The 72,089-nt window shown below is 39.9% G+C and overlaps 1 protein-coding gene across 5 annotated transcripts; it reads left to right on the top strand.

Moving 5' to 3' along the window:
- The first annotated feature begins 22,310 nt into the window (after positions 1-22,310).
- LOC108697770 (carcinoembryonic antigen-related cell adhesion molecule 19) lies at positions 22,311-61,278 on the top strand. 5 transcript variants are annotated; one of them, XM_041571581.1, is made up of 7 exons: positions 22,311-22,407; positions 49,769-49,848; positions 50,200-50,550; positions 54,326-54,379; positions 56,885-56,938; positions 59,643-59,747; positions 60,442-61,278. In XM_041571581.1, exons 2-6 carry the CDS (start codon positions 49,800-49,802, stop codon positions 59,717-59,719), a joined length of 585 nt encoding a protein of 194 aa, XP_041427515.1. In that variant the 5' UTR covers positions 22,311-22,407; positions 49,769-49,799; the 3' UTR covers positions 59,720-59,747; positions 60,442-61,278. The 5 variants fall into 5 exon arrangements, with proteins under 5 accessions (XP_041427515.1, XP_041427518.1, XP_041427517.1 ...); XM_041571582.1 differs by lacking the exon at positions 22,311-22,407 and adding an exon at positions 43,218-43,330; XM_041571584.1 differs by lacking the exon at positions 54,326-54,379.
- The last annotated feature ends 10,811 nt before the right edge of the window (positions 61,279-72,089 follow it).

Here is a 72,089-nt window from a genome sequence, read left to right as displayed (position 1 = left end):
TCAAGCGTGTCCCATCCACCAATGTAAAATATATACAGTAAATTATTCAAACTGATACAGCAGGAGGCAGTTTCTTATCAAATTGAATCTGGTCCTATATTTTCTTTGTATTTTTAACCACATATACTGGACCCAGCCTTTGGTACAGCGTGTAGAAATGCAGAGCTACACACATATGTGCAGTGTTGTGTACACAGAAATATAAAATAAGTAGATGCTGTGAAATTTGAGGTTTGGAAGTTAAACAGAACATTTTATAGTTGCTTTTGACTGTGAACCTTCACAGTGGATTTCATAGGAAGTACTTTTGACTGCAAATGGTGACCCATTTGAATCAATGGGTCTATCAGACCTGCCCCTTGAGCAATTATGGATACAGTCATTGCATGTATTGACCCCATCCATTAAAGGTACTTTATTTTCAAAATACATTCCCTGCCCTTGCACATATTAGTGCCATGCTCCATTGCACCTACTATCTATTCTCTTCTGTTGAATTGCACCAAGTGCACCATCCACAATTCTGCAATTCAAAACTGTCCTGCAAAAAAACAAGACATTCGGAAGGAACGTAAATGAAAGTAGATTGGCTAACATCCCTTCCAACACTTTCTCTTTGTTTTAATTCCCTTTCTTCTCATGGAATTCCCTGTTCATATTGTTATGGAGGTGCTGAATCCATAGATAATACAATTCAGAGTCATTTCTACTTAAAAATCAATAATTAAATAATGAAAAACTTATCAGCAAACTGTACATTTAGTTTATCGTTTGAGTTGAGCTTTCTACATGAACGTTAAATAACCAGATCTATCCATGTTCAAAGATGCAACATTTAACATTAATTAATTAACTATTATTGCTACTTTTTAATCTACTAATATTTATAGTCACATTCAATTCTTATTCCAGTATGTTTGAATTCCCAAGATGGAGTGAAAAGAGGAGAAGAGAACAAAATGGAGTAAAGGAAAAAGGTGAATTCTCATGGGATAGAAAAGTAGGGAACAGTGTCATTATGAGAGAAGTGTCTCAGGAATAAGAAAAGAAAAAGGAATGGTGCAACATTTGCACATATCCAACTACTGCTGCCGGTATAGGAGCTCACAAAAAACATTTTTGTGCACATTACCTACATAAAAAGCACTGGTTTTCCCTTAATGGACACTGAGCTGAGAACAAAAAAAACGTATCCTTCTGGACCAAGTCTGAATCAATCCTATTGTTCAATTTAGATACATGTTCGTCTATTTTATACAGTATAGAGAATATCTATATAATTCCAGTGAAAACCTAGTGGCATTTCTTTAGTATCTACTTCCCTTACATCTCCACATTGTCTATATATTAATGATAGTGAACGTTACCAATCTTTTCGCAAACTCTGGTCACAAGAAAGCCAAAAAGATAACGATGGTCCATGGATCCTTTACTAACTATGGCCATAACAAAAATATTACAAAGATATGTATCCTATAAAAGAGCTGATAATTAGAACTATGAAAATTATATTGGTCTTCTGTACATACAGTATAAGGATGAGTGGAAGCAACTTTGGAACCCTAGGTTGTCATTAGAAAGAATTTGCATGAATGGAAAAGAAGAGCAACATGCTACTGATAATAAATCCCACGACCATGATTTATGTCACTGCAAGGAGATACTGTATACCATTATGAGCACTGGCAATGCAACTATTTTGACAGATCTATATCTATATTTGCATTAACAGATACTATGCATTTTACTCATCTGATATTATAAACACTGGCACACAGACACCGAAAGAAAACAATGAAAAATATAGACAGAGATTGCAGTGAATAACAGAATAAGGGGTCCTACAGGCTGGTGGATGATGAAAATAAATATACAGAAAGCATTTAATAGACAACAAACCTTTAAATTCCATGTGAAGCAGGCCTCTCCAATCAGAATCCTCCTGCATTGCAATCCCTTTCTACCAGCAACTGACAATTTACAGAGTTGGGTTCTGGAGGAATGGAGCAGTATCATTGCAGCATTATTGTGCCCACGCCTGTGGCCCCCTCACACATTGCACGTATGACCTTGAGGATTTCCTCCAGAACCCAAGGCTGATAGGTAATAGTCACTGGGGGTCATTTATCAACATTGGGCAATAACCCATGGCAACCAATCAGATTGTTGCATTCATTGTTCTACTTGCAGCTGGCTTTTAAAAGCTAATCACTGATTGGTTGCTATGGGTACCTGCCCATGGGCAAATTTGCCCAGTGTTGATAAATGAGCCCCAGTCCTACTGAGTCAGTGCAATAAACTGACAGCACTATGAGGGATGACTTCCGATGTTATCAGGCTTCTGATTAGTAAACAAGTAAATAAGATAAATCACTGAATCCCCTCTTTGTTCATCGGCAGGAGGAGGAGGAGGAGGAGGTTGTCAGGCGATAAAACATTCAAAGACATCTTGCAACAGTAGACAATGTAATTTGCTGAAACTGAATCTTCCCTTTCAAAGTTTTCTGCAACCCAATAGTAGATATGAATGATCTGTATCATCTGTATCGTTTCAGCTCACTGTATGTATCCTGAGATTTGTACTACAGTCCCTATAAACATAAAATAAATATTTTGCTGTAAATCATTTCAGTTTGCCTTGTATTTTTTGTAATCAGTAGACAGGAGATCTGAATGGATTTGAAATAAGCAGTTGTTTACTGTCCCTACTCAAAAGGCCCAGGGCACAAAACACATACACACACATAGGGGCAGATTTATCAAGGGATACATTCAGAGTTCATAACAGTTATTTTAAACTCCCATGAACTCAAAATTCGACCAATTGCAATTTATTATAAAAATCTAATTTTACACACTTGGGTGAATAGGATTGACCTGGATTAATTGCCACAAAGGGACAAGGTTAGGGTAGAAGCAAATGACTCACATATATAAGTGCTGTAAGGGTTACTGTCTGCTCTGATGTCATGTATCCACCATAAATAAAAAACTGAAGCTGTAAAGGGTAAGATACAAAATAAATGCTGCACAGACATTGTGAAAAACCTGAGCATTCTCGATAACAGGTCCCATAGCTGTACAAAAGTAACTTACCACTGCAGTGTTGGGAACATTATAATATATTTGGGATGGGTCCTCCCCTCTGTCTTCCTAAATGATGGATAATATATGTATAAAATACTCAGAGCACAAAAAGTATATATTTTCACCAAGCGACAAGATGCCTGTCCACTGTTTTTACTGTCCACTGTTATAATGACTGAAATAATGACTGAAATAAATAATGAGCCAAAACTATTTTGTTTACTTGTTTTCCCTGTTTGTCCCCATCTAAGGGGCAGATTTACTAAAGGGAAACTGGCTAACGGTAGCGACTTTTTGCCAGAAATTACTAGTTAATGGGACCGCCACTAGCGTTCATTTGCACTCCATCGACAGGCGACTTTTTGCTATGGCGAAAGGTCGTTACTCCACAAATTCAGTAAAGTGAGAATTTTACTGAACGTTTCCTCTTTCGCCAGAAAGAGGTAACATAATATCCTGCATTAAAGTTGTAAAAACGCTGGCGACTTTTCCCTTTTTTAAGCAGGATTGCCTGCAAAAGTCCTAACTATTAAACTTTTTTGGGTTAACATTTTTCCACAGACATTTGAGGGGCATGTAACATTTGTTTTAGGGTGGGCTCATGTGTAGGGCATTAGAGAATTTCTTTTGTCTTTATTCCGGTTCCTTGGACATTTTTAATAAAAAGTGGACACCAAGGGTCAAATTTACTAACCTCCGAAAATTCGGCAGCGACGGCTTCGGCACTTCGACAGGCGTAGATTCGACATGACAATGCTAATACACTTAAATCCGAAGTTGCGTCCAGGGCGCCGAACCAAGTTGCACTACTGTTACTGCGCCAAGCAAAGCGAAGTTGCGCTAGCGTTGCCTAATTGGCATGTGGCGGGAAGTTTAAGTACGATGGACGTATATGTTGCAGCAATTACATTACACTAGACAAGCCCGGGAAACCATAATAAAATAAAATAAAGTTGTTATATTGCCCTACACATGAGCCCAGTGTATAGTTAATGTCCCATATGTTAGGAAATGTAGGGGGGAAGCTGATTACCCCAAAAAAATGTACGCTCTTTTGCAGCCTATCACCCTGAAAAAAGGAAAATAAGCCATCGTTTTTGTTTTCAACTAAATTTTGAGGAAGTCCTATTGTACTTCACCTGGTCTGAGGTGGTGAAGGCAAGTCTGGCGCAAGAGGTAACGTTCAGTAAAATCTGCATATTAGTGAATTTGTGTAGTTACGTCCATCGCTAGCGAAGTTACGACCGTTAGTAAATCGCCAGCGTTAGCCACTTTGCCCCCAAGCTTTTGCACCAACGTCTCTAATAAAGACATCCATATGACTTTATCGTATCCGACCGATTCAAATTGACCTAAGCGTAAGAGGACTAATGAAGTTTCGCTAGGCAAAAGCGATCGCCAACGTAAATTTCTATTTGAAATGCTCGCACTGCCGAGGTAACTCTAGTGAAAAGTCGTCAGTGTTTGGCACTTAGGGTGCAACTTTGCATTTTAGTGAATTAGCGTAGTTTCATCTGGTGCGAAGTGGTCGCTAATGAATCTGCCCTAAGTCTCAGCATAGATTGCCAAGTTTATAGATGGGCTTTATACTTTCTAATGATGAGTAATATGTCATATTGCACAGGGATATACAACATTATGAGAGTGCCTAAAAAAACTAAAAAAAAAAGGGGTGGAAGAATTATACTGCAAGGAAAGACAGGCAAAAGTTAGGAGTTGTTTTCTCATGTGAAAAGGAGCTTGTGAGGTGACATGGTTACTCTTTAGTGGACTTTAAAGGGGAAGGAAACCTAGTTGGCGCAAAAACCCTCCCCCCTCCCATGTGTTGCCCACCCTCCCCCCTGGCCTACCCGTCCCGCTGGGCAAGTGCCCCTAACTTGTTACTTACCCTTCTGCGCTGGTCCAGTCCAGGGAGTTCACAGACGACATCTTTTTCCACGTGATCTTCTTCCTGCTGTGAACGGCGCAGTAGATCCATACCGGCGAAATGCTCCTACTGCGCATGCGCCAAAATGCCATTCAAAGCAGGAAGAATATCACGTGGAAAAAGATGTCGTCTGTGAACTCCCTGGACTGGACCAGCGCAGAAGGGTAAGTAACAAGTTAGGGGCATTTGCCAGCGGGATGGGTAGGCCAGGGGGGGGGGTTTACACCAACTAGGTTTCCTTCCCCTTTAAAGACACATAGCAGGGGATTTTTTTAAACAAAAAAGAACCAGATGCCACCCCTTTGGACTAAAGCAACAGAACTTTCATTAGAAGGTGGTTCTTCACAGTGAGGTTGGGGAATGCAGTGCCGGGTGATGTTGTGATGCTGATTCAGTTAATGCCTCAAAGGCTATTGGGGTCTTAAAGGACACTTGTTGCCAAAAAATATTAACCCAACCAAAGGTGTAGGCATTTTTTCTTTGTTAAACACAGTCAAATATTTTACTTTTTTTGTTAAGATTTTGCATTTATAACCCCTTTACGTTTTTTATTAAGTGCTAACATACAGTAATTCATTTTTTAACACCAGTGCCAGCTGCTTGTCAGTTCCTGTAACTGTACAGTTAAAGACATATACCTTCAAAAGGAAAACATTCTGATGTTCAGGAAGGAGATGTGGGCGTCTTAAGGTGGCCATAGAGAAAACGAGTGGATCTCTCCCCGCTATGCCCACATTGAACTGGGCGATATCGGGCTGATCCGATCGTGGGCCCTAGAGAACAGAGGCCAAACGGGACCACATCAACGAAAAGATGCGTCCGCGATCTGACAGGATTTTCTAACCTGTCCGATCGGCATCTGCCCGACTTTCGGCCAGATATCGATCTGGAAAGCCTGTCGGGGGGGCTCTACACACGGGCAGTTATGACTTGGTCGGGGGGCCTTTAGTCTTCTGATCTCTTTCCTGAGCAGAGAGACATCAGAGCACTTCTATTTTCCTTTTGAAGGTTTATGTCTGTTTATGACTGTACAGTTACAGGAACTGACCAGCAGGTGACGTTATTGTTACAAAATTCATTACATAAAATAAAATTGTACGTTCTTCTGAAACTGAAAAATATAATTAATGTAAAATGCAAAAATGCTAAAAGATCTTGAGCAAATTTATACTACAGTTTTTAAAGTTTAAAGTCCTGCTTAAGGTGTCATATTCTTTTGATGTTTTGATGCAAAAATGACTTTCCAATAAGAGGTTTTACCTACAATGTACAAACTATAACATTTTCTAAATCCTTTCTTGGTTTGCAAACACAATATTGTATTGATGCTGGCACACAGCATGTTTTAGGGAGTCAATGCTAACAAATGGCCACCTGGGAAAAATATGGAGTTGCAGCGCCTGCTAGGAAGCAGAAGTGGGTGATTGCTCGTGCTGCAAGTTTTGTGAGAACTGAGGAGAACAGAGTGTAAGTTTAATATCTCATTTGTATGGATGTAAAATGCCTTTGTAATGGCTGTTCTCTAAGTCCTATCAAATAGTAGTCCCATAAAGACAGGCTGATAATGAACACTTCTGTTCTAGTTACAGAGGAATGAACGGTGAGTTGCATATGTTGAGTGCTATTGAAATTTTCTATCTGGAAGAAAAATAAACTGCTGCAAAAAAAAATATAGTGTCACTTTTTCGAAATAAGAAGTTACGTATAAAATGTTCAGTTTTTATCTCATTTATTTGTGTTGGACTTATAGCTAAAGTGCAAAGTGGCAGAATTCAAACAGAGAAAGAGCTCTTTACTGAGGGGCAAAACATAAATATATATATATATATACACATCTGGAAGAATAGCCGGCACACCGAGGACGCTTCAACAACGAAATCAGCTTGAAAACATTGTGTAGGTTTATTAAACCAACGTTTCAGTTCCTCACAGGAACTTTCGTCAGGGAAGGAGGAAAGGAGTGCACAGTGTGGCGTTTACATTCAAACAATGGCACCAAAGGTCGGTTGCTAGGCAACCAGAAAGTAGAGTAAGCGAGTGTGCGAATTTGTTACAGAGGCCGACTTGTACCCCCTCACTTAGACCCAAATTCACTAATCGCCGAAGCGCCTAACGCTAGCGTCAATTCGCTAGCGTTGGGCATTTTCGTTACTTCGCAAATTCACTAACGAACGCTGCCGTAAATTCGCTAGTGTTACTTCGCACCCTTACGCCTGCCGAATTTTCGCTACGGACGTAACTACGCAAATTCACTAACGCGCGCAGTGTACTGAACGCTACCTTTTACGCTAGACTTCCTTCGCCACCTCAGACACAATCTAATGCTGAGTAACAATGGATAAAGTGATGGTGCTTGACCACCTGTTCAATCAAATGAGGGAATTATAATTCAGATACATAGGGGATTATTTTTTTTAGTTTTATTAAATTCGTTTTTTTTTTCCTATAAAATCCGAATTTTTAGTGGAGAAAAAACTTGAGTTCTTCGAGATTTATTATACCCTGAGGCTGTAAAAAGTCATAATTCAAAAATCTGCCATCTCAGACCTTCTGAGGTTGTACATAAGTCAATGGGAGAGGTCCCTATCCTGTTTGGAAGTTTCTGTGGTCTGCGCTGGAATTATCTCAAAAATGCAACTATTTCTGGCTTTTCGGGAAAAAATCTGAAACATTCTGACTTTTCGGGAAAAAGTTAGAAAAAATCAAGCGATTTGGGTTGTAACTCGGTTTTTATCGCGTTTTTCCCCGATCTAGTTACATTGTGCTTTTTTAATAATAAATAAGGCCAAATGGTGGATTCTAGTTTGGTTTGACTTTTTTATTTTAAAAAATCAGATACATTCAGATTTTGATAAATAATCCCCAAAGTGTATGATTTAGATCCTGAGAGCAATCTCATTTTGAAAATGATATCACACTCTACATTTCTTAAAGGGCATGTAAAGGCAAAAAAAATTTTACTTTCTTTAATGAAAAAGAAACCTATCTCCAATATACTTTAATTAAAAAATGTGTACCGTTTTTATAAGAAACCTGACTGTATGCAGTGAAATTCTCCCTTCATTTACTGCTGTGGATAGGAATTGTCAGATGGTCCCTAACTGCTGAGCAGGGAAACAATCATACTTATGAACAGCAGGGGGAGCCCCCGCCTTACTTCCCAGCCATGCAGAACTCAAGCAGCTTTGTTTATGACGATCCCTAAGCAGCCCAGACCACACTGAGCATGTGCACAGTCTTAGTCTTGCAAAGATGTTTAACAAAGTTACAAGATGGTGACCCCCAGTTGCCAACTTTGAAAGCATAAATTATTTGTTTGATTAGGCTTGTGGTGCAGTAAATTCATGTTTATATTTAGTATACAAAATACAGCATTTCTAGCCTTATTCTATTTTAGACTTTACATGCCCTTTAAAGCACAATCAAAGCAAGACTGTTCTCTTTTCTCTTTCCTGAACACTCTATAAATTCTTGTTTTGGAAAGAATTATCCCCATATAGTCCCAATAAAATACCTGCTGTTACTTCAACCCTATTTAATTCTGCCTCACCTTTCAGGGAAAGAACATATTTTTTGTACAGTAGTAACGAGGTACAGATGATGAGTACAGTCCCCAAGATGGATCCACAGACGGCGGCTAAAATGACTACACAATTGTCTGAATGAGGTTCATTATCTGTGAGATTAAACACACAATGCAACAATTTGGTGAAAAAGGCTGTCTTGCTATATATACATATGATCAATGACATAATACAATACTGTTTATTGGTTCTATACATTAAAAGATTATTGCAAAATAATCACACATTTAGCTTTAAAATATCATACACAAATTAGCTCCATTGTGTCTATTGGTACAGTCATTGAAAGCCTGTCCATATTTAGCATAAATAAATACTGACCTGCCAACTGAACCGCAAATTAAATTAATTCATGTGTGTAATAGTTTGAAAAAATGAGTATGCATATATGGCATTTAAAAGTAAATACAAGATGAACAAAAATGTACAGAATCTGAAGCAGAGCAGTAATTCGCACATATACAGTATCAATTAAATATCAGTCTCCTTCAATTGAACCACCAAGAGTAGGAAAGTGCTAAGAGCAGGCATGAAACGTGTAGGGTGTTGTTGCAAGTAGTAATTTTATGTTTATGGTTTTCAATTCAAAAATTAAATTATATATATTAATACATTCTGAAAAAATCTCTCAAGCACTGAGTCCATGTCTTGTATCTATTTCAAAGACTCAGGTGGTGCTACACGTAGGCGGAAGTAATATTAATAGTGCGGAGACAGAGGGAATGAGTCAGACGGGGAACGGATCCACATGAAACTGTAAGTAACCAACCAGCCTTTGATAATTGATAATATCCTGCACTTGAGTTTCTCTGTCTCTCCTTAGTGATTGTTGGTGGTACAGTACGTGCCAAGGTATGTGCCGCACATCTCCGCTTTAGTAAGTGTAATCGAAAACACAGCAGGGAGGTTAATACTTTCACTGTTGGTAGATATATATACTTGTCTGTCTGAATACACTAATGAACAGATGTTAGCAGGCAGGGAGCTTTTGCATGATCAGTTATACTGTGAAATCGACACAGGAACTTTAATAGAGGCAAGAGCGGAATAAGTCTACCATCACAAATGTGAGAGGCTGGAAGGCAGATTAGACTCAGCAGGTTGCTCTAGTGAGGGTTTGGTACAATGAGTGCATGGGTGAGTTTTTTAAGACGCTTTTTGAGAGAGAAGTACAAATCTTGGCAATGTAGGTTATGACAGTGGTGCAGATGAGATTAGAGAAAGAAAAATAGAATCCTCAGACAGCTTGTAGAAGTATGGTGGACAAATGATCATTTATACATGATACGAAATATAAGGACAGTGACAAGTATCAGAATTTACCATTCACAGTCACAAATACAGAGGTTTCCCATGAGAGCTTTGTCACCGAATTAGTCACTATACACGTCTAATTTCCTGAATTCTCGTATGTGGCCTGGTGGATGTGCAATATGTTATTTTGTATGTCCAAACTTGTAGCACAATTGTAATATGCAGGTTCTCTGGACCATCTGATATAACAAGAGGCCGACACATAATAAACCATGGGAGGAAAACAGGATTAAAAGAAGCTGATGGAAGCAAAGATTTCCTATCTTATAAATACATTTCTTACACAGAATTTGGTAACATACAGCTACAGATTCTTTTGAGAATTTGTGCAACGGTACAAAACACTGATTTAGTAAGAGACAACTTCGGATTGGGATATTTGGGATTGGGATATTTGATGGCAAAAATAAAGTACGACTTTTTCTGGATTTATTATGCGACAAGACTGTAAGAATCTTACCAAACTGTAATAACAAATTAATATTGCCCTTTTACATCTCTTGCCTTGAACCACTATTTCGTGATTGTGTGCTGCCTCAGAGATCACCTGACCAGAAATACTTCAACTCTAAGGGGCCGATTCACCAAATTCGAGTGAAGGATTCGAAGTAAAAAAACTTCGAATTTCGAAGTATTTTTTGAGCTACTTCGACCATCGAATGGGCTACTTCAACCTTCGACTACGAATCGAAGGATTCGAAGTAAAAATTGTTCGACTATTCGACCATTCGATAGTCGAAGTACTGTCTCTTTAAAAAAAATTGACCCCCTAGTTCGGCAGCTAAAAGCTACCAAAGTCAATGTTAGCCTATGGGGAAGGTACCCGTAGGCTTTCCTACGTTTTTTTGATCGAATGATATTCATTCGATCATTGGATTAAAATCCTTCGAAACGTTCGATTCGAAGGATTTAATCGTTCGATCGAAGGAATAATCCTTCGATCGTACGATCGCAGTATTTGCGCTAAATCTTTCGACTTCGATATTCGAAGTCGAAGGATTTCAATTCCTAGTCGAATATCGAGGGTTAATTAACCCTCGATATTCGACCCTTAGTGAATCAGCCCCTATCTGTAATAGGAAGAAGTGTGGAAGCAAAAGACACTCTGTCTGTTAATTGGCTCATGTGACCTAACAAGTATGGTTTGTTTGGTATGTTTGTGTGCACCGTGAATCGTATGATCCCAGGGGGCGTTTTCTATTTATGATTACCCAATGGCACATTGAAATTGTCAGGTATCTGAGCGAGAGACACTGGAGAAAGTGACAGTCCTGAAATGACATCACTAAGCTATTGTTTAAAATGATTGTTTATTAGATGTAAGGTATGGAGATCCATATTATGGAAAGACCCTTTATCTGGAAAACCCCAGGTCCCGAGCATTCTGGATAACAGGTTCCATACTTGTAATTCTTTTGTTTGTTTAGACCTTTTGTGCTGTGTTTTTGAGTTGAATATGTTTTCTGTCATTATATGCTAGGAGAAACAGTGGGTTCCTTAAATAATACTCATCAGAACATCGCCACCTATAATATTTTAAATCTTCATCAGTTGAGAATGAAGCCGACAAGCTTTGGTTAAGAATCAAATGATCTTTTTGCTGCCCTTGGTAACTTGTTTGGCACTGCCGCCTGACACAAGTGATTCCACTCATTGGCGCAGCGCCCCTGTATATGGGATCCATGACATTACCCAGACCTTCATATTGATTGAACACCTTGCCAATGGCCTGTATTGTCAGATCAACATATACTGTACATGTATACATATATATGTAGCGGCAGATTTATCAAGGGTCGAATTCGAAGGATTTTAGCGCAAAAGGTTCGATCGAGCTCGGCCCATAGACTGAGTCAACATATATTAATGGCCGCCAGACTAATTATTGCAGGTCATTGGAAGAAACCGGACTTACCCCTAGGTTCTCTAAAAGCAAAGATCATCTCCATCGCAACCAATGAGAAACTCACATATACTTTGAAAAATGATTTGGAAGCATATGATAAAATATGGCTCCCTTGGCTGGCGTACGAACATGACCCTAACTTATACGCGGCTTTGCAGGCATGATGAAGAGTCGGGTTTAGTTTTTGCTTAACTATTTGATCTATATATACCCTACATGGTTGGACAGTAAATAGTGCCCCACCGCCATATTAATATTCATGTCATTCATATTGCTTTAACAGGTAACTCATACTTTTATTTTAGCTCTCTTTATTCCCCGTCCCCTTTCTTCTTTCTTTTGTTCCCCCTCTTTCTATCCTGCTATTCCTTCACAACCATTGATCCTGTGTTCATATGCTAATATTGAGAATGGGATACCGCATGTTGCGGATTACCCTCTCAACTGCTATGTTGATGCTATGACATTCAATAAAACTTGTCAGTTTAAAAAAAAAAAAAGGTTCGATCGAATGATTGAATAAAAATCAAACGATTCGAACGATTTTAAGCGATCGATCGAATGATTTTTATAAAAAGTGCCCAAAACCTTTCTACAATGTCCCCATAGGCTAACATGCAATTCGGTCGCTTTTATTTGGCGAAGTATTGAGTCGAAGGTTTTTTTTAAAGAGACAGTACTTCGATTATCGAATGGTGGAACGATTTTTACTTCGAATCGTTCGAATCATTCGATCTGATCGAATTTGACCAATTCGATGGTCGAAGTACCCAAAAAATGACTTTGAAATTCGAATATTTTTGGATTCAAACTATTCACTCGAGCTTAGTAAATCTGCCCCTTAGTCATTAGTTTTTCTTAATTATGATATTTTTCTGCCCACAACGTGTACCTTAGTAGCTTTCCAAAACTCTGTGAACTTATTCTTTTTGGACTATTTACTTTTAACCATGAGGTGGCAGTGCTGATAAATATTCCTGAGAACACTATGTAGAAAGGGAAGATCTGAATCACCCGCTCTGACTCCTCCGGTCACTGGTTCCCTGCAGATCTGACAGTGCAGAGTAAGGTGGTACTTTGTGTTTACCTCCCCCATCCAGTGGGTTCTGGGGTGGGGGGCACAGACATGATGCTGTGGGCTTATTCAACAAGAGAAATGGAAACAGAAATCGAAGCCGGAAAGAGACAAGTTATGTTTAGCGAGTCAGAGAAACAGAAGGATAAGCATTAATATGGATGAAAGAACAATGTATTGCTGCTCTGCATCTGCCTCAGTTAAAGGCACAGAAGTATGGCAGAATGATAAGGATTTCACCACTTAAATGCCTTAAAGTAGAATAAATCCTTGGCTAATCTTACACCAAGTAGATAAATTGGGCTGCTGCCAGAGAAGTTCTGGCTCTAGTCCAGTCTGAAAGTTCTTGACTCAACTCCTTTCCTTTGGGACAAGTAAATGAGACACAAAAGATTGCCAAGATGAGAATAAACATGGTTCTCCCAGTATATCAGCAGACACATCTTATACATGATCCTGTAAAGGGGGTGTGATTGCACAGGGTCTGCTGGATGCAAGCACCAATGTAAAACTAGCATAAAGATTGCGTCTGGAGGGGCCCTGGGTGCACAACCTGCACCCGGGAACTATTAGTTAATTTTAGTTATTTAGTTAATTGATGTGAAGCCGACATACTGTAAGTAACATGTTTTGGTTAAAATCTCAATGTAGTGATACAATATTAAAAAAAATATGCACATTTTAAAGGGGCCTTGCACCTTTAGCAGTTTGTTCTCCCTGCTCCCTCCATTGTTGTATCACCACGCAAGGGATATTATTAATAACCTGGACACTTGGTATTTATTTACCTGCATGACTCCAGGCACAGGGAGACTGTGATCCATTCTAGGCCTTTAAAGGAGAAGGAAAGTCATATCCTACTTGGGGTTGCAAAATGTTAGGCACCCCCAAGTGATTGTATTTACTTACCTGAAACCCAGAGCCGGTGCTCCAATCAACAGAAAACTCCACAGGCCCGGGGTTATTCCAGTGAGCACCACAGAGCGATCCTCTTCCGGCTTCTTCTCTCATCTCACACTGCGCATGCGCATCAGAGCTACAGCCGAACTTTAATGGAAAAGTCGGTTATTTTGTTCTACTGCACATGCGTCTGCCCCGGGAAATTTGTATAAAGAAGAAGAAGCATGTGGTACTTGCTGGAAGAACCCATGGGTTGGTGCAGTTTTCTGCTGATAGGAGCACCGGCTCAGGGTGTCAGGTAAGTAAATACATTCACATTGGGGTGCCTAACATTTGGGATACAACATTCCTTCTCCTTTAAAGTATTTAATCCATATTCACCATTTGGTAATAGAATAAGGTTCTAAAAATGCCAATAGAATGGATGCTTTGAACCTTAAAGGAACAGTAACGTCAAAAAAGAAAAGTGTTTTAAAGTAATGAAAATATAATGCAGTATTGCCCTACACTGGTAAAACTGCTGTGTTTGCTTAAGAAACACTACTATTGTTTATATAAATAAGCTGTGGTGTAGCAATGGGGGCAGCCATTCAAAGGAGAAAAAGCTCAAGTTACACAGCAGATAGCAGATAAGCTCTGTGTGTCTAATGGTGTTATCTGTTATCCATTAGTTAACCTGTGCCATATAGCCGTTTTTCAATTTCCGCCATTGCTCCACAGCAGCTTGTTTATATGAACTATAGTAGTGTTTCTGAAGCAAACAGATCAGTTTTACCAGTGCAGGGCAACACTATATGATATTTTCATTACTTTAAAACACTTAAATTTTTTGGTGTTACTGTTCCTTTAAATGAGAATTCAACCCTAACATTAAAAAACCTCTACCCCCCTACCCTACATAGACCCCCTCCCTTCTCCCCCCAGCCTTAGTGTTACCCCGGGCAAAGGCCCCTAACATTTTACTTACCCCTCGGTGCAGATTCAGGCATCGGAGTTCATGGGCGTCAACTTCTTCTCTTCGAAAATCTTTGGAACATTTGTTGGGGCCCATTATTCTATAATGCAGAACTTTCCAACCTGTGGCCCATTATTCATTTAATCACAGGAGGTTGAAGTAACTGAAGGGCAGATTGGAAAACAATCATGCAGTTTTACCTTTTCACCTTTTTGTTTTTACTGTATCTGCCCTTCCAGTCTCTTCCTACAACTGCTGCTCCGCAAGGCCCACTAAAGGCAACTTTGCTCTAAAATGTAGTAAGTGACCCCTGAAGGCTTGCCATGCAGGAGTTAAGTGAATGAAATCCATTAGTTTCTGCCTCTGTGCAGAGCTGGATTGGAATGCCAGGGAATTGGAGGATGCATGTTGCTCATCAGGCCCTACTTACAGTTCATTCTTATTTAATTTAATTCTCTGTTCATTTGACTTTTCATCCATTTCATTTGACAGATTTGCAGCGACATTTCTTTTTGCAAAATATCCGGTTGAATCTAATCCAGTTATGATCTTGGAACATTTCATTGTGTCTCTTTATCATATTACCGTGATAGCTCGTGATTGCTTTTATTGACCAGCTCACTGCTTTTACATTGCACTTATCTTCTGCCTACCCTAAGCCTCTAACTTAAGGTTGGGTGAATGAAAGTAGAGAGGGGGAAATAGCTCCTAAATTCTCCTTTTGTAATACAAAACGGCACCATGTACAAATAGTAGCGTATGACAGAGTTAAAATTGCAAAAACAAAACAAAATTTGCAAAAGGAAATTAAACCCTCAGAATTTTTTCCTTTGACGATCTTTTTCACAGTTCCTCCACTGGATCACCAAATCAAGATACAATTATAGATCAGCTCCAGGCTAAGGGAAAAAAACAATGTGTCCCAGACCTGCTCCCCCGACCCTGGGTGTGCCATTAAGAAATAAACATATGCGCTCTTTTCGCACATGCGCGAGCAGTGCAACATGTCTGCGCATTTGGGAGCAGCGTGAAGTGTCTGCGCGAGTGTGTAAAGCATGATGTGTATGCGCGTGCACAAACAGCGCGCGGCAGGCCATTGACTTGGAGCTCGGGAGGGGGGCCCCCGGGGACTGCCAGGAGGGTCTTCAGTTTGCAGCCCCGGTGGGCCCCCAAGGCTCCAGTCCGACCCTGGGTGGAACACACTGGAGAGGGAGACGCCGGCAGAACCCATCTGTTTGTATTGCAAAGGTTCCATGATCTGCACTATAAGACTGGATTGTTTGATATACGCTCAGAAGTGTGACTATGTAAGTGCAATAAGTTTTAAAACCTTTTTAAAAAATAAAGGCAAATTACACTATGGGCTCTGTCCCTGCTTTTTAATGTCTTTACAGAAAAAGGAATACCCTGGAGCTGATATTCATATGCTGTTTTGAAAACAGGAATCTTGTAAGTTTCCAATCCCACGAGCGAGTGGGGAAGCCACATGCTGAGTTTTACTGATTGAAGGAAACACCATTGCACCTTATTTTAATTCAGTTTACTTTTTGAAGCAACTACTACGAGCACCTTGTTTGACTTGATTATAATTTTATTTTAGATAGCACTTTGTAGAAATCACTATAGCATTTTAGAACACACAAGAAAAATCTGTGCATAGACTTTCTATGGTTCAAGACACACACAGAGTAGTGCTGCAACTCTTTGGTGACTGCATTGAATATTAACAATATGGCACTAGGTCCTGTTATTTGTTTTTTTCCATAGCCTGTGGCGCTGATCTACAACTCGTCCCTGCATTTCTTGCTGCAGTTTCTATTGCCATTGTGAAAGTTGATAATCGAATTTAGAATGAGTAGCAATATGGCATCATGCCTTTGCTGTTCAAGCCACACTTTGTTTTGGCGAGCTGGTGGAACAATCCTAGGGCAGTTTGTACATTTGTGCACAGTTTGACGATAGTGGAGTAGACATTGGTGCAACACGGTTCACAATGCATCCCTTTAATACTTGTGGCAGATAAAATCCATGTGCTGTGAGGTTAATTCAGACGTGAATGGAATGGTAACATGCTGGCTTAATTCATTAAGCATGAGGCAGAAGGTAGGCATCTGTAAGGCATCGGGTATTTTATCCACAGAATGCCTCTGCCTTGACCCTGGCACAGTATTGTGGGCAGGGAACTATACACAGTTGAAATCACAATGTCACACTGGTTGCCCATGCTGCACAGAATAGGTACTAGATAGAGCTTAGAGCACTAATTGTTGCCCCCCTATAAACCATGGATAGGGTTGCTACATTTTCTGGAAAAAATACCGGCCTTCCTATATATTTACCGGCTAGGCCGGTAAAATACCGACCAGGTGGCAACCGTAACCATGGATAAGGGTTATGGTAAAATGTCTCCCCGGGGTATTGTCCTACCCCTCCCCCACCTAAGAGAAATGGGTTAAATATGGGTAATATATTTGTGTGCTCTGAATATGTGGTAGGAAAAATGGAGGAGGGTTAAAAGGACTTCTGAGATAAATAAAGGCCAGTAAACAATCTTGGTGCTTAGAAAATATGCTCCTTATCTCGAAATCATCAGCCTTATTTGGTATGATGCACTGCAATAAATATCTGTGCTATTGGTCACAGCTTCTATCTGCTGCACTAGTTTAGTTATGTGTTTTACTTTCAATATAGCAATAGCCCTTTAATCCGTTTAATCCAATAATCCTTTTTTAATTAGTTCAAGTACCTCTGTGTCTAACTCTACTCTGATCACCAGGTAAGTACTGTTCCACTTCTGCACTCTTCAAGTCTTCAGCTCAGAGATTCCAGTTTACATTATATTATCTCCCACATAAGATTAGGTACCAAGATAAATCACCGTAAATATGAGGCCCAGGGGTCTGCTAAACAGTTTTGTGCCCGATGTGCTTAGTTTTACCTAAGTATGTGGCCTCTAGGGGCCCCAAAAGGAAGACACCCCATATGCTCTATAATTTTTGTCATTCCAGCATAATTTTTGTCATTACAATAAAGTATGATAAACCCAGGAAATCATATATTTTTGGAAAATACACATTCCTCCGAATCCAAAATGGGCAAATATGACTTTCTTCTCCAAAGTACCAAACAGCAAAGCTTTCCTAATTTTTTTTTTGAAATCGCTGAAATTCACCTCAAAGCTTCCACTTTGCAGTATCCTATCTCTCAAGTATCATTAGGAATCAAGATAAAAAGATAAAACACCCTTAATGTGCATAAGTTTACCTAAGTATGTGACCTCTAGGGGTCCGAAAAGGAAGAAATTCCATATCATCATTCTCTAACACCATAAATATGAACGCTAAGGGGCACATTTACTTAGGGTCGAATATCGAGGGTTAATTAACCCTCGATATTCAACTGTCGAAGTAAAATCATTCGACTTTGAATATCGAAGTCAAAGGATTTACCGCAATTCGTTCGATCGAACAATCGAAGGAAAAATCATTCGATCGAACGATTAAATCCTTTGAATCAAACGATTCGAAGGATTTTACTCCATCGATCGAACGATTTTCCTTCGACCAAAAATTTGTTAGAAAGCCTTTGGGGACCTTCCCCATAGGCTAACATTGAGGTTCGGTAGGTTTTACTTGGCGAAGTAGGGGGTCAAATTTTTTTTTAAAGAGACAGTAATTCGACTAACGAATGGTCGAACGATTCTTAGTTCGAATCATTCGATTCGAAGTCGTAGTCGAAGTAGCCAATTCGATGGTCGAAGTAGCCAAAAAAATCATTCGAAATTCGAAGTTTTTTTTATTCTATTCCTTCACTTGAACTAAGTAAATGTGCCCCTAAGGGTTCACTGAACAGTTTGATGCCCAATGCACCAGGTTTACCCGTGTATGTGGCATTTACAGTCCCCAAAATTGACCTTTTGCATTTTGATTTCATGCTTAAATTTATAATAATTCAAAAACACATCACCAGTGTTATGTGTGGTTAAAGCTGCAACAAAGTACAGTGACCCCAGAAAACCAAATATTTTTGGAAAGTGAACACTCTAATGAATCCAACATGAGTAAAGAGCCTTTCTACATCAAACTACCAAACTGCAAATCCTTCTTAAAATTAGTGTTTTTTATACATTTCTGCTAATCACCTAAAAATGTTGCATATTGCCACATTTATCTCACATATGTTTTATGTACTAGTTAAAATCACCCTAAATATGAAAGGCAGAGCTCTACTGAACAGTTTGATGCCCAAAATAAGGACCCCAAATGCAAATAGTGCATATGAATTTTCTCGCCTGCCAATTCAGCTTTTGCAATCTGGGCCCCTGACTGTGTATTATGTGCTGCAAGACCCCCTAATTGTACAAAGACCCTCAGAAAACCATTCTGATGGGTAAAAATGCCTTTCTACACCAAACTACAAAGCTATGCTATAAAAAGGAACAAAAGCTGCAATAAAACCACAGAGATTGCGCAACCAATGAAACCACAAAATAACTGATCCAACAGCTTAATTAAATTCCTGATCCAATCGTCACTCTGCCAAAATAATCAGTTATTGGTGAAAAACAAAAGATAAGAGTAAAATGAATAGGGATGCACCGAATCCAGGATTTGGTTTGGGATTCGGCCTTTTTCAGCAGGATTCGGATGCAGGTAAAGACGCAGGTCGGCGGTTCTGCGGGTCTGGGCGCGGGTCTTCTCAGTAGCGATATTTACTCCTTTTTCTGGTCACGGCTACTTTCGATGACGTCACTTCCGGTTTACAATGACAGCACTTCCTGATTCTTGATGGTCAGCAGGTCGCGGGTCCGGGTTGCAGATAAGGTACTTGCGGGTAGGGTCGGGTAGCGGTTCTAAGCGGGTAAGAATGTGGGTTGCGGGTCCGGGTTGCGGATTGCAGGTTGCAGGTACGGGTCCCAATAAAATGGACATGCGCAGGACTCTACTGTATGTGAATAAATGTGGAGAAAAAGTGTGCAAAATAAAAAAAAATAGCTATCTTCACCAAAATGTGTGTGTAAATGTATGTAAGTGTTTGAGGCCCATTTACTTAGCTTGAGTGAAGGAATAGAAAAAAAAAATTTCGAATGATTTTTTTGGCTACTTCGACCATCGAATTGGCTACTTCGACCTTCAAATCAAACAATTCTAACTATCGTTCGACTATTCGACCATTCGATAGTCGAAGTACTGTCTCTTTAAAAAAAACTTTGACCCCCTACTTCGCCACCTAAAACCTACCGAAGTGCAATGTTAGCCTATGTAGGCTTTCTGAAGTTTTTTAGGTCGAAGAAAAATCGTTCGATCGATGGATTAAAATCCTTCGAAATGAACCATTGAACTATTTGTGGTAAATCCTTCGACTTCGATATCCGAAGTCGAAAGAATTTACTTTCGGCAGTCGAATATCGAGGGTAAATTAACCCTAAATATTCGACCCTATGTAAATCTGCCCCTATGTGTTTGCAAGTGAGTAAATAAAGGCCACATACTGTTTTTGGAGCAGGAGGGACTCTGTCACGAGTGAAAGGGTCCTGGAGGTCCTTGGTGCAGAGCTGTTACGCAGCAGTAAGTGAGTGGGTGGCGCTGCAGGGAAAAGGAAGCCGGAAGATCAGGAGACATGCTCTGTGATCACGTCTGCCGCTTGGAGGTCGGCCCTAAGGGGATCACTGGACCAATGCGACAGCCCCCAGCCTTGTTGCCCAGGGGGCTATCATTCCTCCCCACTCTCTGTGAAGGTGATAGAAGCTGCAGAGGACTGTACATAGTATGTTCTTGGCAGATGGAGCCCTTGCCTGCCAGCATGTAAGGCGTACGTACTTGGCAGGAAATGGGTTAAAGGGGTTGTTCACCTTTGATTTAACTTTAAGTATGACGTAGAGATTGATATTCTGAGACAATTTGCAATGTATTCATTATTTGTGGGTTTTTTTTTTAGTTATTTCGCCTTTTTTTGAGAAGCTCTCCAGGTTGCAATTTCAGCAGTCTGGTTGCTAGGGTCCAAATTATCCTAGCAATCAAGCATTGATGTGAATAAGACACTGGAATATGAGTAGGAAAGGTCTAAATAGAAATATGAGGAATAACAAAGTAGCAATAACAATAAGGGGCACATTTACTAAGCTCGAGTGAAGGATCCGAAGTAAAAAAAACTTTGAATTTCGAAGTTTTTTTTTTGGGTACTTCGACCATTGAATAGGCTACTACGACTTCGATTCGAACTAAAAATTGTTCGACTATTCGATAGTCGAAGTACTGTCTCTTTAAAAAAAAATTCAACTACGCCACTTTAAACCTACCGAGCTTCAATGTTATCCTATGGGGACCTTCCCCATAAGGTTTCTAAGCTTTTTTTGATCGAAGGGAAATCCTTCGATCGATGGATTAAAATCCTTCGAAACGTTCGATTCGAAGGATTTAATCGTTCGATCGAACGATTTTTCCTTCGATCAAAGTATTTGCGGTAAAGCCTTCGACTTCGATATTCGAAGTCAAAGGTTTAACCCTCGATATTCTACCCTTAGTAAATGTGCCCCTAAATGTTTACAGAACATTTGTTTTTTAGATGGGGTCAGTGACCCCCATTTGAAAGCTGAAAAGAGCCAGAAGAGGAAAGCAAATAATTAAAAAAACTTTAAAAAAAATGAAGACCAATTGAAAAGTTGCTTAGAATTGACTATTCTATGTACTAAAAGTTATCTTAAAGGGCACCAGTTGGGTAAAATGTTATCCCCAACCAAAGGTGTGGGCTAATAGAGAGAACAGTAGTTTTTTAAAAAAAAAAAAAAAAAAAGCACCTGATACGCTACCCATACCGGGAGGAAGCTGCCGGTGGGAGCAGCCATGTCCGGTCACTCGCATGTGCATAATGAAAATGTGCCTTTGGTTGCGGATAACATTTGTACCCAACAGGTGCCCTGAACCACCCCTTTAAATGCAACTTTCCATAGTAGGGACAACACATGGGGCACTGGGGCAGGCACTGATGTGAATGATATAAAATCTCTCTATAAAACACTGTGGCATATATTAGAACAATATAAATAAGGGATAGATATTCTGATTCAAAGTCTCTTATCTTGTAGCTTAAGCGGTGCCAGCATTGGCATTGCCCTGTACTAATCACACTTTTGTAGGACAATGTTTATTTTATGCTGATTTCATTTTTATTCTTTCCTGATAAGAAACAGCAATAATCTGCTGGGCGCAATTATCCCGGGAGTCGAACGTCGGCATAAATTATTTTATAAACATTCCGCTTTGATTAAAAAACAAAAAAGCTAAGAAATCTATCCTGCAGCCTTCGGGCCTTTGTTGAATGAAAACTCCCAGCATGCCCCTCCGCCCGATAGGGCATTTAAACCGGCGATGCCGGCCGTATGACTTTTTGTTTTCATTTGATCACTAAAAAAGATATAATCCTGCTGCTGCTGCTGTATGTGCCGGACAAAAAGCAATTTATTTATGCTCCTCTCCCAGAGCTCATTGAATGCAGCCTCTTGTTTTGTATCAGTAGAATTCATTGTGTCTCCCCCGGCTATAACTGGCTTTGCTGCATAATCCTACACTCCGCCCCCTCTCTGTCCCCCTCCCTTCCTGCTGTCTCTCTGCCTTTCTCTATGCACTGCTATAGCAGCTGGAGAAGGAGCCTGCTTGCACGGTGAGTAGCCTCATATGTCCCTATGCGGGGTTGTGCATGCAACATTGTGGTGTGTGTCATTGTGCATGTGTGTGTCACTGCATTACACTGTGTGTGTGTGTATAAGGGAGGCTGCATATCAGTGTAGCAACTGCAGACCTATGCAGTCTGGGGGGTGCAGTCTAGCTGCATAATTATTATTATTATAATAATAACTTGCCTATAATAGTAAGCCGGTTGAGTTCCACCCCCATTAAATGCAATTACTTTTAATGCGGTGGAACCCAACCATCTTTTGTAAAAATAACCATTTTACATAGATATTGAAATAGTGTATCACTTGGGGCCCTTGTAATTCTGGATCCTACCCCTCTATACAGTTTCAGGGTCTGCAGTTCCAGTTACATCCATGTCATAACCCCCATGTGTGTGCGTCAGGCAGCAATATCCTAGAGAATTTTCAGCTTATTTCCCATCATCTTATTGGAATCATCATCATCATCATCTTGTCTTAAATCAGGGGTGTCCAACCTGCCCAGGGTGGATATGAATGCAGCCCAGCTTGAAGGAGAAAGAAATGGAAGAGAAAAAAAGAAAGAAATTAAGAAATAAATGTATGGAAATACAGAGAAAACAAGAGTGAAATAACACTTTGTGCTCTCTAAGTCCAGACACATTAACCACCTCAGTCCGTCGTCTTGTTAGGAACAGGCTTACTATGCCACGTTGTAACAATGTGGTGACCTATGAAGTAGGTTGCCCAGTTAGTAATAATAATATAATAATAAGTCTGTTTAATATCCAGGTGTCCCATATTCAAAAGTATAGCTCCATCTGGTTATCCAACTGGTGTTGTTGTTCTTTTCTCTGTATTTTCTTTAATTTTACAAATCAAAAGTGTTTGTGTATTTCAAGTGTGGCCCCAGACAATTTGGTCCCAGAGAAGCCAAAAGGTTGGACACCCCAGTCTTAAATCTCTGGCCTGCAGGACCCTGTCATCCGTCGGCCATTGTTTCATAGGTACCGCATCACCTGCAGGCGGAATCACAAGGTACAAGAAGCTATTGATGGTTTGACCTCCAGTATTCGACCTACGTCGGCTTAATTTTCTGACTCGCATGGTTACCTTGTGTGACCAGCGTTGGACAACTTTATTCCATATAGTGGGCCAATTATATGATGTACAATGTGCCCGCAGGCTGGTGATGGCATACTGTATATACTGAAATTCCAGGACAAGCTCTACTGCTAATTCTGCCCAGATATGATGAATTTAGAGCAACATTCTTTTATTAGTTGGGTGTCTGTCACTTTAGTTGCCAGTGACTTTTGACTTGATTCACCTTGACATTAATGGAAGCCAATTCAGGTCACCCAGCTCTCAGCATTATCCACTGTATATATCCTTGTGCATGCTTTATTGCAATGGGTTTGGGTTGATCTGCAGTACATAAGAAGATACCCACAGACTAGAGGACAGTTTGATGGTCGCTACCTACAGGGACAATTAAAACACCCCTATGACACTTGTGTTGGTTTGGAACCATCATGTTCTTCTGTCTGTTCCTCAGTTGACATGAGCCAGTGTATTTGTGCATCCGTTACTTTATTCCATAATCATGTCTGACAGAGGGAGATCCTTCGGGATCGGTAAAGTCTGATGTGTAATGTTGTTAAGCAATTGTTGGCAATCGAGGCTGAGACTGCAGACACTTCTGTGCTTTGGATAAAAGGTCATTGTGATGTTGCAGTTGTCAAAACGAAAAGCATTACAGGTCTGATTCTGCACTTTAGCCTTCAGCAAATGTCTTCCTTTTCCTAACTACGGCATCCGCTATCTGGTTATTTAAGTGCAGACACCACGGGGGGGGAAGAACTGTCTATCCATAAGGCAGTGCTGTTTAATGTGGCTGATATATAAACGAGCCAGGCTTTGCTTCAGCTTTATATTCCCTTTATTTCAATGTCTTACTCTGTCTGAAAACAAAATATGCAGCTTTTAACCGCCACAAAGGATTTTTGTCTATCATGGCAAGACATTTTATATATACAGTATTTATATGTATTATACATGCTATTTTTTTATATTTTAATTCAAAATACAGTTTAAGACTTTGACAATAGAACAGGGACTAGATGGCACGTGCAGGGACGGATAACAATGGGGCAGAAGGAGATGCAGCTCCAGGCTACTTTGTAAAAAGGGGGCACAGACTGAGGAAAGTCTGATATTGTATAGATTATTAGCCTCTGCACATGTATATCTGTGCCAGGGGGTGGGCAAATGTATATGCATTTAGCTTGCTGGGCTGCAGATCTGCTAGAAAAGGATCACACCCATACAGGCATGCAGTGAAAGGGGATGTAGCCCAAAAGGGAAATGTTGCCTAAATAACTTAAAAATATATCATTCTAAGCATCTAAGCTTTCCTACGTACATGAATCAAAATGCGAGTGGTTATAATTAATTGTAAATGATATTGCTATTGAAGTAATATGTGTCTGTCTTATACTGCATTGCTTGTTGTGACTAAAGAGAAATAAATAGCAGTAGTCAGCTCTCCTATAGCCAAGATAATATGGATAAACATGGGAGTATCCCAGATTAATCAGCTGGCTGCTGCTGTATTGAAGCACCAGAGCAGAGAATAGAAAGAGACAGTGCTTTCAATAGCAAAGTGCAGATGTGCAGGGGGATCTGAGCCCTACTTTACATACAGTACAGACGGAAGCCTGATTGCAGTTGGACAGACTGTGGTTGAGAGGATAAGCAGCTTACAATATACAGAAGTTTAAAAGGCAGTTCCACTTCTCTTTCGTTTTTTATTTGACTTTTAAAGAGTCAAATTTTTCCCCTCATTTATCTTCCCCAACCAGCTGCTGCCACTGCATCTTTTCCCTAAAGATAACACCTCCAACATGATACGGCTAATCTCCCATGTGTCAGCGGTTTAAAGGAAAATGAGCTCTTGTGCTGTTGAGGCAGAATTATCAAAAATCCTTAGCCAACCTAATGGCTTTTTTCTTTGTAAAATGTTTGTCAGCTTCAAAATGACGTCTGCACCCAATTCTTTAGGCACAATGATGCTGCCCATATTAATGCTGCCCACTGTGGGAACCCAACTTTGAAGTGGAGGTAGTTGTCAGGGTTCCCCTGCATCCAAGCCTGGATTTGTGGAGAGGCCACAAAGGCCCAGGCCTAGGGCGGCATGCCGTCCAGCCGCTTACTGGGGAGCCCATCGCTCATTTGCAGGCACGCAAGCTCGCTCACACCGGAGGGGGGTATGCGGACGGGCGCTTGCCATGTGTGTGGCAACTGTGGGCCTGCACTCGTGGAGCCCAAAGCCTGGTTAAAGTAAAATAAGTGGAATATGTCTATTTGCACCACTAGGTACTCTAGGAAGATCCCTTTGAAGGTCATTTAGGGTGAGATTTGGGGTGCTCACCTAGATAATCTTGCAAACATGGGGCAAATTTACTAAGCGACAAAAATTTGCAGCGACGGCTTCGCAGGCAGCGCAACACTTCGCCAGGCTAAAATTCGCTCAGACAAGGCTAATTCACTAACATGTGAAGTTGCATCCAAGGCGCCGAACGCTGGCAAAGTTGCGCTAGCGTTAATTCGGCAGGCAGAGCGAAGTTGCGATAGCGTTGGCTAATTTGCATACGGCGGTAAGTTACACTACACAAGCCCGGGAAACCTTAATAAAAGAAAATAGAGTTGTTATATTGCCCTACACATGAGCCCAGGGTATAGTTTATGTTCCATATGTTAGGAAATGTAAAGGGGAAGCCGGTTACCCCAAACAATTTTACGCTCTTTTGCAGCCTATCACCCTGAAAAAAGGAAAAGACGTCAGTGTTTTTTGGGACTTAGAAAATTTTATCAACTAAAGTTTGAGGAAGTCCTATCTACTCTATTGAACTTCGCCTGGTCTGAGGTGGCGAAGGCAAGTCTGGCGCAAGAGGTAGCGTTCGTTAAATCCGCACCTTTGTGAATTTGCGTAGTTAAGTCCCTTCGCCAGAGCGCAAATTCGCCTGGCGATTGAGTTTCGAATGAGTGCCAGCGTCAGTCTCTTTCGCTAGTGAAGTTACGCCTGCGCCCTTTAGTAAATCGGTGAAGTGCCGAAATGACGTCATGCTGGTGAATTTTCGCCAGCGTTAGTCACTTCGCCCTTTAGTACATTTGCCCCCTTGACTGAATGGCTGAGACTGTAACCTTGTTATAAGCAAAGGGGGACCCAGATCACACATTGAACCATTGCCTGGTCTATAAGAGCCTGAGGCTGAAAGAGACAAGTTTGGGAGACTGATGTGAAAGTAGAAGCTGATGTAATTTGCAAGAGGTGCACCATCACCCACAATATGTTGTTATGGTTACATCTGAAAGGAAATGCAGTTATTGTGGTTTATTACCATAAAGTTATTTCTAAACAATGCTAAGAGCTTGCACTGCCTCTTCCTCAAATAAATACTTATAATAGATAAAAAGATATTCACCGCAAAGTTCAATGACCTGAATAAAAGAAGCCTGTGGCTATTGCATTGGTCTTGGGACTCCTTGGTAACTTCAAATATCCTTGTGATTTACAATAGGCGGTAAAGTATTCCTATATATATTCTGTATAGGCCTATTTCTCAGGCCTGAATAAACTAAAAGGACAATAATAGGGAAAGATTTATCAAAATGCAGATGACCCAGATGGTCTGTGAATTGACGTCATTCATTAAAGGCAGCTGTGTCCTAAAACATGACATTTCTGCTTAGTAAAGGTAAATGACATCCATAACCACAGTTGCGACTGCTATAAAATCTCCATAGTTGTTGCTCAGACTGATATCCTTCGATAAAGGTTTTAGTATAAGAGAAATGAGGACAAAAAAGAATGGTTGTGGGTGCACACCTGAGGCCAATTTCAAAAAGTCTAATTTCCTGTCTCAATGATTCAAGTAAAGATGCTAGTGCATATAGTTTTGAAACAGGGTTTTTTAGTTACAAAGTTATGATCATAAAATTGATAAGCCACCATACCACGTCAAGGTAAACCCCATACGGTGGTCCCTAACTTGTTTACCTTTAATCATAGTAAAATAGGTATCTTACCTCTCTTCTTAATAGCATTACTTCATGTGAACAACTCCTATGCCTTGGTTTTAAACTGTGTGCTAAATCCTCCCCCGCCAACTGCTATGCGGCTTTTAAATGGGAGAGACTGCCTTCAGGCTAGATCCTCCCATGCCGCTAGCATTTTCGGCTTTTAAGGGAGAGTGATTGCACAAACCAAAGCAAATAATTAAAGGGACAATAGGACCACCAAAAATCTAAAAGGGTGGGTATGAGGGTGCAACAAACCACATGGAGCTTAGCCATAGCTCCCAGCAATTACAAATACAAAAAAGAATGGTTGTGGGTGCACACCTGAGGCCAATTTCAAAAAGTCTAATTCCCTGTCTCAATGATTCAAGTAAAGATGCTAGTGCATATAGTTTTGAAACAGGGTTTTTTAGTTAAGAGAAATGAGGAGAGCACTCAATAAGCATAAATGCTGTGGTTACTTTATTTAATGCCGACCACCAGTACACAACATGTTTCGGGCTTCTGTGCCCTTCGATAAAGGTACTTGCGTCTAAAGCTGTGGATGACTCGTGTGCCAACTGATGCAGCCTACACAATGACCCACAATAGGACCAGGATTAAACATTAAATCCTCCATCGCTGCAATTTCTAGTGAGTTGCTTAAGCAGCCTGAGCTTTGCATTATAATGCATCCTTTCTGTAGACACGTATACACTTCTTATAAATGATTGTCCTGGTTTAATAACGACATGTATTCTGGCTTCTGCTTCTCCTTGAATCATCAACAGCTGAACATGGTGCTTTTCCAGTATTTAGATCCAAGTTGTGAAGATGGTACAGTCCTGCCAAGAGCCAATTTATTGTTGAGTTGCAATACTTGTTCCAATCTATGGCCTTGGAAGCTATTATTCCTAGCAAAGGAATGCTCCAGTCGTCCTTTATTGCTAAATTGCATTGTGTAGCTCCTTTATATACAGTGGGTTTCAATGGTGTAACTATTTGGCAGCAGGTTTCAGTGCATTCCTGTGGCACAGAATAAAGAACGATGAACGGTGTGTAAATCGATACTCAAATCTCTAAGGCTATACGGTTCTATGGTAACTAACTGCATTTGCTTCTCTGTGTGTTCTGAGCAGATACAGCTAAAGCAGATACAACTAATGAGCAGATACGGCTAACAGGCTCCTAAGATACTAAACCTTCAGACAATGGCCTAGGACTAGGTTAAGAAAATACTGCAATAAAAATCTTACTAATTAATGAGCTTGGCACTTTGTAAACACCATGGTAACTGGGCTGTGCACAAGGCTCTTTTATTAGCTGTGAGTTACCACAGGACAAGAGAAGGTTCCCTGAGGACATAGCTGCTGCTGTAGATATTGCAGTATACAGGGTAGATGTCCGTCTATGAAGGAACCAAAGTATATAGATCCCTGGTGCTACCGAACAGTGCAGCAATGATCCATAAAAAAAATGCCATGGCAAATGTAAGCCCCACCTGCATGTTGAATAATAAAATAGCATTAAAAAGGTCCATTTATGACCACAAGTGCCCATGATCCAGTTCTATAGACGTGTAAGGAGCATGTTAATTAGAAATGTCAGTATGAGTGTCCACCACCCCAATTGTGGCTGCCTTTGTGAATAACCCCAAACATTTGGATGGTGAAGTTATTTTGTGCGGAAAGCAAAAGATACCCCATTTAAAGACAGGCCTTAAATGTCTTGCATAGAACATTTTGTCTCTATTATAGCTGTTTTCCCCATGATATTTGCTCAGCACTACAGAATGTTATCAGAACAATTACAGTATTTCAAGGTGTCTGGTAAATTCATTTCAATTATACATTTAGTCAGACACAGCAGAGCAGGGCACTGGAATGATTATGTGCAGGAGAAAAAGGTTTAACCTCCATTTTAAAGGAAGGGGTGGCAGCCATAATCATTTCTAACAATCTTCTAGTATTACTGTTGCAATGTCTATTACTTTAAAAGGGAACTATCACATAAACGAAAAATTAATATAAGTTTTATAATACCAAAAAGCAAAACCACTGTGTACCAAATGAGCCTCAAAGTAGGCATGATCTATGCAAGAGCAATAAGCTTACTGATTAGCTGAGCCGTGACTTAGGGTAAGGCCACACTGGGCGATTTGGGGAGATTTGGTCACCTGGAGACTAATCACCTCGTCTTTGCGGTGACCAATCTCCCCAAACACCTTCCCTGACTCTGCACCTGCTAAAATGAAAAAAACGCCGGCACTAATCACACGCAGCGATTCGTTTTCTGAAGTCGTCCGAAGTTTCCTTGTGAGGCAACTTTGGGCGATTTTGGAAAATGAATCGCCGCGTGTCATGGAAGGCGTTTGGGGAAATTGGTCGCCACAAAGACGAGGCGATTAGTCGCCAGGCGACCAAATCTCCCCAAAACGCCCAATGTGGCTAAAAAACATTTCATGCCTTTCTGTAGAGATAAGGACATTGAGTAAAGAACTGAAGTTAATTCAGTTATTTACTTAATGCCCATATCTTTTCATCCCCTGTATCAGGTTAGGGCCACACTAAGTGGATCCACAGGCCGAGAATCCATTTCTCCGCTGCTGTTCTTGCTGATGTGCCTGCAACCGAAAGCATTGTCTCCACTCGGGTGCATGCAGATGCGGCAGATATCGGCAGTGAAATGGAGACTCTTGCTTTTTTTTGCCAAAAATCTATCGTGTCTACCTGCACCAATGTGGAGACAACACTTAGGGCAGGGGCACACGGGCAGATCGCCTCTTCTTCAGGGTGACAATCTCGCCTATTGCATTCCCCCTGCCTTCCGCCTGCTAAAATTAAAAATCACCTGCAGCAATGCACTCACGGGGCTTTGATTTACGAAGTCGCCTCATTAGGCAACTACGGGGGACTTCGGAAATCAAAGCGCCGCTAGTGCCATTGCACTGGAGTTTTCTCATTATAGCAGGTGGAAGGCAGTTCGGGGAGATTGTCGCCCCGAAGAAGAGGTGATTAGTCGCCATGCGACTAAATCTCACCGAATCTGCCCGTGTGCCCCTGCCCTTATGGGCGCAGACAGAGCAACAGAAGAAAATCAGCAGGAGAGTGGATCTCAGTCTGTATTTCCTCACGGGCCGAGATCCACATTTGTTTGTCCTTAGCCTTAACAAAATGAAAGACAATAAATGGCAGTTATTTAAGGAGAACATTTAGTTAGTTACATAGAACATGTTGGGTTAAAAAAAGACCAAACTCCATCAAGTTCAACCTTTTCAAATAAAACTCAGTGCACATATAAACACCTGTCTCTAAACTCACATATATAACCAGTATTTATACTAAACGAACTGTAGATCTTAAGATCACAATAGCCTTGGATATTAATCATCTAAGCCAATTAATTGTATGTGCCATAACAACATCGGGGCATTCCACAACCTCACTGCCCTCACCAGGAAGAACCACCTACACTGCTCCAACTGAAAGTTCTGTTCCTCTAATCCAAAGAGGTGGCCTTTGGCTCATTGAGCTTTTATAGGGGAAAAAAGATCACCTGCTACTTGTCTATAATGCCCTCCAATATAATTATAAAGAGTAATCATGTCCCCTGGCAAGTCCTTATTCTCCAGAGAAACAAAACCTCAACCTTGACAGTTTACACAATGAGTATCTGACAATTCCACGTAGAAAGCTAAACAAGCAGCTGCCATAAAACATACAGTATATACAAACCCAATGAAGCATTACATGACCTCAAGCAAAATATGTGATTTACATTTCATGACTTTCTTCTACATTTTCCATATGCAACGAGCACTTGTGTAACTAAAGGATCTTGCTGGGTGCCGGCTGTGAGAAATAAACATCTAGTATTAAAATCACTTGAGACTTATGAGTAAATCACTTGACATTCACAAAGGGTTCCTTGCGGTGCTACTATACTAGAAATATTCCAGCTATACATGACTATACTGGAACTACTCTATGTATTCCATTCCATTCTCTCAGGAGTTAAGCCATATGTAATACCCTCTTAAATCTTTCATTTTATTAAAATTCTTTTGTACAGTACATTATATTTATTTACTATATTTAGGCTTATTTAACCAATTAGATGTGTGTTGCTGTGGTGTTTTCCATGTTTAAAAATCAGTCTTACCAATATTAGTGGTATTTATGTAAAATGAATTCTTGGGTTATTTTTATTCAGTTCGCACCGTCTGGTTCCCTTCTCATTAGTAAATCTTTCCAGAAGACTAAAGGGAATGGGGCCTGTTATCCAGAATGCTTGGGACCTGGGGTTTTCCAGATAACGGATCTTTCCCTAACTTGGTTCTTCATACCTTAGAAAATCATGTAGAAACACATACATGGAGTGCTCACCTCTCCGAGTGTCGCTTTTGTAGCGTCAGGTGCTGTACTGTGAGACCCACTCCTGTCTTTGGGTCAAACAACATGCAGGAAACAACCAGTCGCACTCTGAATAACGTTGTATCAGTGTTCAAAAGTTAAACATTTATTAAGCCCATATGCCAAGGCAACGTTTCGAGCCTACCAGGCTCTTTATCAAGCAGAAAATCATGTACACATTAAATAAACCCAATAGGCTGGGTTTGCTTCCAAAAATGATTACTTATATCTTAGTTTGAATCAAATTCACGGTACTGTTTTATTATTACAAAGAAAATTTTGAATTATTTGGATAAAATGGGAGATGGCCTTTCCATAATTTGGAGCATTCTAAATAAAGGGTTTCTGGATAACGGATTCTATACCTGTATTAGAAGGAATGAGGTTTCATCTGAAAGTACATAAAAAAAGTTTTGTTACAGAACAATGAAGTTGTATATTTTTTTCCATCATGTGATTTTATTGCCAGATATCTCCTTGAAAGGTTTGGTTGGAAGACGTTAGTAGAAGGCTGAGTCAGGGACTGGTCCAATTGTCACTTTGTCAAGAAGAAATACCTTCAGTTCATTGAATTTCAACTCCCTGTTGTACCACCAGGCAGAAGAATACTTGCACAGGAGCTCCCTGTAGCCCCACCAGGCAGGAGAATACTTCCACCCTGTTGCCCCACCAGGCAGGAGAACACTTCCACCCTGTTGCACCACCAGGCAGAAGAAAACTTGCAGAGGAGCTCCCTGTAGCCCCACCAGGCAGGAGAATACTTGCACAGGAGCTCCCTGTAGCCCCACCAGGCAGAAGAATAATTGTACAGGAGCTCCCTGTAGCCCCACCAGGCAGGAGAATACTTGCACATCAGCTCGCTGTAGCCCCACTAGGCAGAAGAATAATTGTACAGGAGTTCCCTGTTGCCCCACCAGGCAGGAGAATAATTCCACCCTGTTGCCCCACCAGGCAGGAGAATAATTCCACCTTGTTGCCCCACCAGGCAGGAGAATACTTCCACCTTGTTGCACCACGAGGCAGAAGAATACTTGCACAGGAGCTCCCTGTAGCCCCACCAGGCAGGAGAATACTTCCACCCTGTTGCCCCACCAGGCAGGAGAATAATTCCACCTTGTTGCCCCACCAGGCAGGAGAATACTTCCACCTTGTTGCACCACGAGGCAGAAGAATACTTGCACAGGAGCTCCCTGTAGCCCCACCAGGCAGGAGAATACTTCCACCCTGTTGCCCCACCAGGCAGGAGAATAATTCCACCTTGTTGCCCCACCAGGCAGGAGAATACTTCCACCTTGTTGCACCACGAGGCAGAAGAATACTTGCACAGGAGCTCCCTGTAGCCCCACCAGGCAGGAGAATACTTCCACCCTGTTGCCCCACCAGGCAGGAGAATACTTCCACCTTGTTGCACCATGAGGCAGAAGAAACCTTCCACAGGCACTCCCTGTTGTCCCACCAGGCAGGAGAATACTTCCACCCTGTTGCCCCACCAGGCAGGAGAATACTTCCACCCTGTTGCACCACCAGGCAGAAGAATACTTGCACAGGAGCTCCCTGTAGCCCCACCAGGCAGGAGAATACTTGCACAGGAGCTCCCTGTAGCCCCACCAGGCAGAAGAATAATTGTACAGGAGTTCCCTGTAGCCCCACCAGGCAGGAGAATACTTCCACCCTGTTGCCCCACCAGGCAGGAGAGGAATTGCACAGTTCATTGATAACCCAGAAAGTCCAGATGCTTTAGACTTAACTCTACTAGATACCATATATCATGACTTGGATGAATGAGAATGCCCATAGACATACAGCCAAGAAGTAGCCATTTAGAGCTTCCAAGGGTTTAGATTATTTTTTTTTACCTTCCTCTGGATCAATTAGGAGGTGAACTTGATAAACGTGCTTTTCAACCTTAGCTTTAATGTAAGTGTGGGAGAATTAAAATCTTTGTATAACGAGCTCCAAGTAACAGTGATGAATTGTTCAGTGTGACATGAATAGAGTAGGCAGTCTTGTACTTCACCAAGGAGATAGTGCTCATCAGGGAATGTGCAAAGTGATTGCTATTAACCAGTTAGTTTGTGTAGATAAGTATAGAGCTCCTTTTCTACCTACTGAGAAATGCCTTTTTCACCTTAGTGTAGTATAGGCCACCCCACTAGGGTTGCCACCTTTTCTGGAAAAAAATACCGGCCTATATTCTTGCAATTTTTTTCCTATTAATAACATTGGTATCAAGCATAATTTTTACCGACCGGGCCGGTAAAATACCGGCCAGGTGGCTACCCTACACCCCACACAGGTCTGTGGCAGTTTATAACAACCCTTCTCACATTTTCCATAGTATCTGAATTGCCAGTTTGGGCCTGCAGTAACCATTATCATGCTAGCTAACTAGCTGGTAGTGTCTGTGTATCATTTCCACGGGCAGACAATTCATTAAAGGATAATTAAAAGCTTAACTTAAGAAGTAGCTAGAAATGTTGTACATTATGTTTTGTGCATCTGTACCAGCCCAAGGAAACCACAGCCCTTTAGCAGTAAATATCTGTGTCTCCAAAGATGCCCCAGTAGCTCCCCATCTTCTTTTCTGCTGATTCACTGCACATGCTCTGTGCTGCTGTCACTTACTGAGCTTAGGGACCCACTCACAATATACAGTACACATAGAATAGAAATGTCACAATATAAGGCTGATTAGTAATTAATACAGATAATTACTACATGGCAGCACAGAAACCAGTGCAATTAGCATCAGAATTTAATAATCAGCCCTGTGGCATCAGCTTATATTACAGACCAACCTCATTTTCTGCTGGATAATTAGTGACGAGCCCTAAGCTTAGCTTCTCAACAGCTGCTCAGAGCCCACTGAGCATGTGAGTGTCACAGACACTTTCCAAGATGGTGACCCCCTGTGACAAGTTTGAAGTCCTGGATCATTGCTGCTATTGACAAGCTGAAACTTTAGGCTGGTGCAATACGTTCAGCATATAAAATACGGAATTTTTGGCCACATTCATTTTTAGGGTTTAGTTCTCCTTTAATCTTCCGTGTGGAACCAGACTGGAGATATTTTCCTTTAAACAGTTTTTGTTAAAATACATTTGTGCATCATTCAGGACATTGATTTACACTTGGATGGCATCTTTGCACTGTTCAATAAATCTTCTCTTTGGTTAAGAATCACTATAGCCTACTCATGTTATACTAGTACTAGTGTTGAGAGTTATAGTTCAGAAGCATATAACCCTTCCTCCACTCATTTGCAAGGGCTGAAATAAGAGAGAGAGGGTCCAAGTGTGTTCTGCCTAAGAAAGGGTTACATCTGCAAAGCAAGGGGGGCAGAGACTATGGCAAAGTATTAAAAGTGTAGTATAGCACCATTGAATAAATTTGGGATCACCCCGTTTGCTGCAACCACAGGTATTGGCATTCTTTTCTATTTGGACTATGGCAAAGTATTGACAGCTATAATTTACTTTCATTCTCCCCACAGAATTAATAACTGGAAGTAGTAGCATAATGTAATCTAAGTCAATAATTGCCTTCTTTGTACCTTGTGCAATTGGTCAGCATTAATTCTGCTAAACTGAAGAGAGGCGTTGTTTTTTCTAGAAATAGTTATAGCGATCCTGCCACTGCCATTGTACAGTTATAACTTATAACAAAGGGAAACATAAGGTTCAATTATAAACAAGAAAACCACTGACTGAGAATGTAATACAACTTGTCCTTACTTTAGTGAAGGTTTCAGCAGAAGTTAAATCGAGTGTAGGCACCTCTTTTCTCAAGTGGTCAAGTAACCTGTAGCTGTAACCTTGCTGCGTGTTGGCTTTACATGTATATTATAAGAAATATAAATGAATATATACTAATACATATACTAAACTAGCCGTAGATCTTAAGATCACAGTAGCTGTAAATATTATATGTTTTTTTAAGAAATCATCCAAGCCATTCTTAAAGGCAGTAACTGAATCAGCATCACAACATCACCCGGCAGTGCATTCCACAACCTCACTGTCCTGACTGTGAAGAACCCCCTACGTTGCTTCAAATGAAAGTTCTTTTCTTCTAGTCTAAAGGGGAGGCCTCTGGTACGGTGATCCACTTTATGGGTAAAAAGGTCCCCTGCTATTTGTCTATAATGTCCTCTAATGTACTTGTAAAGAGGAATCATGTGCCTTTTCTCCTGAGAAAACAACCCAACCTTGACAGCCTGCCTGTAAGGAAAGCCCGTTGGCGCTCCTTTCCCCTTCAGCACCGCAGACAAGATGGTGGCGTCCAAACGTGCGGTGTCAGCACGTGACATGGGCACTCTCTTTTGGAGGAAAATCCCCTTTAAATAGATGCCAAAGACTTCGTGACCTTGCACAATTATAGGTTGAACTCGTGTTCCTGGGTGCGTTATTACTACTTCTGACCTTGATTCCTGATCTTGACCTTGGCCTGTTATATTGACTAAGAACCTTGCTTCCTGAACTGACCTCTGCCTGGATTTGATTTCACTACTTCTTAACCCCTTGGATACTGTGAACTGTGTTTGTTGCCTGCTGCTTCCTCCTTGGTCCGCAAAATTCTAAGCAGAGCCTTCAATCCCTGACACCACCCTCATTAATATCTCTTTTACCATTTTAGTTGCACGTCTCTGCACTTTTTCCAGCTCATTTGTGGCCCTCTTAATGGAAAATTCAACCGTTAACTAAAAAAAAACCCTACCCCCCTACTTAGGTAGACCCCCTCCATCCTCCCCCCCCAGCCTAGCTGCCCCCCCCAAGGAAATGTCCCAAACTTTTTACTTACCCCTCGGTGCAGATTCAGGGATCGCAGTTCACGGCAGCCATCTTCTGGATCTTCGTGTCTTCTTCCGCTTCTGCAATTTCCATCCATTTCGGCGCATGTTCAGTTGTTGCAAACCGGCAAATCGCTCCAAATGCCCATGCGCCACTCATCCAGTCGCATTCTCAGATTACCGAAGACCCGGAAGATGGCTGCCGTGAAATGCGATCCCTGAATAAACACCGATTAAAAAGTTAGGGGCATTTCCCCGGGGGGCAGCAAGGCTGTGGGAGGAGGGAAGGGGGTCTATATAGGGTAGGGGGGTAGGAGATTTTCTAGTTAATGGTTGAATCCTCCTTTAAGGACTGGAGTCCAAAACTGCACTGCATCCTCCAGGTGAGGCCTCACCAGGGACCTATACAGAGGCAAAATTATGTTTTCATAAATACATTATGTGTTTTAGTAGCCACTGATTGACACTGCCTTGCGTTACACATCTTGTTACCCACAACAATTCTTATTCCTTCCAACTAATGGTTTTCTTATGAACATACTGTATATTTTCCTACTGTTCATACATACAGGGTACATTCATACATACAGGGTACATTCATACATACAGGGTACATTCATACATACAGGGTACATTTATACATACAGGGTACATTCATACATACAGGGTACATTTATACATACAGGGTACATTCATACATACAGGGTACATTCATACATACAGGGTACATTTATACATACAGGGTACATTTATACATACAGGGTACATTCATACATGCAGGGTACATTCATACATACATTCATACATACAGGGTACATTCATACATACAGGGTACATTCATACATACAGGGTATATTCATACATACAGGGTACATTCATACATACAGGGTACATTCATACATAAACGTCCACCTATAATAATTAAATTATGTTTATTCTTGGATTATTAATGACATCATTTCCTTGATATTTTTCGGTATGTAGAAGTATAGCATGACAGTGGTTCTAAGGCAGGGCAGGAAGTATAATTGTTTATTCAAAGACTTACTTTTCAACCATTGCTGTGACTTCCTGGCAGTACCTGAGTAAGACGGTGTAACACAGGTGTGGCAGCAGTATCAGGAAAGCTATTGTAATAAAAATCCATACGAAGTACAGTATTACACAATTAAAAGACAAATAATACACAGCACAGAAACTAGATTGTTCATCCAGTTCTGTGCCTGGCTATAGAAACTATTATTTTTCACATTGTTAAGATGGCAACAATACTAAAAATAAACAACATATTGTCAGATGGAGATGATATCATATGCCTATCATTCAAAACAGAAGAATACATTTCATTTGTATGGGCTTCAGGGTAACTTAGAGACCTTCAGTTTATACTGAAATATATGCAATTACGTACAGGTATATCATTTTAAAAGAAATGTGGCCATTTAACAATTTACTATATATATATGTGTGTGTGATTGTGCATAATCACAATGGGGGTCATTTATAAAGTTCGCACAGCGCACACAGTATTTATTTACAAATGGTTGTATTGGCCATGTATTTTCCGGAAGCTAAAATATTGCACTACTATGCTCGCCTTTCCGGTTTTTGTGAATTCGCATTGAGATTAAATTTTCGCAAATAAGACAGGTGTTTGCGTGAGTGTGCCCACTGTATGACGTTGTTGTGCACGAAAATAGCATTGACAGTGACTTCAATTCGCAATTTCTGAAACTGTTTTGAGAATATTTTCGCCGCCACTAAAGTAATGGCGTAATTCAAATGCAGAGTGTGCGCATAAATATTCGCAATTTGCGATTTTTGCCATATTTGAAAAGCTCTTATAGACATTCGTGGAAAAAAAAAATCCACAATTCTGTTTGCATACACTTATTCAGCTTTAGAAATGTAACCATGTGCAGGGCTGTGTGGAGTTTATAAATAAATGAGCCCCAATGTGTTGCATTGATACAGAAATTAACCTCAATGGTAGAGCCAAGGAGACGGGATAAAACTGGAACAGTAAGGAAAAAATAGGAATAGGCTCAAGAGAACTGACCTCAATATGTGGGTTCAGCTTTATGATTCTAAACAGAATGATATATAGGCATGATACTTATGATATGGATTTAGAAGGTATGTGTATGTATATACTGTATGTATATATATATATATATATATATATATATATATATACATATACATATATATAGATAGATAGATATCTACAAGAAGGTCCGTACTCTCAGGACTTATAAAAATCATAATATTTATTATAAATGATTAACATTTTTGCTATGTCCCTACCCGAAACTTTAGTCATTTATAATAAATATGATTTTTATAAGTCCTGAGAGTGCGGACCTTCTTGTAGTAGTTATGGATAATTTATTGGCACTGCACCCATGCAAATTTAAGTAACTTTATCGAGAGTGCTGGCAACCCTTGGACTTGTGTGTGTGTGTGTATATATATATAATATATATATATATATATAATATTAGGGATGCACCGGATCCATTATTTTCGAATCGACCAAACCCCCGAATCCTTTGTGAAAGATTCGGCCGAATACCGAACCGAACCCTAATTTGCATATGCAAATTAGGGGTGGGAAGGGGAAAAAATGTACTTCCTTGTTTTGTGATGAAAAGTAACGCGATTTCCCTCCCCACCTCTAATTTGCATATGAAAATTAGGATTCGCTTTGGCCAGGCAGAAGGATTCGGCCGAATCTGAATCCTGCTGAAAAAGGCCGAATCCCGAAAGTCCTCTGTACTCAACTCATTATCAATATATTTAAGACAGAGACATTTTGTGCATACTGCTACTGAAAAATGCCTTACCCTTTAAACAAAACAGGGATTGTTTGTCCATATATTGCAATATATTTAAGCTGGCCAACTATGTCAAAGTCATCCCATATCTGGCCTTTCCTACACTCAATTTTCATCCGATTCATTAAGAATTCTATTGCTTAATTATACATTTTACAAAGGGACTAAGTTTTACCTGCAACTTACTAGCTGCTGTCAAAGTAAAACTCCCAAACTTGGCTGCCCTTTTATTAGACACCAGTGGGATCACCTGACTATAGCTGGGAGGGGTGGGAGCTACAACATGGAGCTGGTCACTGCTCCTGTATAACTATAACAAACATTTATATTTATAAGTACTAAACTATATTATTTCTCTGTTTTTTCCCTCCTCAATGGCTTTTTGCCTTTGAGATATACAGCAATCTCTCTTTGAAAAGTGTTCTTTTAAAGGAAAACTATACCCCCCAAACAATGTAGGTCTCTATAAAAAGATATTGCATAAAACAGCTCATATGTAAAACCCTGCTTCATGTAAATAAACCATTTTCATAATAATATACTTTTCTAGTAGTATGTGCCATTGGGTAATCATAAATAGCCAATTAACAGACAGAGTTCTGCCTTTTGCTTCCTCACTTCTTCCTGTTACAGTTAGGGGCACATTTACAAAGCTCGAGTGAACGATTCGAATTAAAAAAACTTCGAATTTCGAAGTGTTTTTTGGGCTACTTCGACCATCGAATGGGCTACTTCGACCTTCGACTACGAATCGAACGATTCGAACTAAAAATCGTTCGACTATTCGACCATTCGATAATCGAAGTACTGTCTCTTTAAGAAAAACTTCGACCCCCTAGTTCTGCAGCTAAAAGCTACCAAACTCAATGTTAGCCTATGGGGAAGGTCCCCATAGGCTTGCCTGAGTTTTTTTGATCGAAGGATATTCCTTCGATCGTTGGATTAAAATCCTTCGAATCGTTCGATTAGAAGGATTTAATCGTTCGATCGAACGAATAATCCTTCGATCGTTCGATCGTAGGATTTGCGCAAAATCGTTCGACTTCGATATTCGAAGTCGAACGATTTTAGTTCCTAGTCGAATATCGAGGGTTAATTAACCCTCGATATTCGACCCTTAGTAAATGTGCCCCTTAGTGTTGTAGTATTTCTGGTCAGGTGATCTCTGAGGCAGCACAGATAGAGTCATGAAATGGTGGCTCAAGGCAAGAGATGTAAAAGGGCAATATTTATGTAAATGTATATTCCAGTTTGGTAAGATTCTTTAATATGCCACTTAATATGATATGAACTATCTGTTGCTTAAGTGTTCATTTTTGGGGTATAGTTTTCCTTTAAGGGTGGAGGAGAGCCCTTTTTGATTGCCGGAGTGGGGAGACACCATTAGTTTTAGAGGATTAATCATTTATATTCGAAAATAAATGTGCACGCACTCCTGCAGCCTTGGCAATTGAGGTTAAAATTTGTAACTTTATTCCATCATATTAAAAGGTATGCGTCCTAACGCGTTTCGTATCTAAAGATAGGTAATCATAACTGCCTATGATTACGTATCTTTTGATACGAAACGCGTGCACATTTATTTTCGAAGATTTGTTTCGCCTAAGCTATGGGTTCGGGGCACGGCACCCGGGACACTTGAGTGACAAGCTCTGCTGATTTTCTACCACATTTGAAATAGAATTGTTCATCCTTTAAGTGAAGGGCCTGGGGTTTGGACACCCAGGTCACCCCTTTCCACTCGGTGAGAATTGCCCAGTGGCTTGCTTTTGGCTTTTTTTCTATTTGATGTGTTTAGGTATCTAACAGCATTTAAGCAAGTTCTTAATGGAGGTCGTTAATTAGTTAGTCCATATAGAGATTGGAGCCAGCCATCCATTTTTGTGTATGTGTATTTAATCATTTATATAACATAAAGCAGTCCATACAACTCCCACCATATGCAAATTAACTTGAGAGCAAGATCTGTAGCAAATTTTTGCTAGGCAGAAATGAACGCTAGCGTATCTTCACTTTAAAATGCTCGCATTACCGAAGTACCGCTATGAAAAGTCACCAGCATTCAGCATCCAGTACGAAACTGTTAGTGAATTGGCGTTGTCAGAGCGAATTTTCACCTGCTGAAGTGTTGCGCTGAGTGCGAAGTGGAAGCTGGCGAATTTTCGCCGGTTAGTAAATCTGCCCCATGGACAAGATTCAATTGAGAAAAACTTATCCCACTGTTTTTCACATGAAAACTTTCTTGAAGTCTATGGGGAAAAAAACTGGAGCTGAATTTGGAGAAAATGTTTTTCTTTTCAAATTGAATCTCATCCATGAGTTTTCAGCTAATAAACAATGAGATGGCTCACTGAATTAAATCTGGCTCAATCTGACTCAATATTGGGGGACAGGAGGTTTAGCTTTTATTAACATGGAAATGCCATACTTGGGATGTAAATGTGGGGGAGATATCAGTTCCCCACTATGCAATAAACTGTAGAAAGTCTGTAAATTAGTGGCATACCAGGTTGTTTTTGGAAAAAGAACATGCTATTATTTAAAAATATTGTAGATCTTAATACAATTGACTGCAAGGCATGTGCAGCAGCGATACAGTATGTCAAAGTGTGGGTTTTTTTTACAGCAAGGGAGTGAGCACTCAAGCTCATGAGGGAGTCATGGGTGGAAGGTGACTGAGGTGCAGGTAATCACTGGTGGTGGAGGTACCTTATTGGGACTGAAAATCGTCAGATCGGCAATACATGCAGAGATATTATCGGCAGCCGACAGAAATCTTTTATCCTGGCCGATCGACCAAATGACCGATCTCAGGGGGACGCAAAATGTCTGGACTCTCCACACACAGTCCGAAAATAGTACGAATCGAGGATTCATACAATTGGATCTTTGCGTCTATGGCCAGCTCAAGATTTACCCTCTTCTACTCAAAGCCTTAGACAGTATTCTGGAGCTTTAGGGCAGAGACACTCGGTCAGATTCGGGGGGATTAGTTGCCAGGCGACAAATCTTCTCTTCTTCGGGTCTAATCTCCCTGAACTGCCTTCCCGTCGGCTAGAATGTAAATCCCTTTCACGTTAACTAGTATGTAAATTACCAGTGGGATGGCACTCACGCTTAGTTTTCCGAATTTGCCTCACGAGGAATCTTCGTATTACTTCGGAAATGAAGCGCTTCGAATGCCATCTCGGTGGCAATTTACATTAAAGCTGATGTGAAGGCAGGGGAAGGCAGTTCGGGGAGATTAGTCACCCCGGAGAAGAGGAGATTTGTCGACAGGCGACTAATCTCCCCAAATCTGACCGTGTGTCAGTACAGCAGTACAGATCAAAATAAATATAAAAGAAAATACCAAGAATGGGCCCCTTGTGTCTCCAGGTGCACTGTGATCCTGCTTAATTGTTGTATATTTCACAACTTTTGGTAGTGGGAGTAGCCTAGATGGTAGGTGTGTAGGATGCAACTACAGTCTGCCAAAATAAAGCAATAAAGCAAGTGCTGTTTATCCCCAGATGCCTCTTCACAATAAGATTATATGAAGTTTATATACTTGTTTGGACTAAACATTCCTTTCCAGGAAGTGTCTCTTTATTGCTATTGCATCATAAGGAACAAAGTCTTGGGCACCAGTGATATCAGGGGTGGGTGTTACCTTGGCAGGTTCTGCAGATATTAAGCAAACCATTGTCATACTTAAGGTTACATATTCTTTGTACATTCTTCATATCATTGCTTTTTTCTTTTCTGTAAACTCCGGACAAGTACCAGTATAGTAGCTACTAAGGGCAATACTAAAGGAATAATAGGATTGATTTCTTTTACTGCGCAAACAGTAAGTACCAGCATTTATCATTACTTACATTGACAATGTGACAGAGGAGTCAGGAGGAGAGGTCACATGGTGCCGCTGTATTGTAGGAGAACACTTTCCAAATAAATCAATTTTGGGTGCTGCTCTAGGCTGCTAAGTCAGCAGTCTATGGTGCAGATTTACTAAAGGGCGAATAGTCGACAGCAACCGCTTCACACTCATCGCTACGCTAATTCACTTCACTGTTGTGGGCGGTGAACACTGAAGCCTTTTCGCTAGCGTTACTTTAGTCGCCTGGCAAAAAATTTCCCTTCTTCAGGGCGACTAATGTTCCTGGACTGCCTTCCCTGCCTCCCGCCGGCTAGAATGTAAATCGCCGGCGGGATGGCACTCGGAGCACTTCGTTTTCCGAAGTCGCCCGAAGTTGCCTGACGTCTCTTTCACTAGCGAATTGGCGTAAATTGGCAATGTCCCTGCGGGTGGCAACGCTGGCGAAAAGTCGCTAGCGTTAGCAAATTCGCCCTTTAGTAAATCTGCCCCATGTGTTTAGAGGGATTATTGAAATAGATCAATGTTCTACAGATCCCTGAGGGCTTATGATGTGCAACTTTTATATAGTATCTATTCTTTTATATAGTATTGTATAGTTATTCATTAAAATTATCCCTCTTTTCTGTAAAAGAGGGACTAAGTTCTGATAACGATTGTAAGCTCTATTGAGCACGTACCTCTTTATCTCTGAATATCTATATGTAATATGTATGTTCAATGTATATATACACTTACGTACTGTATATATTATACACCACTGCACCATATCTGTGTGCTTTATAAACACAATAGGTATAGGATTCATTATCCGGAAACCTGTTATCCCTTAGACTCTTGCCTTGTCTCACTCCCAACTCCTGTATGAAAAGAGAATGAAGAGAGACAGAAACTGAGAGTGATTATTTCAGAACAGGTTCGGAATCTTTAATAGATTGTATTTAGCAAATGTCTTATTTCAGTACGATGAGGCTTAGATCAAGCATGGCATGGCGTCATTTCAGAACTTCACCGATTCCCTAATTGGCGCAGGCGTCACTTCGCTAGCAAAGGAGATAGACGCTAGCGTTGCTTTGAATTTTCGCTCTGGCGTACGGACGTAACTCCCCAAATTCACTAAGATGCAGATTTTACTGAACGTTTCCTCATTCACCAGACTTGCCTTCGCCAGCTCAGACCAGGCAAAGTGCAATGGAGTGCATAGAACTTAAATTTTTAGTTCAAAATCCAAGAAAACACTGGCGTCTTTTCCTTTTTTCTGAGTGATAGCCTGCAAAGGTCTGTAAAATATTTTTTTGGTAACCGAGTTCCCCCATACATTTTCTAACATATGGAACATTAACTATACAGTGGGCTCATGTGTAGGGCAATATAACAACTCTATTTTATTTAAGGTTCCCTGGACTTGTGTAGTGTAATGTATTTGCTGCAACATATACGTGCATGTAACTTTATCATTTTCCGCCGTACGCAAATTAGGCAATGCTAGCGCACCTTCGCTTTGATTGCCGAAGTAACGATAGCAAAAATTTGCCATCGTTCAGTGCACTTTAGGGAATTGGGGTTGTCCTAGTGAATTTATTCCTGGCGAAGTGAAGCCGTCGCTGGCGAATTTTCGCCGGTTAGGGAATTTGCCCCTTTACTGTTTATGACATTTTTACTTTTATGGCGTAGGACTGCTGTGCCATTTCAAACAATGATGTGCCAATGGTGTGTCTTGTGTGTCACAAAAGTGCTTTGCATCAAGTGAAAGTTTGCTCCAGTTCAAACATTTGATCTAATTCATACAAAATTATATATGCTTATAATTTCAGGATCTTATATTGACTAATATATAAATCGTATTGATTATAGGTTGAGAAAAATACCCGCCCCCCCAAAAGTGTCACTTCTCCAGTCGATAGGGAAATACCTTACCTAGTAGCATCTGCAGTCACCGCTCCACCCTATGGCACAAAGCTCTCCCCTTCCCTTCTCCAAATCAGCCTGTGCAAAAGTCATGAATTCTTTCCAGAGCTGTCTATACACTTGGATTCATTGGGGTGCCTCACACTGGCCCTACTCTTTGGCAGGCCCACGGGTTTATAGTCCACAAGAGACGATAGCCGGCACTCCTCTAATTAGGTACGCCAATTTATAAAGTTCCAATTGTGTGTTGATCAGTTTTTTCAAGTTAAGAAGAGATGGAGGTTGTGAGTTCATCCAGTGAATTCCTACGGGTTTCTGCCCATAGAACAAATGAGACAAGTCTCATGAACGCCATAGTGTTATTCAATGGTACTGAGGAGTCTACTAGGCCTAGCAGACAGAATTTGTGGTTAAGTGTAGGAATTTCAGTCCCTCCTGCCAAAAGTGAGGTTTAATACATCCTACGTTTCGGTTCCTAACCGGAACCTTCGTCAGGGAACCCTGACGAAGGTTCCGGTTAGGAACCGAAACGTAGGATGTATTAAACCTCACTTTTGATTCATAATACAGCTGTTTTGGTCAAATTCCTAGGAGTGCCGTCGTCTGCTGCAATTCTACTATTTAAACTTTGACTGGCACCCAGGGTGAATATGGATACATGGTTGTGCGTTCCTTATGCCTTTCTATATATATATATATATATATATATATATATATATATATATATATATATTTTTTGTAACTTAGGGGCAGATTTACTAAGCTCGAGTGAATAGTTTGAATGAAAAAATATTCGAATTTCAAAGTAATTTTTTGGGTACTTCGACCATCGAATTGGTCAAATTCCATTGGATTCGATTGAATTGATTGATTCGTACGATTCCAAGTAAAAATCGTTCGACTATTCGATAATCGAAGTACTGTCTCTTTAAAAAAAAACTTTGACTTCATACTTCACCAAATTAAAGCTACCGAAGTGCAATGTTAGCCTATGGAGACCTTCCCCAGCACTTTTCTAAGTTTTTTTTGATTGAATAAAAATCGCTTAAAATCGTCCGAATCGTTCGATCGATTTTCATTTGATCGTTTGATTGAACCATTTGCGTTAAAATCCTTCGAATTCGATATTCGAAGGATTTTACTTCGAGGGTTTTTTAACCCTTTGAAATTCGACCCTTGATAAATCTGCCCCCCCAAAGTTTTTTATTTATTTGTTGTTACACAGACATAGAAAATATGAACAAAATGACATATGTAACACCTCGATATCCAATATTGTGCAATACAATTCAGCATAGGCATTTACATGATATACAATCTGAAACCGAATACAAACGGAAAACAATTGGGGCCTATTGATGTATATTTCTCTGATATCTACTACATTGTTCAACTGAAGGCTGTAGCATGTCATTTATACCCAAATCTAATGTACAACTTAGAAAAAAAGAAAAGAAGGAGGAAGAGTAAAGAAAAAGAAGTGAAAGGAAATAGGAAGATAAAAAGTTGAAAAGTTATCCTTGGGAGGGAAATCAAAGCAGTTTATCTTAGTTTTGCACAAATTTAAAGCCTGTGTCTCTATATGGGGGGTACTATTCCCAGGCTGTTGGGTGGAGGTTATATAGTCGTTCCAGTTAGCCCATATTTTCTCCCAATTATCCCTGCGCCCTCTTATATTTGCGGTCATGTACTCCATGTCCCTCATATCCTCACTCTGCGAATTATATCAGATATTGCAGGGGGAAGTATGCTTTTCCACAAGTGCTAGTCTGGTTGTAGTAAAAATATAATTCGTAAGCCTCTGTTCGGAAGCAGAATTATCAGGTATAGGTTTGCCAACCAATGTGGTATAGATGTCTAGGTGAGTATCCCTATGTAGTATTTTTTAAAATTTAAATTATTTGGATAAAATGGGAGATGGCTTTCGGAGCTTTCTGGATAATGGGTTTCCAGATAACGGAGCTTTTACCTGTACTTATTCCCAATCAATGTCATCCACTGCAATGTAAACAATTTCCTGCAGTCATGCACAGTCAAAGGGTCCTGCGAGACATTATGAGCCAGGCTTTGCCAAAGGAACATTAATGGCGATTGATTCAGGGTGTCTGGGAATGTGAGAGCAGTCCATTCCACAATAGGTCACAATGTAAGCAGGACTGACTTTTATGTAATCCATTATATAACTCATCACAAGTCACACATAATCAATGCCGTCCTGCTTTCCAATACCATTGCTACAATGCTGGATGATAGTGTAATGCAATTTCTATGTTGGCACTTGAGTAAGTGCTGCATTTGGAACTAAGTCAAACACAGGGCAAATAATCAATGAGTTTCGTTCACAGACTACAAAAAAAATCAATGTTTATTTTGTGTTTAATATAGATTGGATTCTATTGCACATTTCATTCTGTTCATTGTGAAACATATCCCAGGAAATCACCTTGATCAATCACTCTGATTTAATTGACTGCTGAGTGTAGAATATATGTTCATTTTCTGCATGTCCCCATCTACCTATTTCATCATTTTACTTCCCTTAAAGTGATTCAAAATATAAATCTACATTAAGGGGCACATTTACTAAGGGGCAGATTAATCAAAGGTCGAAGTGAATTTTCGAATTGAAAAACGTCAAATTTCGAAGTAATTTTTGGGTAATTCGACCATCGAATAGGCCAAATTCGACTTCGCTTCGAATTGAAAAACCTTCGAAAATTTGACCACTCGAAAATCGAAGTACTGTCTCTTTAAAAAACTTCGACTTTGACACTTTGCCACCTTAAACCTGCTGAATTGCTGTTTAGCCTATGGGAGACCTCCTAGAACCTATCTGAGGCTTTTGGGCAAATTTTTTTTTTTTTGAAAAATCCTTCGAATCGTTCGATTCGAATGGTTAAATCGTTCGATTCGAATGGTTAAATCGTTCGATTTTACTTTGATCGTACTTTGATCGAATATGGCCGTTTTCACTGGAAAAAATACTTTGACTATCGAAGTACTCAAATTCGATGGTCAAATTTTGAAGTTTTTTTACTTTGAAATTCGATCCTTGATAAATATGCCCCGAAGGGTCGAAGTGAATTTTACGAATTTAAAAACGTCAAATTTCGAACAAATTTTTGGGTACTTCGACCATCGAATAGGCGAAATTCGACTTCGACTCAAAGTAAAAAAGTTCGACTTCGAAAATTGAAGTACTATCACTTTAAAAAAGTTCGACTTTGCCACCTTAAACCTGCCGAATTGCTATGTTAGCCTAAGGGGACCTCCTAGAACCTTTAGCCAACATTTGGCTAAGTTTTTAGAAGTCGAAGTAAAATCGTTCGATCGATCTATTAAATCGTTCAATTCAAAGGATTTCATCGTACGATCAAACGATTTTACTTCCACCGAATATGACCAAACTCGATAAAAAAAAACTTTGACTTTGAATATCGAAGTAATGCAATTCGATGGGCGAATTTCGAATGTTTTTTACACTTCGTAACTTATAAATCTGCCCCTATAAGTTACCTATAGGTCATGTTGATCATTTTTTTGCTGATAGTTCTGCTTTTGTAAGTAATTGTCACTTGAAGTTCCTAAACCTGACTGTCCCTTCTTAAACTGTCAGTTTGAATTTCTAATGCTAATGGTTAGTGATGGGCGAATTTATTCGGCAGGTGCGAATTCGCTGTGAATTTGCAACTCGCCGCCAAAAAAAGTAAATCCGAAACGGCAAAAAAACTGGCGTCTCGTTTTTGAGGCCGATGTCCATTCTTTTGACGCCGGCGTCAAAAATGAGACGCAGGGGCCGCACCACAAACAATTTTTTTCGGCAAATAGTGATTGGCGAATTTGAGCCATTTCGAATTTTTCAGCGAAACGGCACAAATTCGCCCATCACTACTAATGGACTCCTGCTGCACAAATATGGCAGCCCCCTCATAGAGGAACAGGGTAGTAAGAAAGGTAATGTAAAAGCATCAGGCAAATACTTTTATGGCAAAATTATAAATATCATTCAAAGACACATGTTATGATAAATAACAAAAAAGGTTATTTTCTGGTGTCAGAATCTCTTTAAAATAAAAGAACACTCCGTTTACTGATGGTTACATCTCTATTAAACATATTAAACAGGAAAAGAGAACTGAAACAGGGAAATATAATAAAAGTCGGTAAGGGAAAAACTATTCACAATGAGAAAAGTTATGCTTTGCGCGAACAAATCTTGCAATAACAGTATAAGGAACAATATTACATTGCGAGATGTGGATTTTTATTCTTATTGGTGCGAATTGTTTTTCTCTTTGCGACTTTAATTACATTCCCCCAATAATGCAGTTTTAGCCATTTTCTATTAATGTTACAGACTGTAAAGCATTAAGGCATTTCTGTTTGGAATCTGATTTTGGTGCAGTCCAGTCTAGAGGCCCAATGTTTATTTGCATGTGATTGTACAGAAATCAATGAAGAATAACTCAGCTCACGCATTAACACAACTATGTTTTCCCCTAGGTCTCTGTCTGACAAAAGTCATTAATCCAAGATGGCCTCAATACCAGGCAATTGCCTCTTTAGGGGGGTTTTTATCACAGGTGAGAAAAGGAAAAGACCACGTGATGCATGTCTTCTACACCTACTGTACAATGAATATTAATGTCATGTGACAACACTATGCTGTATATCTGTGTGCCAATGGCACAATTAAATTAACCATATCAGCAGTGGCATAACTAGAAAAAAGATAGGGAGGATGGGATGCTGCAAGTTACTGTTCCTCCTTGTGTCCAGCATTGACTGAAGAGGTAGGCCCATGTCACCTTGGGGGGGTGACATCCTAACCCTGTCAAGCCCTGCTTCCTTACACTTTGCTACAGATCATTGGGCCCCCTTATTGTATTCTTAACTGTGTGTACTCTATACCAATGATGACTCATTTATTTCAGCTCTCCTCAGCTTGTTGATGGACACGACAAGAGGAATCACCATTGAAGTGATCCCTACACGTCCAATTCCCAATTCAGATGTTACTCTCAAAGTCAAAGGTGTCATTGGGACAATAAGAAGCTTCAGCTGGTACAATGGATCCAACCCAAGCGCTTCAAATCAAATCTTAAACTATATCCCATCTCTTACACCACCACAGACCAAAGGACATATGTACTTCGATCAGGCAGAAGCACTGGCAAATGGCTCACTTCTGATCAAAAACTTCGTGAAGACATTTGAGGGTTTTTACACAGTGCAGATACAAGCAGAGAGCCCACTACAAGCATCGGTGTCTGTAACTATGAGTGGTAAGTGATCATATAAGATAATAACATTCATAGCCATGTCAATATTGACACCTTAGCCATTGTTAAAATGATAATGATGAAGTGATATTTTGGTGCACAGAGACAGAATCCCTCCAGCCCTAGCTTTAAATAAAATTGTTTGGAGTCCCCTTATACTACCTGCCACATACGGTTAAGTGGTTTACTCCTATAGAAACTAGTAAATAATGCTTAGCAGATGATTCTGTACTCCACAGCCCACTGTATTATTGTGCCAAGCACACAAGAATAGCTGCAGGTTATTAGTGGCTATTTTTGCTGTCTATATAATTAAATTGCTGGACATTTATGGCTGACTAGATCACTAGTGATGTCAGATGAGCAGTCGGCCTCCTGTCCTTTCTGGTTTATTATATGGGGCTTCTGACACTTCAGAAGGGTGGTAGGAGGGTAGAAGAAACAGTGGAGACTATATTTTATTCTTCTAGTAAACTCTCTCCCTCAAGGAAATGGTTCAGTATGGTTCAGTCTAGGAATAAAATATTAGTAAACAGTTGTTATAGAACCTAACAAGTTAATGGCAAAGATAAGAATAAACTGGTCACTATTCTCCCCATAGTAACAGGCAAAAGGATGCAAGTAACACATATTTGAGGATAGGAGGCCTCAATAAAGTTAATACGTCACCATATGAAGAGTGATTAAAGAACAGTCATCCAATGCACATAGATGTTGACTTGATGACAATAATGATGCTGATGATGGATGGTCCAGTTGAAATGGTGATTATACAATGAATATAATATTCGCAACTAAAACAAGTAGCGTTCCTTGACCATCAAAGAATATATATCAGAGTAAAGAGGGTGCACTCTTTGCACTTTCTAAAAGCGATTATCAGTGAACACCTTTATGTGTTTGTAGGGTTTCCCCTGTATCAAAATCAGTCTATATGTGACCCGGTGCAAGCAGAACAAAACAGGAATACAATAAAAATATAAAAGATATAAAATAGTGCCCAGAATGCATAACTCTTTAAAGGGATCGTGTCATCGGAAAACATGTTTTTTTTCAAAACGCATCAGTTAATAGTGCTACTCCAGCAGAATTCTGCACTGAAATCTATTTCTCAAAAGAGCAAACAGATTTTTTTATATTCAATTTTGAAATCTGACATGGGGCTAGACATTTTGTCAATTTCCCAGCTGCCCCTGGTCATGTGACTTGTGCCTGCACTTTAGGAGAGAAATGCTTTCTGGCAGGCTGCTGTTTTTCCCTCTCAATGTAACTGAATGTGTCTCAGTGGGACATGGGTTTTTACTATTGAGTGTTGTTCTTAGATCTACCAGGCAGCTGTTATCTTGTGTTAGGGAGCTGTTATCTGGTTACCTTCCCATTGTTCTTTTGTTTGGCTGCTGGGGCAGGTAAAAGGGAGGGGGTGATATCACTCCAACTTGCAGTACAGCAGTAAAGAGTGATTGAAGTTTATTAGAGCACAAGTCACATGACCAGGGGCAGCTGGGAAATTGACAATATGTCTAGCCCCATGTCAGATTTCAAAATGGAATTTAAAAAAATCTGTTTGCTCTTTTGAGAAATGGATTTCAGTGCAGAATTCTGCTGGAGCAGCACTATTAACTATTGAAAAATATTTTTTTCCCATGACAGTATCCCTTTAAGGTAAATATATGTACAAACCATGCTATTTAATATAACAAACTTTTGTGACATTAGAACATCCAGATGGCAACATTCTCATGGGAAGAGGAATTAAATAGAGTGATTGTGCAACCTGGAAAATTCAATAAAATGTGTATCATATTTATGAGCTAATATCCCCCAATATCATAAGGGAAAAAATTAATTGTAGAGAAATATACGTATATATATATATATATATATATATATATATATATATATATATATATATATATATATATATATATATTTATCTATGATTATGTTACCCTATTGGTGTAATAATTTTATTGGAATTAGAACTATAATTTGTTCCTCTTGAATATAAACTCTTGTTTGCTGTTTTTTTTTTTAACATATAATATGGATATTAGCTCATATAATATGATACACCATTTAATGGTTGCAGTGTTGCTGAGCAATCATATTATTGAATGCATTATAGATGCTGCCACATATGGTCCAATTTCCAGGATACCGGCTTGTCAACTTGTTTGACAGCTGATTGGATAATATTACAATGTGGCCCCACATGTGGATAGCCAGGATGCCCACATCTAAGAGATATAAGGCTATGGGGCAGATTCACTAAGATCCGAAGTTGCGCCGGCGGTAGCTTCGCCACACTCTGCCGCACTTCGCCAGGCGTAGTTTCGCAAGCGCTACACAAATTCACTATAATGCGAAGTTGCGCTCAGGGAGGCGAACGGTAGCGAAGTTGCGCTAGCGTTAATTCGTCAAGCAAAGCGCAGTTACGCTAGCGATGCCTAATTTGCATACGGTGCCAAGTTAAAGTACAATGGACGTATATGTAGCAGCAAATACATTACACTATACAAGCCTGGGAAACCTTCATAAAATAAAATAGAGTTGTTATATTCCTACACATGTGGCCACTGTATAGTTTAGGTGCCATATGTTAGGAAATGTAGGGGGGCAGGAGGGTACCCCCAAGTGTACGATCTTTTTCAGCCTTAAAAAAGGAAAAGACACCAGCGTTTTTTGGGACTTAGAAAAAATTTCAACTTATTTTGAAGCAATCCCTATCTACTCTATTGCACTTCACCTGGTCTCAGTTGGCGAAGGCAAGTCTGGCGCAAGAGTCAACGTTCATGAAAATCCACAAGTTAGTGAATTAGCGTAGTTAAGTTCCTTCACCATAGCGCAACTTCACCTGGCGTAAGGGTGCGAAGTAGCGCTCTAGTAGGTCCACTTCGCTAGCGAATTTACACCAGCTCCCGTTAGTAAATCGGCGAAGTAACGAAATGACCTCACGCTGGCGAATTTGCACTAGCGTTAGCCAGTTCGCACTTTAGTGAATTTGCCCCTATGTGTTTTTGAGTCCACCAATGAACCCCTACTTGCACTGAATAACTAAATAAAAAACGGATCAAACTGTACAGGATTGCCTTTCTGCCAAGTGATCTGACCAATCAACCCAGAGGCCCGGTAGTGACCACATTAGTTTATTAAACTTTGTACCACCCACAGTGTTAGCCTTGCACATAAGCAGACATATCTTTTATAGCTAACATAGATTTTTTCCATAATGAGTTCTATTATTGTCTTTTTAGATAAAATGCCAATATGCGCTAGACCAACTAGTCTGTGTCTACCTTGAAAACCACACAAACATTTTGCTGTATGTGTGGATACATAGTGGAGAATATAGCCACGTTCTATTTAATATTCAAGCTTTATACACTAATAAAACTGGCAGAAATGGTGCATTATTTTTTCCTCCTTGTCTTGTTATTTCTTCCTTTTGATGCACCAAGTCTTTCTTCTTCTTCAATCCTGCCACATGCTTCCCCTGCTGCTACAGTGTCCATCTCTTCTTAGAATTGTACTTTCATTCCCATGCTTGTTTCTCAGTGTCTTTGTGCAGGGTCCATTTTTTTCAAATGCACTTTTTGATTGACCACACTGTGATGTTTCCAAAGTCTGTGGCGTTCAGATAATGGCCCATAATTTCTCTTTGATGCCCTACTGTCTCTGCTTGTTATATGGAGCTTGCTAAATGGGTCTCATTGTATGGGTCTTTTATTCTCAACTACCGGAAAATCTACTAATATTTCTAGTGATACATGTTTTCTAGAAAATCCAACTACTCCCAACCAAAACCTAACATCTATTACCAATCCCCCAACAGGTAGGTAAAACATAAAGATAAAAAAGCATGATTCCCTGATTTCATCATTGTATTCAGAATACAAAGAGTATGTACAGTCTTTGCATGTTTATGTATAACAATAAGTTTGGGTTTCCGCTATTTATCTTAAGGTGGCAGGTGAGTATAAAGACCAGTGTCTCTATACTATAAACAATTGTGGTTTGCTACTTACATTTTGCCAAAGATTTGCATGCCACTAATTCAAATATGATTGTTTTTCCCCTTAAAATGAAGGCAAATGACTGCTTGTCAATGTATAATATACATATTCTAAATAAATACGGTACAAAAACATGAAAAAAACTTGATAAGACTTTTTGACTGTTCTTCGATGTTGTAGGCTTAAACTTAGCAAGCCAAATTGATTGCCGTTTTTATAATAAACAGCAATAGTAACGATTGGATTGTCATTTCTGTATATGGACTCTTAAGTTATAAAAACAGTTTTTTGGAGAATCTAAGGCCAATGGCACACAGGTGGAATTTAGATCCCGCTCCTCATGGGCAAAGCTGCAGTAATCATAATCCCCCTTTCCTGCCTGCAGCCACTTTCTATTCTGTTGAGCAGGAATGGCAAGACTATGGCATAATGGTATGTTTTATAAGGAAAAGCTACTGAAAACAATGCACTGCAGCACTTGGTAAAGAAAAAGTGTTTATTTGAGCCAAATACTAGGCAACATTTTGGGTATCTGCTCTTTAGCAAGCCTACATATTATTATTATTATTATTATTAATAACATGTATTTATATAGCGCCAACATATTTCGTAGCACTGTAAAGTAAATGTGTTTTATACAACTAAATCACATGAATTACATACATAGAACATATGGAGTTACATACATCACAATCAATACTGTACAAAAGGTGAGGAAGGTCCTGTGCAAAAAGAGCTTACAATCTAAAGGGAAGGGAATAATACACAAGGTGTGGGAGTGGGCAAGAACAGAATTAAGTGGGTGAGAGATGTAGTACTGTATGTGGTGTTGCATTTGGTAGTTAAGAGTGCGTTTTAAGAGATTACTTGAAAGCAGAAAGGTTGGGAGAAAGTCGGACAGACCGTGGGAGAGAGTTCCAGAGGAGGGGTGCAGCCCTTGCAAAGTCTCGAATGCGAGTATGTGAGGAGGTAATGAGAGCAGAGTTGAGTAGCAGGTCAGTAGAGGAGCATAGTAAGCGGTTTGGTCAGAATATAGAGATGAGTTCAGAGATGTAGGGTGGGGCAGAGTTATGAAGTGCTTTGAATGTCAGGGTCATAAATTTGAATTTAATTCTGAAGAGTAGTGGAAGCCAGTGCAGGGATTGGCACATACTTGTGTAACACACTCACTTAAATCAGTGTAATAACTGAGTGTGTTACACAAGTTTGATTTAAGTGAGTGTGTTCCAAAAGTATGAAGGCTTGATAAAGGGCAGGTGAATGAAACATTGACTAGCCTTTGGCACAAATAAAAACCTTTACATTGTTATCAAGTTGTAAAACTTTTGCTCTGTGATTTTATAGCCTCACAAAAGGATTTCAATATCTCATTGATAATAAACATCTTCTCCCCCATTTAAAAGAAAAAAAAAACATTTGGCAGTGGGATAAGAAGCTTATACTCAAAACTACATAAGACAGTCAATATACAGTAGTTGAGCAACTTCTTCTTGGATATGAGAATAGGGAACTGACCTCAAGTTTGAGTGATACTCAAGCAAATTTAATGTGCCATAAGATTGCCATTTCTGCTTGGTTCAATTGGAAGACGCTGTCGGTGGGGAAGGGTATTTAGATCATGCTAGTTCTCCCTGAAAGGATTGGGGTGCTCAAAATGCCTGTGAATCATTACCCTTAGGGACCCTTGTGTTCCATATAACATGTTATGTTTGCATGCATACTAGTAGATGCCTGTTACCGAATGTGTCTGTTTTAACATCCATTATCATGTATGTCCATTGTCTCCATCTGCTGTACATGTCCAACTTGCCACCTCCATACTTTTATTGGTATCTTTATCACAACCTCTTACCTCCTGTCCTTATTTATCTGCTTTTCATGTTTGTGTCTTCATTTGTTGATTTCTACCTTTTGCCACTCTTTGTAGCTGATGCAGACTATTCATTTTAGCTGAAAACCACTTGACTGTATATGATAGATTAAACCACATCTGGGTCTTTCCTTGCCTTCAGTTGCTTATTTCTGTCCTTCTGCGCTCCAGTCTTTCAGCTCTTTTTATGCATCACCAAAAACTCTTGGCTTCACCTCCTACCTTGCACATTTCCTTCCTTTGTCTTTGCTATAAAGACATGTTCCATAGATTGCTTTCAGTTTCTTCTTCATACAATTCAGGCCTTTTCCATTTCTTCTTCCTATCTTCTCATTTTTCCAACTAATCTCAGGGTAAAACTGGGAATTTATCTGCTGATAAAAAAAAAAAAGCTAACCCATAGGCTGCAGTATCACAACTTCTACTAATGTCTATAGTGATACCTGTTTTCTAGAACATGCTACTGCTCCCAGCCAACATGTTACATCTCTTTCTATAACCCCAACAGGTAGGTATGATATGTAGACAATGGAAGCTAAATGTATACAGATTGCTATTGTGCTTCTATAATCTATAGCAGGAGTGCCCATACTTTACTAATGTGAGGTCTACTTTTTGTGATGTTGTCCCATGATGATCTACATCTATAAAAGCATTGTTAGCACTCTGTTCCATGGAAAATATTACTTAGATATTGATTTATGAGAAAATGTATATTGCTATAGTTAAAGGAGAAGAAAAGGCTAAAATTAAGTAAGCTCTATCAAAAAGGTCTATATAAATAGACCAGTAAACCCTCAAAGTAATGCTGCTGTCCTATGTCAAAATAATTACCACATTTCTTTCCTTCTATTGTGTACACATGGGCTTCTGTATCAGACTTCCTGTTTTCAGCATAAACCTCCAGGGCTAGGGCTTGAGCATGCTCAGTTTGCTCCTCTCTCCCTTTTCCCCCCTCCCTACTGTAATTTGAACCCAGAGATATGAGTGAGCAGGGAGGCTCATGCAGGAAGTGATGTCACACCAAGCTAATATAGCAGCTGCTATCCTAAAAAAAAACAGAGAGCTTCTAGAGCTGTTTACTCATGTATGGTAAAGCATTCTGCAGGATAAATATAGTGTTCTAGCTTGCCCTATTGTGGCTAATCTATTGGCATTAATTTTGGTAGCTTTCCTTCTCCTTTAACAAACAACTATTTCTAATGTAACTTTATTGTAATAAATATGTGAATGAAAAGCATGAAACAGGTGGGTGATTTAGAGAAGTTGATTTTTGACAGTGTCTTGATCTTAAGCCTGTGATTAAGTGTTTGTAACACGAAACACGGAGGACACAATAAATCTTTTCTACTTAATTACTACAATTCGTTGGAAGATTGCCTTTATTTGAGTGCCTGCCACCAAATTTATTCACGAGTGTCTTGAGATCTACTGACCAACAAGGTCTACTGGTAGATCCCGATCTTCCTTTGGACACCCCTGATCTATAGTCTATTATTATCCTATTTAAAGAATGTGTGGTTGAGAAATTTGTAGGCACTGTTGAACAGTATTGAACATTATGTTTTATTGTATAGTGTGTTGTAGGAGCATGATACAGCCCATAAATGCAAGGTGGAGCAACGTATACGTTCAACGTATAACAATGTATACGGTTTAAGTTTTGAGTTGCAGATACTGATGGACAGTTCAGGAATGAAGCAATGTCTAAATAATAACAATGAATAAAAGGGTTGTACAAACCAAATAATGGACCATCTGCACAGGGCGCTTAACTATTTGGGACAGGTTACATAACATGTTTCGAGAATTCTTTTCAAGTGTAACAAAAACCAGTGATGCAAAGTATTTATAACCCCCACCCCTTCCTTTACTTAAGTCCGCATTTTGGGGGTCTGGTCCATTTTTTTGGTTTAAAAATATGAATACACCCTTGCCGAGAGCTGGAATGGAACTAATATGACCTAAAATATCATTAATCAAGGCTGGATAGCTGTTTTCAAATTGGACAGTAAAGGGTTTACAGCAAAGACAAAAGATGCCAAGATTGTCAATTATCCCGTTACCCTGCATTAGGTATTCACACCCTATGTGAAAAGACATAAAGATAGGACCCCATGCTGTTTTTATGGGTCACCATGATCTCCTTTAATATAGTAAACCTTCTTTCTGTGATAAACGATATTCATTAAAATAATGTCCATAATTGTATAATGGAAATTATTACTAAATATACACATTTCTTGAGACGCAGCAAGAAAATAATCCATACTTGCATATACTCAACTGCTATACCTTTCTGTTGGTGAATGCCTTCCCCAAAAAATAACCCTTAATCTTTTTCATCTGTAACATATACAGTATATAGCATAGAACAGCACACCAGCATTCCAGTTGTAGGATCAGTACTTGTAGTTCCATGTTCTGATGGCTCCAAAGACTGTTAAAATTCGTATGTATCACTATATTTGTCTTTATTTTCCTTTAATTTGGCAGTTGGTTTACTTTGCATTTTTCATTAACTGTTGTTATTTTAGTATCTTTGGTTGTTTTTTTTAGTATATTACTATTTTTATTATAATCTGTAGATTTGTGGTTCAGAGTAGAGATCTATGGGAACAGCAAAACATGGCAAGGACCTATCCAGGATTATTAAACTGATAATAGAGGTTGAAATACATTTGTAGAGGGGCATGATTTAATTATCTCTTTGTTGGCCTTTGGTCAATGACAATGACTGAGGTTAAAGTTGGTTTGGAGGCAATGCTTAGAGATAGAATTAAGACATTTTGCTAGAAGAAAACTCTTAATGTTTGAGTTGACATTATATTCATGGATGAATGGATGTTAGAGAACAATAATAGACATTTTCTAGAGAGGGCTGAAAGGTTGTTGGAGCTGTGATCTGAGGACCATGAAGGATTCATGTAAGCAAAGTTAAGGTGAGGAGACCAGTGAGAATTAAATGAATAATGGTGTTTGAGGATGAAATGTGTATGTTCAAGGACAAGTCATATGATAAATCAAATGTAGTGACAGAAAGCCAATGTTGCTAAATCTTTGGAGTTGAAAAAACTCAAGTTCATAACGTCATCAACATAACACCTCGATCCCATCACAATTCAGATGCAGACTGCAATATTCAACTATGTTTCAAGCATTATGTAGCATATGGTATTCTCATTTAACCTTGTTGTTTTTGAATTTTTTAGGTATAGCTCCTCTTGGGGCGTCATCTACTAGTCTACTTATCGGAGCACTGTTATTTTATACCCTCAACGTCCTCTGACAGTAAACATCAGGAGAATAATGCTAAGGTAACTCCATTGACAAACCCAACTGATTTACTTAATGTGACCTTAAAATCTGAAGGTGACAACTTTTTGTTCACAGCTCATCAATTTTGAAATGTTTTTGTTAAATTTGAATAGTACAAATTATGGTTCAGATTCACTCTGGTATTCAGTCAAACTTTTTTTTTTGGAAAATTACATTTATGGCCAAATCCAATAATGATGGCTTTGGTGCATCCCTCAAGTATGGGTCCTTGATACCTCTGGTCTACAAATGTCAGTAAAATCCAACATATAACCAACATACTGTACAAACAAAGGTTTTAAAAACTGTAATTATTTTTTAAGTTGTAAAGTCTGGATGTTTTCATCAAGCACCAACAAACATGAGGCTAATGCTACATGGGTCCACTTTTCCTGGATTCAGCAGAATTCCAAATCCATTCTAGTATTCAGCTGATCAAACTGAATCAGAACCCATAAAATCACAAGACCAAGGAAATTGTCCTCAATATTCCTCAAACTATGGCTAAATGACCGATTCATGGCATAAGGGGACCCTGGTCAAAGGTTGGACCATCAAGTGAGGCTTAAAGTAAAAAAAAGTCTAGAGTGTGTTAGAGAAATAGTTTGGAATGCTTCCATTTCAGTTTTCACAGTTACAATTGGGTTACAAAATGTGTAATTCCTCATTTGTTTGGTCTTGTTTTTCCAACAGAATTTCTGATGAATTTCATTTAATATAAAGGATGGAAGCTCACTAAAATTAAAGGACCAGGATAAAAGAGCAACAAAAGAACCAGCAACCTCTCATTCTCCATGAATTTGGTGTTACATTATAAGAGACGGCGCCAACTTTTTTTTCTTTAAAGGTTCTTCAGACCTATCGGGAAACTTCAAGAAGCTTCAATGAACTTTTTTGGGAAACTCTATATAAAACGTATCCTACCAAACAACAGATCCTATTATTTATTTGTAGTCTATACTCTTGTAATGCTTGCTCTTACATGTCTGGACTCTAATATGAAGGATGGGATACTAACACGTTGCAGAATGATTCTACTGTCACACTACTTATAGAATGATCTATGCAGAAGAACATTCCAATAGAGGAACAATGTGTGGGTTGGGGCGGGTGGGGGATGGGTTAGCACAACATAGAGAAATCACATAATGGGCTGTTATGTGCATGACTAATGTGAATTACAATGTAAGTATTATCTAACACAGCCAATAGCCACTATACAGCATGTTCATATTTTAATGCACTAATGATTTCTGAGTCCATATGAGTATGGGGACAATGTATTGGAGGCTTGAACATCGTCCAGTAGTTATTTATGTACAGCTCCGTGGGAGACATCTCAGCTTATGATGGAAGTTCATAGCAACCGTTTGGAACCCTACAGTGGAAACATAAAAAGATAACCCCAATACACCCAATACATGATTTGTATTCATGAACCTCCATACTTTATTATTCATAACAGGCAGAATAGAGTGATCTACTGTGTGAACTGCACATTTCTTAGACAATACAGTGGCTATAGTTCCCTGTGTGCGCTGAACCTTTCTTCTTTGCATGTTTGAATTTATGCAGTATAGTACAAGGGTACAGATTTTTTGCACACTCAACTAACCTTCACTGTATATCTGTATTAAGACATGTATGGGAGCATTGCCACATTGCATCCCAGTATAAGGATATAGCTCATTGTGCACCAAACACAACTGTATTGAATATGAGTGGGAGGTGATGTATTGTTTCCTTTAAAGGAGAATTCAACCGTTTTCAAAAAAAAAACCCTACCTCCACCCAATGTAGACTCCCCTCCTCCCCCCCCTCAGCATAGCTGCCCCCGGGGAAAGGCCCCTAACTTTATACTTACCCCGGCATCTGAGTTCCACACAACCATCTTCCGGGTCTTCTGTAAGCTAAGTGGGAGACCGACCGACCGTCCGGTTTGCGAAAACTGCACATGCGCCGAAACTCGCGAAAATTGGCGAGCTGCCGGGAGAAGACACGAAGATCCGGAAGATGGCTGCGTGGAACTCCGATGCTGAATCTGTGCCGAGGGGTAAGTATAAAGTTAGGGGCATTTCCGGGGGGGGGAGGAGGGAGGGGGGTCAAGGTTTTTTTTTTTTGAAAACGGTTGAATTCTCCTTTAAAAGGGAAAAGCATGATAACATAATTTATGGTATGCACAAAGATGTTCCACTCTATATATCTGTCTATATACAGAGAGATGAGTGGAAGTTGCCACATTGAGTCCCCATTTGAGCACTTTAGTTGTTTTCATAGAATAAGGGGTGTAAATGAATCACTGGCCACTGTCAGAGAACCGGCCCAACACCATTCAACCACATCCACTTTATGAATGCTGCCTGCTCGTGGTCCCTCCTCTCCTGCCTTAATTTAATGGTAGACCTTCTGTCCGGCAAGTCATTATGATGCTGTGAAAATGGTGCTGCTGCGTGTGTACGATTGAGTTGCACAGCACTGCCCTCTCTCTTACACAGAAGGTACTGCATTTCCATTAAACACAGGACCATTGTTCCTAGTGGAGCCAACAGCACAACTAACCCAAAGCCTGTGCACCTTATTATAGCCAAGAATAACCAGCAAAAGACATGCAAGGGGCTGGCACGTACCTACCGATGGTTTAGTTGTATGACCGAAGATAAGAAGTAGCAATAAATACATTCATTCAATTTCATTGCACTAAGATAATATTGTTCTGAATATATAGAACTATAACAGAACGGGCAGTATTTATTTCGTATACCTCCCAACAGTACAGACTGGACAATGTAGGCCCCTGATTCTCCTTACGACACCCCTATTCTGTCCAATTCTCTACATCATTTTTTTGGTAAGCACTGTTTTTAGGTCCTTGAAAAAGAGACTGTATTTCCTAAACAGGAAGAATGGGTAGGTTTGATTTCTTGTATCTTTATTATAATGATGCTGCTGCTGTGTTCCTCATGCTGATGTATGAACATGTAAATAAATGCCATTTTATTATTAAAGCATAACAAATCAGAGTACTTATAAGGGCTGCACACAAGTGACTGTATTGTCAAAACCGAATCGGACCCGTTTTTTTTCATGCGCCACAATTTTTTTCACCCATTGCAGTCTATGGGCATCTTTTGTGCTGCAAAACTTGGTGAAAACTTTCACACATCACTAGTTAAACTACATTTTGTATACTGTATGCGCCTTAAAGGAGAACTAAACCCTAACAAAAAATATGGATAGAAATGCCATATTTTATAAACTGAACCTACAGCATGAGCCCCAAGGTTCAGCAGTTGCATTAATGATCCACACATTCAGAGCTGTGCACAGGGAGTCACCATCTTGGATTTTGTTAGAAATGTCAGTGGCACTTGACGTTCTCAGTGGGCTCTGAGCAGTTGTTGAGAAGCTAAGATAATTGTTTCAGGACTCTAGCTCCAGCTCCTGGTTACTTCTTAATTTAGTTTGCTCTGCTTGAAATATATATATATAAATATCATGCCTCCCAACTGTTTTGATCTCGGCTTTTGGCAGAGATCCCAGAACAGCCACCAGGTGCAACTGAGATACTTTTGTAACAATTTATAAACAGGTCTCTTGGGAGAAATTAGACTCACAGCTTAAAGGGCAATTCACCTTTATTAGCAAAACAGTAATAAAAAAAACACAGAAATACCTACAAACTTTCATAACCTGCTACATTTAGTAAAATGAACATGGTAATTAGGGGGTGGCCACAAAAATGGGCGTGGTCAAAACATTTTCACCTCACTACGCACAGCAACTTTTTTGTTCCTCTTTTTATGACCAAAATGTTGGGAGGTATGACATACAGTATATATATATATATATATATATATATATATATATAATACACAAAAGCCATGAATATCCTGTAAATTATATCCTTATAAACGGTGAGTTCTGATGTCATCAGTTATAAACGGTGAGTTCTGATGTCATTTCTGTCACATGACTCATTGAAATTTGTGTATTATAATAAATAAAGTACCCCCAGTTGCAAAATATGAGGATATTAGAAGTTACCTCGGAGTTCCATGACCTGTATAAATACACTCGGCCTTCGGCCTCGTGTTTTTATATGGTCATGAAACTCCTCGGTAACTTATAATATCCTTATATTTTACAAGAGGGGGTACTTTATTCACTATATATATATACAGTATATTGTGTCATTCCCTAAGCTCAGGTAACTGACAGCAGCACAGAACATGTGCAGTAAATCAGCAGAAAAAAAGATGGGGAGATGCTGGGTACATATTTTAATGATGTGTGGTTTGAGTTTTTCCCGACCCGCACCCGACCCTAACTCGCTCTTCCTTAGCCCGCACCTGACCCCGGTTCCTTTTATAGATGCACGCCGAAGCTACAGAGCCGGAACCCGGCATTTGCCACCTGCGAAGAGGAGTGTTGGGTCGGCCCGCACATCACTAGCATATTTGGAGACACAGATCTGCACTGATAAAGGCCTATATGAGCATTGGGCTGGTATAGAATCCCAAAACAGAATGTACAACTAGGGTTGCCACCTGTCTGGTTTTGAACCAGACAGCCCGGTATTTTGAAGGGCATGATTCCCTTGATTGACACAACAATCGGCCAATCACTGATAGCTGTGTCATAGCCCCACCCACCTATGTCACAGCCCGCCCCCTGATGTCACAGCACCGCCCCTCTGCCCGGTCTCCACCGTTGCAAAAGGTGGCGACCCTATGTACAACATTTTTAGCCTACTTAGTTCTTCTTTAAGCACACTGAGTAGTAAAAGTTTGGGGAGTTGGGTGGATTAAGAAATCACTGGCACTCAAAGGGCAGGTGCAAGCAGGGACAGTCCCTTGCGTTTTATTATGCTTGACCCGAAACATTGCATTTTCTGCTAATAAAACGCAAGGGACTGTCCGTGCTTGCACCTGCCCTTTGAGTGCCAGTGATTTCTTACCTACTTGCAGCGCAGATGGAGGGTGCCGCGATCCCTTCTTCGCCGTGCACCGGGAAATCAACACGTAGGCCAGGGAGTGCGAGAGGAGCTTCTATTCGCAACAATTTGGTGCTGCCTGAGGCTAGTTTTTCAATTTGGCTCATTGGTGCAGCTCCCCTGCCTGCGCCATCTGGTGACAGAATGCAGAATCTATTACTAATATTAAAAATGGTGTAAACCCCAAAATTTGGCTTAAGGAAAGAGAATGGAAATCCAAGCATTCATGACACATGTTCTGTGTTTTTAAGTTTTGTAATTCCATCTGGTATTGAAAGCCTTATCTGTCCCCTTCTATTCCCTGCCTTGGTGGTTCTTATTTTTATTTTGTTCTTATTTTTTTGGTTCTTATTTCTTTAAAAATAACACTGAATTTCTTACATGATGGGCTGGGGCCCACCAGGGCTGCTGTCTCAGGGCCCCCCTCGCCTTCAGAACCCGCCTCCCTCTGTCGACGCACGCAAGCCTTTATTTTTGCCAAGACCGGCCTGCAGAGGAGGTCGACAACAGGAAGAGCAGACTTGGACAGGGAGCGGGTCTGGGCCAGCAGAGACCACAAGATCCAGTGCCCACCACGTTTTTTCCCAGTGTCCCACCTGCTCAGTCTGACCCCACTTGGATTACTGACTGTCCTAGAGACCAAAGTGTCCCTTTTATCTGCTCATATAAAGCTGCAGACACCTAATCGGATTATACAAGGGCTTCTTTTGTTCCCACACAAAATACCTTTAGCCCCTGTCACTTCCCGGAATATTGCTCAACTCATACTGTGAATCTATCGGTCCAATTAGCATTGTTATAAACTGATTTCCAACCAACGGCAAGAAATATGTTCCACTAGTGCTGTGACTTCCCCCATATTATTACATTGTATTAATGCAATGATCACTGTGACACATTAAAACCCCACTTTCAGTTAATCATCCCACCAATAATCTGATCAATAAGGTTAATGTATTATTATGAGGCAGTTTTATTATTGTTGCGTTTATTATAGTTTACTATCATTTACTTTTGAAATTCAGGGTCTCTCCATTTCATTGTCTAGTCTTTCATTTAAACCCCAAGCTGCAGAAAAAATAATTTGAAATAATTAAAATAAATAAACAAAACAAATACAATGACCTATATAGTATAGCAATGTCTGTATTATAAGACCTTATTAAATCCTGGACACGCGTCAGTCTGCATGGTAATTGTATGTGATGCACATACAGTATATGAAAGACTTCCTTGCATAAAGGTTATATTGTCTGCATATCCTACCACAATCGGTAGGATACAATCGGTAAATGCAGGCAAATGTAACCACACATATACAGTATATATATATATATATATATATATATATATATATATATATATATATATATATATATATATAGATATATATATATATATATATATATAGATAGATATATACACACACACAGCTTTTTGATACAGAGTGTTTTTAGCCTCCAAACCTGGATAACAGGTATGAAGCTGAGGTAATTAATATTTATGGAATGGTAATTGTATTCTGCGGTTATTTAGCTGCATTGCCTTCGAATTGCCTGCAATTCATAGTGGAAGTGGTAAAGGCGTCTGGGCGCGGGTTATTATTAAGTAATTGGAAATCCCATGTCACCTAAAATCCCTGTAACAGATGCATATACATGTGTAGCGATATAGTAAATTGAGTGCACCGTTCTCTATCTATAAGCTCCTGATGAGACCTTAAAATAGAGTCCTGCGGGGAACCAATTTCTAAGACCCGGACCCGACCCTGAACTGCATCCCGTATTTTTACCCACTTTGATCCGCTACCGACGCAGACCCGCAACCAGCGCCGGATTTCGATGACGGGCGCCCCTAGGCCGCGCAGTCCGACAAGGCGGCCGCGCGGTCCTATTGCCCACCTCACCTCCCCTGCGCGCCGGCAAAAAAACGCCGGCGCAGCTGCTGTAATTGAATGGGGACGCACACGTCCCCATAATGCGGCTGGACAGCATGCCACCCCTATTTTTTTGCCGCCCTAGGCCCGGGCCTATGCGGCCTTGCCGCAAATTCGGGCCTGCCCGCAACTGCCTTATCCGCAACTCACCGACCACCATCAAACAGGAAGTGATGGTGCTGCAAACCGGAAGTAACGTCATCAAAAGTTATGGGTTTTGTAACTATGGAGGTCACGCCCACCATTAGGAATTATAAAGCCCCCATACTAATAGGTTATCAGGGCAGTTCTTCCTGGGGGCCCAGTTATTAAACAATTGGTCACTTGGTTTACTGGGCAGAGGGCCATGTCAACTAGTATAATTGGGCCCCAATGAAAAAAAAAAAAAAAAAGACCAGCGCACTCACAACCTGATCCACCCAGCCATGCCCTGTTATGCTGAAACCTTGCCCATGATCCACTCAAAGTCCCCCCACTCCCAACAAGCTCCAATCACGTTGCAACTCACAAATCACACTTTTACTTCTCTTGGGACCCCCTCTGCAATGGGGCTCTTGATTACCCAAATCTGTCTTTAAATATAACTTACCAAAGGTTCCAATAAATGTTTTATTTGGGTGGACCAGTGTTCTGTTTTGCATTTTGAAACCTAAGCAGAGAAAAATTGGGGTAATTCCAAACCCCATAGCATAATTATTTCCCATATTATATATATATATATATACATGTGAAGAGACAGCACTCCAAGGATTTAACGAACAACAAGAAATGTCAAAAATAGGTAGGTTTATTGAATCCAACGTTTCAGTTCCTCACAGGAACTTTCATCAGGGAAAGTTCCTGTGAGGAACTGAAACGTCGGATTCAATAAACCTACCTATTTTTGACATTTCTTGTTGTTCGTTAAATCCTTGGAGTGCTGTCTCTTCACATGTTTATCCATTTACCTCTTGGATTAGCACCCAGGTCATCTCTTCCTTATGGTGTGCGGACTATATGCATTGCTGTATATATATATATATATATATATATATATTTAGCAACGGACTGATTTCAGCTCCCTGTATGGCCCTGCCTAGCCTAAAGCTACAGTACAATCGTTCTCTTTCTATGTCTGTGATGCAATCTATTGCCATCTAGTGGCAGTACTTTAGAATGCATCGGATAAATAAACCCAACTGATTGAATGTATATTGCTGAATTTTAGTCCATGTTTAAGCTGAGTAATGACAACATATATTAAGGCACATGACTACCTAAACCAGGGGTCCCCACCCTTTTTAACCCGTGAACCACATTCAAATGTAAAAAGAGTTGTGGAGCAGCACAAACATGAAAAAGACCCTTGGGGTGCCAAATAAGGGCTGTGATTGGCAATTTGGTAGACCCTATGTGGACTGGCAGCCTACCGGAGGCTCTACTTGGCACTATGCTTAGTTTTTATGCAATTAAAATTTACTTCCAAGCTTGGAATTTAAAAATAAGCACCTTTTTGAGGACCCTGAAAGCAACATCCAGCAAAATGCTGCTCACGAGCTACTGGTTGGGGATTACTGACCTAAACAATGAATGGTACAAGGTGGCATTTTACACAAAACAAATCTGTAGAATTAGGGTCACGGCACACCCTCAGATTCGGGGAGATTAGTTGCACTTTTACACTATTTTATTACAATGAGACTTTGAGCTTATCGAGCACATTAGCTGTAAATGCCCAGCACCTTCCCCAATTTGACGAGGGATCCTGGAAAGACATTCTTGAGCAAATACTGAAATTAATAAAAAAGAGACAGATACATACACACTCATTTTTTTTGAAATAGGGTTTATTTAACGCCACACAGCCTGGCACAGACACATCAACGTTACCCTGAGGTTTATGTTAAATGTAACATGGAGCAAGGCAACTACATGCATGTGTTCTGGGAATGCCCCAAGATTCAGCGCTTATGGACCTCAATACTCACCTTCATTGATTCCTTTTTGTGTCTGCCTAACATTCGGACTCCAGGATTTTGATTATTGGGTCATATAGAAGACCTAAACCCAATCCTTCAAAGAAATATATACTGTAGTTATTTCATGAACTACCCATACATCTGCTTTAATGTTTTTGAAAAATGTTTTGGGGGAAAAACTCTTTTGCTCAGAGTATATTTTATCCTGGGTTTAGACCTGCCCAATTCCAAATCATTTTCCTCTTACTGGGCATAGCTGGATACTTTGGGGCAGATTTACTAAAGGGCAAAGTGGCCACCGCTAGTGAAAATTCCCCAGAAATCCCATCCGCAGGGACATCACCAATTTACTAACAGGCGTAGAGGACAATTCACTAATGAAACTGTTGATGGCGTATGTTCGCACCCTAACGATTTTTCGCTCTGGAGAAAGGCCGTTACTCAGCAAATTCACTAAAAGTGCAAATTTTACAAAGCGTTAACTTTTTCACCAGAGTTTCCTTCACCACCTTACACATGGCGAACTGATAAGATGAAGCTTCATCCTTCTCAATCTTATGTGACATCATATCCTATATGCTGAAAAGTCATAAAAGTTGGCGTTTTTTCATATTTTAAAGCGGAATTGCCTTCGAAACTATTAAAGATTTTTGGGTTAAAATGTTTAACCATTTGAGGGGCATGCCACATTTGTTTTAGGGTGGGCTCATGTCTAGGACATTAGAGGATCTCTTTAGTCTTTATTTTGCTTCCTTGGACATTTGTAAATATAAGTGGTAGGGATGCACCGAATCCAGGATTTGGTTCGGGATTCGGCCTTTTTCAACAGGATTCGGATTTGGCCAAATCCTTCCGCCTGGCTGCACCGAATTCTAATCCTACTTTGCATATGCAAATTAGGAGCGGGAAGGAAATCTCGTGACTTTTTGTCATAAAAGTAAGTAAATAATGTTTCCACATACAATTAAAAATAAACAAGCCAGACATTAGATAATAGTTATTATACTCATCAAAAAGAATCCATGGAGTGTCCGCAAACTGCAAGGTTAAATATCAAACATGAAAAAAGAGGACTTAACCTCCAGGACTCTATCAATGAATTGAGTTCAACAAGATCCAAATAATTTAAAAAGGCAATATTTATTCACATCCACGCCCCAATTCTAAGTTAAAACAAAGTTAAAAGACAAACAAGTTGCAGCAAATGGGAGGAGGGATCCCTCTGTTAGATTATTTGACCCCACCACCTGCCTTATATTAAAGCAGGTAGGAAGAGCAAATCATGTAATTGGTAACTGCAAGTGAGAAACAGACCACTGGGTCTATGAAAATAGTAACACTAAAGTAATAAGGCACACGTCTATGCCGATAGTTATATCCAGTGATTAGTAATCACACAGCTAATAAGGCACCAAGCTGAAATAGTGAAGTATGTGGCGGAACATGGAACTTAAGCACTGTCCAAAATGTTGTAAAATTGCAGGATTATCCCAATGTAGTAAGCACCAAGTCTTCTCTCAAAGGACAGTTCCACAATATGGATAAGTGGCACAATGTATGATGTATATATCATAAATCCGCAGTGTGATCTATGCACTGAAGTTGGTAATTAATAGGATTGGGAGAGCACTGTGAATAAAATATTGCCTTTTTAAATTATTTGGATCTTGTTGAACTCAATTCATTGATAGAGTCCTGGAGGTTAAGTCCTCTTTTTTCATGTTTGATATTTAAATAATGTTTCCCCCTCCCACCACTAATTTGCATATGCAAATTAGGATTCGGTTCGGTATTCGCCAAATCTTTTGTGGAGGATTCTGCCGAATTCAAAATAGTGGATCCAGTGCATGCCTAATAAGTGGCCACTTCAAACATTTGCACCAACATCTCTAATAAAGACGTCCATACAATCAATATGAAGTTTCACTAGGCAGAAATGAATGCGAGTGAATGATCTCTATGTAATGCTCGCTCTGAGGAATTTACGCTAGCAAAACTTCGCCAGCGTTCAGCTGCTGAGACGCAGCTTCGCATTTTAGTGAATTAAAGGGCATGTAAAGGCAAAAAAATAAAATTCCATTTTTACTTTCTTTAATGAAAAAGAAACCTATCTCCAATATACTTTAATTAAAAAATGTGTACTGTTTTTATAAGAACCCTGACTGTATGCAGTGAAATTCCCCCTTCATTTACTGCTGTGGATAGGAATTGTCAGATGGTCCCTAACTGCTGAGCAGGAAAACAATCATACTTATGAACAGCAGGGGGAGCCCCCGCCTTACTTCCCAGCCATGCAGAACTCAAGCAGCTTTGTTTATGACGATCCCTAAGCAGCCCAGACCCCACTGAGCATGTGCACAGTCTTAGTCTTGCAAAGATGTTTAACAAAGTTACAAGATGGTGAGTCCCTGTAGCCAACTTTGAAAGCATAAATTATTTGTTTGATTAGGCTTGTGGTGCAGTAAGTTCATGTTTATATTTAGTATACGAAATACAGAATTCTAGCCTTATTCTATTTTTGACTTTACATGCCCTTTAACGTAGTGGTAAAGAATTTGCACCTGAAAAAAGTGGCGCGAAGTGTGGCGGATTGTTCGCTGGCTAAAATTCGCCCATTAGTGAATTTGCCCCTTTGTGTTGTCACTCAAGCTAAATTGGGGTATGTTTATTCTCTAGTAGCTTCCATTAAATGGATTTTGAGACACGTATATACATAAAGCAACATATGAAAAAATTGACCTGCCCAAAATCTTTTCACTACCATACAGGTGTCTGAATGCTTCTCATATAAAAAATTGCGTTCTCCATTCATTTTGGCTGTGGCATTTGGGAAATAAAACTGAGCCAATTACAAATTGTATATCTTTTATAAAGCACGTTCTGCCAGCCCTGCACTCAACATTCCCCTTTAACAAGGCTACATTGAACAGAGCCGTGCCCAAGTTCCTACATGTCTGGAAGAACAGTTGATGTTTAGACACGTGAAACAATTAATGTGAATGCTGGAAGGAACACTTTTGTGACCCTACAGAGATTTCAAACTCGGCAATCACAATGCATTTTTAATGTGTTTTTCTTTATGGGTCATGCAAGGGAGGGGTTGGGTGCAAATGAAAGGCACATAGAGGAAGCAGAAGAATCGAAATGCTGCTGTATAATTATCAGTGCAGTTTTGCTGTACTTTTATGGTTATGTTTGATCCATTCAGCCTGTGGCTTTTGTTAATGTTGTTGCTTTACTGCTATAACTTCAGTTATTGTTAATGAAATAAGTGGCATAGGAAGCGTGTGCTTTATGTATGGTAATACAACGGACATAAGCAGAAAAATCTGTGTTAAGGACAAATTCTTGTTGCTGCAGTGGAGCACAGGCCTTCCATAGCTTGAGTATTGAAAGGTAACAGCAAGGGGTTAAAGTATAATATAAACTTTAGTATATGCCAAGTCATTAGTTG

This window comes from Xenopus laevis, chromosome 7S, assembly GCF_017654675.1.
Source record: "Xenopus laevis strain J_2021 chromosome 7S, Xenopus_laevis_v10.1, whole genome shotgun sequence".
NCBI classification, from domain to species: domain Eukaryota; kingdom Metazoa; phylum Chordata; class Amphibia; order Anura; family Pipidae; genus Xenopus; species Xenopus laevis.
Note: the sequence above shows the minus strand (reverse complement) of the source record. Positions and strands in the feature narration are given on the sequence as shown.

Bases quoted from the DNA above. Each gene is read 5' to 3' on its own strand.
- LOC108697770 (XM_041571581.1), top strand. From the start codon at position 49,800: ATGGCCTCAATACCAGGCAATTGCCTCTTTAGGGGGGTTTTTATCACA. The intron at 49,849-50,199 runs GTGAGAAAAGGA...CATTTATTTCAG, and splicing joins TAGGGGGGTTTTTATCACAG to CTCTCCTCAGCTTGTTGATG. The intron at 56,939-59,642 runs GTAGGTATGATA...TGAATTTTTTAG, and splicing joins TCTTTCTATAACCCCAACAG to GTATAGCTCCTCTTGGGGCG.